Source organism: Erythrolamprus reginae, unplaced genomic scaffold (genome assembly GCF_031021105.1).
Source record: "Erythrolamprus reginae isolate rEryReg1 unplaced genomic scaffold, rEryReg1.hap1 H_18, whole genome shotgun sequence".
NCBI lineage: Eukaryota > Metazoa > Chordata > Lepidosauria > Squamata > Dipsadidae > Erythrolamprus > Erythrolamprus reginae.
This window is the reverse complement of record NW_027248471.1, coordinates 584,794-656,219: the sequence shown is the minus strand read 5'-3', so window position 1 is coordinate 656,219 and position 71,426 is coordinate 584,794. Positions and strand designations below refer to the sequence as shown.

The window sequence follows — 71,426 nt, the reverse complement described above, 5'->3', positions numbered from 1 at the left end:
CAATGACCCAATGGCTATTCTCAACTTGGTTTGGCTAGCTGGTTGATCAAGCCAAGATGGGGCTTTAGACGGATGCTTAGTAAGAGAGTGGGAATCCTAGTTTGAAAAAAAAACAAAAAAAACCCCATTGGAATCCCGGCGTTAGAGCTACCAGCTCACCATTAAATTAGTTAGACAGATTTTCAGTACCATTTTAACTGATTCAACTATACAAACAACCTACAAACTGTTCTGGTTTCTGGTAGAAATTTAGTAATTACAAATAACTCTTATTAAATGCATCATTTCATGAATAAAGCAACTCCGTTTATTTCTTTGCTCTCCTGTACTTCAAATACATTCCATATAGCACTTGGTCCGTTATCTCTCTCTTAGCCGAATTTCTCACATTCCTCTCCCTGCTTCACTTAAACAAGATTTATTTTCCTAACCACATAACTTTGAAAAACAGCAGCACTGACTGAATACAATGCAAAATACTTTGGCTTACTTTAGCGTGGCAAAACCACATCCATTATTCTTTTTGGCAAGGTTGAAACTCCACTCTTCTTCTCCACTGACCCCCTGACATGCCAAATACCAATATAATTTGCTAAATTATAGAATAGAATAGTGCCAAATCTCAGTGTACATAAAAGAAAAGGATACATTTGTCAAGAATCATGTGGTACAACACTTAATGATTGTCAGAGGGGTCAAATAAGCAATGAAGAAACGATCAATATTAATAAAAATCTTAGGATACAAGCAACAAGTTACAGTCATAGAGTCCTAAGTGGGAAGAAAAAGATGATAGGAATGATGAGAAAAACTAGTAGAATAGAATTGCAGATTTAGTAAAAAGTCTGACAGGAATTATTTGTTTAGTAGAGTGATGGCATTCGGGGAAAAAAAATGTTTGTCTTGGTGTGCAGTTGTCTTGGTGTGCAGTGCTATGTAGTGACATTTTGATGGTAGGAGTTGAAACAGTTTATATCCGGGATGCGAGGGGTCAGTAAATATTTTCCCTGCCCTGTTATGGGCCCAGTTCCAACCTCTCTTTGTATGTCTCGGTTTCCAGGCCTTTATCATTTTAGTTCCTCTTTTCTGTATTTTCTCTAGAGTTTCAAGGTCCTTTTTGTAATGGGGTGAACAAAATTCAATGCAATACTCTAGGTGTGGTTGGACTAGGACATTATAGAGTGGTATTAATACCTTGCCCTAAATACCCTTAATTATTAATTAATAATTATTAATACCCATGTGCAAAGTTGTACAAAGACCCTTGAAAGACCAGTTGTGACCTTTCCTGGATTAGGACTCTCTGCACTAATCATTCAGTCCCTCATCTCACAATTGGATTACTGCTATGCTCTCTATATGGGATTACCCTTGAAAAGCATTTGAAAGCTACAGCTGGTGCACAGTGCAGCAAGACAGGCATTTTGGGGATTTCCAAAAGAATGATTCCATAACACACTGCTATTTGAGTTGCATTGTGTGCCAGTTTGCTTCCAGATGTAATGCAAGCTATTGGAGATCACATTTAAGGCCCTTAATGGCATTGATACAGGTTAATTAAAGGGCTCTCTCAGCTCACCATGATTGATGCACACCACCCATGCAGAGGAGCTGTATTTCAAGACCTGTTATTCTGATTATTCCAGCTGGTGGGCTCGAAGGGGAGCACTTTCTCTGCTATTGTTCCTGTTCTCTGAAAAATCCCATGATGTGAGGTTAGCCCCAATCTTCTGACCATTTTGTATGTGCCTAAAGACATTGACTCTATAAATTGGTTTGAGGGAACAGCACAGTAGAGGCTGTTAAACAGGTAATGACAGGTCCCATCTCACCCTATTCCCACCTTGCCCTTCCCACATGTCCTTGATTTTAATCTTTCTTTTAATTTACTCTTGCGTTAATACCCAAGGTTACCTTATGGTAAGAATGACAGTCATTGTACATTATAAATTATTAAACAAACAAACAAATAAATAAATAAATAAACAAACACCAAGTCAAACAAATGTACAATACACTTAATTTAGATTTAGCAAAGGCAGGAATCTCCTCTAGCACATAAAAAACCTAGAATATATGCTCCACCCACTATTTTATTGCATCTCTCTTTTGTCAAGTATCTACTTTAATGAAGTGGATCACATATGGCCACATAAGAATCATATCTCATTCCTGAGAGAATAAATACTTTGTGTGAAACAGGTTTTTAGAAAAAAAATAAGATTTGCACAATGCATTCTTCCCAGGAAATGGTTCTTTGCTTTTCTATGAAGTTTGCCAGCATTTTTATAGTTTTACAAAATATATCCCCCATATTTAATTTCTTACATAGTTTATATAAATAGCTATGGTTAACTTTATCAAAAGCTTTATGAATATCTAATTTCAAAATTCCTAATTTCCTTCCTGGTGCATCACATTTATTAGATTTCTAATTGATTCACTTATTTTCCTTCCCTTCACAAATCCGTATTGATCCTCTTCAATTATTTTCGGTAAAATATTTTCAAATCTATTTGCCAATATCTTCATAAATATTTTATAATCTTGATTTGCCAAATTGGTAGGACGGTAGGACCCAGGCTCTCTTAGATCTCGATCCATCTTCATAATAGTAACAATCTCTGAAAGCTTCCATGTCTGCGGGATATCATGTTGTTAGTGGGGGGTCAGAGGGGTCAGAGGTCGACTGCAAGGTTACTCCTGGTGGGGTGCCTCAGGGATCGGTCCTCTCTCCCCTGCTATTCAATATCTACATGAAACCGGTGGGTGAGATCATCCAGAGGCATGGGGTGAGGTATCATCAGTACGCAGATGATACCCAGTTGTACATCTCATACTCCATGTCCAGTCAACAAAGCAGTGGAAGTGATGTGCTGGTGTCTGGAGGCTCTTGGGGTCTGGATGGGTGTCAACAGACTCAAACTCAACCCAGATAAGACGGAGTGGCTGTGGGTTCTGCCTCCCAAGGACAATTCCATCTGTCCGTCCATTATCCTGGGGGGAAATTATTGACCCCCTCAGAGAGGGTGTGCAACTTGGGCGTCCTTCTCGATCCACAGCTCACATTAGAGAACCATATTTCAGCTGTGGCGAGGGGGACGTTTGCCCAGGTTCACCTGGTGTACCAGTTGTGGCCCTACCTGGATCGGGACTCACTATTCACAGTCACTCATACCCTCATCACCTTGAGATTCGACTACTGTAATGCTCTCTACATGGGGCTACCTTTTAAAAGTGTTCGGAAACTTCAGGTCATGCAGAATGCAGCTGTGAGAGCAATCATGGGCTTTTCCAAATATGCCCATGTTACACCAACACTCCGCAGTCTGCATTGGCTGCCAATCAATTTCCAGTCACAATTAAAAGTGTTGGTTTTGACCTAAAAAGCCCTTCATGGCATCGGACCAGAATATTGCTGGGACCGACTTCTACCGCACGAATCCCAGCGACTGCTTAGGTCCCACAGAGTTGGCCTTCTCCGGGTTCCATCGACTAAACAATGTTGTTTGGCGGGTCCTAAGGGAAGAGCCTTCTCTGTGGTGGCCCTGACCCTCTGGAACCAGCCCCCACCCTCCTTGTCTTTCATAAACTCTTTAAAAACCCCTCTGCCATCAGGCATGGGGGAACTGAGATAACTTCCCCAGGCCTATACTGTTTATGTATGGTATGTTGTGTGCATGTTTTTTAAATTATGGGTTTTTAGTTTTAATTATTAGATTTGTATTATATATTGTTTCTATTACTGCTGTCTACTACTTAGTCTATGGACAGGGGTGGCATACAAATTTAAATAATAATGATAATGATAATGATAATGATAATGATAATGATAATGATAATGATAATGATAATAATGAGTTAACAATATATTATTAAATAGATTCCCCAAGTGCAGCAACAGTACATTCATATAGGTTTTATAAAATTCCTCTGTAAACCCATCCGGGCCCGGTGCTTTGGCTTGTTTTAACCCTTTAATTACTCTAGCAATTTCTTCTTGTGTGATTTCTGCATTCAATATTTGTTTGTCTTATTTGCTTACTATTTTCCCAACATTGAGGACTCCTATATTAACCTGCTCCTCTTTATACAAATCCTCATAATATTTTCTCATTATCTTCTCTAGCTGTTCTTTACCATATCTAACCTCTCCACTAGGGTCTCTCAGTGCTAATATACATGATTTTTCTTTCCTCTTCTTCAAATATCTTGCCATTTGTTGCATTGGTTTTGTCTCTAAACTCAATGTTTTTTTGTCTCATCATCATTCTCATCTTATTCCATTGGATCTAATCATATACAATCAATTAACTCTTAGTTAATCATAGCTGCTCTTGTATCAAGTCTATTTCCCTTATCTTCATTTCCCTTTTTCTACCCCACCTCTTTCTAATATCTGCTTCCATACATATACATTGTCCCCTCATAAAAGCCTTACAGGCATCCCACACAATCGATTGTTTAATATCACCTTTACCGTTAATTCTAAAATATTCACATAACTCTGTCTGCAATTTATCTTCATCTTGTTCACTAGCAGTTACAACTGCATTATATCTCCAAATTCTTTGATTGCATTCCTGACCTATTTCCAATTTTGCCAATAGTGGGGCATGATCTGACAACCAAATACTTTTGGTATCTACTTTTTAAACTTGTATATTGCCCATCCTATTCATTAATATATAGTCAATGCAACTAAATATATGATATCTTGCTGAATAATAAGTACCTCTATTTGGGATATCTGCATGGAGATCTACCCTATTAAGCCTATTTAAATGTAACATCCTACTATTTCCAATCCCATTTGTTAATTGCATATTATAATCTCCTGCCAAAAATGTTGTGCCCCCCATAAAGTTATCTAGCTTCCTTTTTGTATTTATTATAAATACAAATTTATTATATTTTTGCATTGGGGCATAAATTGCTGCCAATGTCAACTTCTTATGATTAATTTTCCCTTTAACAAACAACCACCTCCCTTCTCTATCTTTCTGAACTCCAACCTCTTCAAATAAAACCCTCTGATGAATAAGAATTTCTGTACCTCTACTATTTTGCGTTCCTCGAGATTCATATACCCTTTTCCAATTTCTATCATTAATCAATTTATCCCTTCCTCCCCGTCTTTTATGTGTTTCTGTAAAAATCATAATATCCACCTCATTTTGCTTAGCCATTCTCAATATCCTATAACATTTTAAATCAGATCCCAAACCATTTACATTTAAAACCATTATATTACACTCATTCATAATATACAATAATATCCCTTTCCCCCTCTTGTTTCACTTTTGGATTGCTTGTTTTCTCCTTCCTTACCCCAATTACCCCCCAAAAGTGCCTCCCCCCATGCTCCCCCCACCAAAAGGGGAGAGGACAAGAAAAAACCTTGTTGAATCATGAGGCACTACTCCGGATTGCGTTCCCACCCTACTGAGCTCCACTTTCCACTGCTTTAAAATATAATTAAAGAGAAAAATTCCTCTCCCACTGTCTCTTATCCATTTAAATGATTCCTTCTTTTACTTTTTTTAAAACTCCCTTTAACTCCCTTTACCTTTTTCCCTTCTCCCCCCAACAAAAATAAGAGTTAACACTGCATTCCAGAAATGAGATTGTGGATAAATGGATGAATTTGATGAATGAAACTTATTTGCAACAGCTGATGGGGCGATGAGATCAGGTAAGACGATATATGGCGAGTAGGATCAGAGACCAAGCTATAAGAAACAAGTTGGAATCACTCTATAATATGTAAAGAAATATTTCACTCTTGGGTTTAAATGATTTATACAAGAAATACCCCCAACTGGTGGTGGGGTATGAATGATTGTCTGGTGATGGGATCACTGAGCACATGTTATATGTTATATGTTGTGTGTGTGTTTTATATTATAAAAATCAATAAAAATATTAATTAAAAAATTTGCAAGCATTTTGGGTGATGAAGAATAATCAACAAATGCTAATTGGGTGAAAAAGAAGAACATGAGGGTTTGAAGGGGAAGCTCAGACTTGACCACTAATATAACAGTTGTATTTCCCAGGATGGTGACTAAAAAATATCAAAGAGAAGAAGAGAGAAAAAAATCTCGGTGTGTTGATCATTGCTCTCCAAGACTCCTAACAGGATAAACCAAACTGTTATTCCAGTTTGATTTTTCATCCTAGAGGATTCAGAAAAAAATGAATATATTAAAAATATTTTTTTATTACTGCAGTTAATTATTCAGTAAGTACTAATGCATGCAGATTTCAATTAAACATACATATTAGTTTAAGCATCATATTTTGCTTGAGATCCATTCTGAAAATTATAATATATGTTACTGAGTATTCTTTTTTTAATATCTGTCAACAAATTGAAAATTAAGTGTTGCCTTTCTCACTTTAAAATCATGTTTTGTTGATTGTTATGATGTTTTAATGGATTAATTCTTTACTTTACCATGCCACAAGAACCCTAAAGAAAATGTTAGTAGATATTATCTGAGTGTTCTGTCTCCACTTATGGAGCATAGATAACACTCCAGGATGCATGCCAGCTAGAGGCATAAATCTTCCTTAATGAGGTGTCTCTGGTATTTATCATTTCACTCACTGTTCAGGGCTTTACCAGCTTCTGTATAACTATGAATCAAAATCCATGGAATCAGAAGCAGTCTCTCGAAGCTCCATTTTCATGATGAACGCTGCTCGCCATACCTATTCTTCCTTTATATATTGTCCTATATACATTGACAAAGTGTCCCATAGATCTAATCAATGTCCCCTTTTAGAGAGGTATTTCTACCTGGTTCTTATTCTTCTGACCGCACATCTAAGAGAGGGTCCTCAAAGTCCCCATCATCCACTTACTCAGACAATACCCTAATTGGAGATTCTACAGTCTATGGTGATTCCTCAGTCTTCAATTCCCCTTCACTCTCACTCTCAGACTCAGATGGCAAGAACACTGCCCTGCGATGCTAGTATTCCTCCGTCTTCTGGTCCTCAAAATCTGTGACCAGCTGAGCCGGACATGGACCACTTATAACACTGAGACTTTGGTTTCTTCATAAACTCAGAATGGAGAAATTTCAGGAAGTTAAAGTGGGAGGAATTAAACAGTAAGACAATCCACAGCATTTAATTTGGCCATATTTGTCATTTTCTTTACAGGTGTTCACTGATTTGCTTGCAAAGCTTCTTAAAAATAGCCAAGTAAGGTTAATGGTCAGTTTACAACAGCCACAATAACCCAGCCAAATTATTATTTTAAGAAAGCCTTTAATTCAGTTTCTCAATCATTTTGTCATTAATTCTGTACAAAGGTTGTAGGGCTAATTGTGAAAAGTAAAATAAAAAGACATACAAAATTACAAATACAGTGAAATTTTAAATGAACGGTTACCTTTAATGACAAGAGGCCTAGACCCTGGAAGGCTAAAACCCAAAGCTATTTTGATTTGCCAGGAATGATGCAAATAAGATTTTTCCCATCCAGATCAATACATGTTGTAGGCACTTGGAAAGTATGGCAAAAGCAACATTTTTCTGACTAGGGATAGACATGTACAGTTGAGTATCATCAGTATGGTGAGGATGCTGTACCCCAAGCAATCAGATAACTGCAACATGCAGTATCATGTATATATGAAAAAAGAGAGGCAAGAGCCTTGAGGGACTTATCCTGCAAGGGCCTAAGCTTGACCTCTTCTCATCCTTGAACACCAATTGCAAATGGTCATAGGAAAGTAACAGCTTGCTACAAAATCCTGAGGAAGTTACTGAGAAGGATACTATGGTTGATGGTACTGAAAGCTGCCAAGAGATTTGAAAGACTCGGGATGGTTGTACAAATCCATCTCGAGCTCTCAAGCTCACCAACAAGCACAATTGATGCCCTTTGATGTTATACCTACAATTGGGCCGAATCCAAATAGTAAACATTCAAGAGAATTCATTTCATCCAGGGAATGAGGACACTGTCAGGGTTCATTTCACATTTAAATGATTAAACCATTATGTATACAAAATATATTATGTTAAGCAATTGTATTTTACTTTTATTAGTGTATCACTTCACAGTATTGCAATTTTTTTAAGCAGATTATAGCTGAAGTGTCTGTATAGAAACTGAAGTGTCTGCATAGAAACAGCCGGCCGCTAGAGCTCTGTAGCCGAGACCTATCCAGGGTGCTGATTGGTGGCTCTGGCCCCGGATACAATGTAAGCGGGAAGTTTCCCTTTTGCGTATTGGTTGCTGCCTCAGGCAGCTAGGAATATAAAAGCCTGTGTATTGTTTTTCTGTCTAAGCCTGTACCTGCCTCTGCTGGCATGTGTTGTTAATAAACCAGTTCCTAACTAAGGCCTTGTCTATTTCAATAGCGCCACTTAGTTCAGCTAAGCTATAGACTGTTCAAGCATCTCATTGGATGGTTCAGTCTTGAAATGTCCTTCATTTTGAAAAGATTTGCAAATCTATTCACTTGAGATAGAGAACAGATTTCACACATCTGTGTTATGCTTGCACATCTTTTGACAGACAAAAAATAAATCAAAATGGTGGCATAGATTTTGGGCTATATTGAATTTGTTTATTATGAAGATATTTTACTGTTTCAGAAAAAAATCTGTTTAATTGAATTTCTATTAAGAAGTCAAATATAAATAATTATTTTAATGGGATGGCTAAAAAGCATTAATTTCTAATCTACCAGTCTACTACATAGCTGCTGCTTTAAAAGGAAATGGATACTTTCCCCTTTCTCTCCACAAGTCTCTTTTGTACTTTCTTGCAATAATACAATGAACAAGAAGAAAATTACTACTTTTGAGTAGTTTGAAAGCTAATTTTGCATACCTTGAGTATGAATAAAAAGAATCTTGCAACTGATTTTAATAGAAGAGGAGTTGGCCAAAATACTTATTGTTTATTTCTTTTCCCTAATTTTGTGAGTAAAGAAAACAGATGTTATTGCTGATAGGCTTGACTAAACTAAAAGAAATTAGTCTTTTTTATCATTACTCAAGCACCATCAAGAGTGGAGAGTCATTCATGCAAGAATTTTTATTTTTATTGTATTGATTTGTTTTTGTCATGCATACATAAGATTACAGTAAAAGTATAAATATATATACATGAGATGGTTATGAGTACATTAGGACAGAGATGGTAGGCACGTTGCTGTACTTATGCGCACTCTTACAAATTTGGTTGTTATCCATCCTATATATCTACAAAAGAGAAATTAAGGGAGACTAGGATAGATCTATTTCGGCCTTGCTGTGGCCTCATTAGCTAGCCATACCCTTAATGGGATTTGATCCTGCAGCTTTTGCCTTGAAAGGCAGAGAATTAACCTCTAGGTCACAGGATCTGATCCCTTCAGCTTTGTACCAGGGAAGGGCTATATGTTTTTTTCTATCGGATCACTCTGGTATTTTGAAGGAGCGTCACGGTTCCTTTTTGCCTCTAGGCCCAACCCAGGGCTATTTCAAGGTAGTTAATTTATTCATAGCTGACAAACTATATTCTGTACATGTGTGTGTGTGTGTGTGTGTAACATATTTTTGCTGATAAGAGAAAAGAAGAGAGACTAGTATAGATTATTTCTACCTCTTTTGTTCTCTTCAGATATAGATAGATTGATAGCCATAGAGATGGAATAGAGTTAGAGACCATATATATGGTTACATATTTTTGCTGATAAGTAAGAGGGAAGGGATATATATATACACCTCCCTTAATTTTAAAAATTCAGCAAAAACATGTGATACATATATATATATCAAGTATCTATGAAAACATATTTATTTTTATTTATTTATTTATTTATTTATTTGTTTGTTTGTTTATTTATTCTTTGTCCAATATACAATACATATGGAAGAGAATAGACAATAAGTAATATATATAAAGATTGAAAGTAAAAAAGAAGAGAAGTAGATGGGAGGGAGAGAGTATATATGATATAAGAGATAAGGAGAGAATATATATGATATATATATATTTGTTTGGGTTTTTTTATGTTGGATCACCCTGGTATATAGAAGGAATGTCACAGCTCCTTTTTGCCTCTAGGCCCAACCCAGGGCCATTTCAAGGCAGTTAATTAATTTATTTATAGCCGACAACTATATTCTGTATGTGTCAAATGTTTTTTTAGCTGGAATTTTTTAAAATTAAGGGAGACTAGGATGGTCCCATTTCGGCCTTGTTCTGGCCTCATCATCTAGCCACACCCTTCCTTACTGGGATTTGATCTGGTGCTGCCGGGATTGCAGCCGCCCCCCGTGGTAACATTTATCCCATAGGAAATAAAGAAAATAGATTTAATTGGTTCCCAGCGAATCAACAGGGGCTGGGAACCAATTAAATCCATTTCCATTATTTCCTATGGGATAAATAAATTCGGTACTCGACCAAATCGGTTCTCGACCACACTTCTGGAACGAATTGTGGTCGAGTACCGAGGTGCCACTGTATATATATACTGTATATATATATATATATATATATATATATATATATATATATATATATATATATATATATTTTTTTTCTTATGTCGGATCACCCTGGTATATTTTTAAGGAACGTCACAGCTCCTTTTTTTTTTTTTTTGCCTATAGGCCCAACCTAGGGCCACTGCAAGGCAGTAATATATTTATAGCCGACAAACTATATTTTGTATGTGTTAAATGTTTATAGCTGGAATTTTAAAATTAAGGGAGACCAGGATAGACCAGGATAGTCTCCCTTAATTTTAAAATTCCAGCTATAAACATTTAACACACATATATATATATATATATATATATATATATATATATATATATATATATATTTGTTTTCGTAAATTTTCACGGGTATATGTATGTAGATTGTTCTGAGTTCGGGTTTTGCCCTGTGTAATTACACAGGACAAAACCCGAACTCAGAACAATCTACATATATATATATATATATATATATTTGTTTTCGTAAATTTTCACGGGTATATGTATGTAGATTGTTCTGAGTTCGGGTTTTGCCCTGTGTAATGTTTTGCATGTCTATGCGACGTTTCGGTAAAATCACATTTACCATCATCAGGCTGGAGTTCCAATCTCTGTGTTTTTGCAAATGAATATTAGCAACTGACATTCCTTCTTAGCATGTAGTGTGGGGGTGGAGATTTGCTTTGAATGTAGCAAATAGATTGGGTGACTATGCTTCCGTGATCTGATTGGTTGGTGTAATCATGGTTATAGAAGGAATGGTATGAAGATTATGAAGTGTTTTGTTTAAGTCTGATTTCCAAATATAAAATTCTAAAATCATAATAATTAAAGGATTGACATATTGATTATAATGAAGTTTTTATTTTGTTTAAGGCTGGTTTCCAAATCTCTGGCAGACGTGAGGTATCATCCCGTTTATTTAAACAAAAATATCTTTTTTCAATTTCAATAGCTTCTAGAGAGATTCTTTTATATAAATTCTCTGTTTTGTGGAGTAATTTAGTTTTTTCAAAGTCAATTTCGTGCCCTGTTCTTTTAATGTGCTGGACAAGGGAGGAGGTCTTCTCCTGTTTCTTGACTGCATTCATATGTTCTGCCATGCGCTGGCTCACTCTTCGGTTAGTTTGTCCAATGTATGTGGCTGCACATGTTTTGCAAGGGATTTCATAGATACCTTGGTATTCTAATTGGATTTTATCTTTGGGGCTCCTTAGGATATTAGATATTTTTTGGTTAGTGCAAAATGAGGTTTTGATGTTATGTTTTTGTAGAATTTTACTAATTTTATCCGTGGTGCCTTTGATGTAAGGAAGGATGGTGGTGCCATTGTCCTGTTCTTGATCTTGTTTTTTGGGGGGTGTCTCTTTATTGATTAGGTTTGTTATTGTTTTCTCTTTGAATCCATTAGAAATTAGTACATCTTTGAGTTTGTTCAATTCAGTTTTTAAGTGCTCATGGTCAGCTAAGCGTTTGGTTCTGGTGATGAGAATTTTGGCCACTGAGGTGATTTGTGCGGGGTGGTGGTGTGAGTGTGCATTTAGATAACGGTTGGTATGGGTTTTCTTTTGGTAGATAGTATGTCCTAGGCTGCCATTGGGTTTTTTATAGACCAGTACATCTAGAAAGGGAAGTTGATCATTGATTTCTGTTTCCATAGTAAACTGTATTTTGGGGTGTAGGCTGTTGAGATGAGTGAGGAAATTGTCTAGTTTTTCTTTACCATGTGGCCAAATTACAAAGGTATCATCAACATATCTCAGCCAAAGTTTGGGTTTGTATTTGGCTTGCTCTAAAGCATTATTTTCGAAATATTCCATATAGAGGTTGGCTATGACAGGTGATAGAGGTGATCCCATGGGGGCTCCCTCTATTTGTTTATATCTTTGTTCATTATAGATGAAGTATGTATTGGTCAGGCAGTGGTTGGTAAGGTCTAGGATATATTTGGGGGGTTTGTGTTTGTCTTGGATAGCTGTCAAGGCTTCTGTAATAGGTATTTGTGTGAACAGGGACACGACATCGAAACTTACAAGTAGGTCATCGGGTTGTAGGTTTTGTTTTTTAATTATTTGTATAAAGTGGGATGAATTTTGAACATATGAGGTAATAGTTTCTGTATATGGTTGAAGGTATTTGGCTAAAAATTTGGCAAGGTTTTGTAGAGGGGAGCCTATAGAACTGACTATTGGCCTGAGAGGTATTCCTTCTTTGTGTATTTTTGGAAGGCCATAGAGTTTTGGACATATGGAAGATTTTTCTCTGGGGATGATTTTTTGCTGGATTTCTTCGCTGATGGGAGAGGCCTTGATTTTAGATTTGGTGGTTTTTTCTAGGTAGGTGGTAGGATCTGTGCTTAGGAGTTTGTAGGCCGGATTTTTTAGAAGATTTGTCATTTTTTCTTTGTATTCTGCTGTGTTCATTACTATAGTGGAGTTTCCTTTATCAGCTGGAAGGATTATTATATCCTGGTTTTTCTTTAGATTGATAAGTGCCTCTCTTTCTTCCTGCTGTATGTTACTTTTTGGAGGTTTACTAGAGCACAGAATATTAGTGACTTGGAGTCTAATTTTGTTAGCAGTATCTGGGTTGATTTTATGTAAAGTTGTTTCAATTCCACATATGATATTTTCAGTTGGTATTCGTCTTGGAGTTATTGCAAAATTAAATCCTTTTGAAAGAATATTGGTTTCTGTAGTGGTGAGTATCTTGTCTGATATGTTATGTACTGTTTTGGTCATAAGTTGTTGTGGAGGGCTGGGTTTTTGTTGTACCTCTAGTATTTGGAGTTTCTTATTATGTGTGTCTGTTTTGTATTGGGTTTCTGTTTCTGCCCTCCAGATTGATATTTGTTTGAATTTATCCCAGAGTAAAGGATGTATTTGGTTACTGATTTTAAGGTGAAGAGAGAGTAGACTTTTGTTGATTTCATCAAGTATGAATCTTTTTTTGTGGAGTTCATTTCTGATTAGGGCTAATTCAGTTCTTTTTAGGATCCTCTCTATGGTTGGGGTTTTTGGGTGGAATTTTAGTTGGAAGTATTTGGGAATTATTTTTTTGTCCCTGCAGTTGCGTAGGAATGTGAGATCAGACTTAAACAAAACACTTCATAATCTTCATACCATTCCTTCTATAACCATGATTACACCAACCAATCAGATCACGGAAGCATAGTCACCCAATCTATTTGCTACATTCAAAGCAAATCTCCACCCCCACACTACATGCTAAGAAGGAATGTCAGTTGCTAATATTCATTTGCAAAAACACAGAGATTGGAACTCCAGCCTGATGATGGTAAATGTGATTTTACCGAAACGTCGCATAGACATGCAAAACATTACACAGGGCAAAACCCGAACTCAGAACAATCTACATATATATATATATATATATATATATATATATATATATATATATATATATATATACTGTATATATACTGTATATATATATATATATATATATATATATATATATATATATATATATGTCACATGTTTAAGCTGAATTTGAAAATTAAGGGAGACTAGGATAGATCTATTTCGGCCTTATTTTGGCCTCATCAGCTAGCCATACCCACTGGGACTTGAACCTGCAACCTTTGCCTTGTAAGGCAGAGAATTATCCTCTAGGCTATATATATATATATATATATATATATATATATATATATATATATATATATATATATACTGTATATATATATATATATATATATATAGATAGATAGATAGATAGATAGATAGATAGATAGATAGATATAGGTATAGGTATAGGTATAGGTATAGGTATATATATAGATATAGATATAGATATAGATATAGATATATATGTTAAATGATTTAGCTGGAATTTTAAAATTAAGGGAGACTAGGATGGTACCATTTTGGCCTTGTTCTGGCCTCATCAGCTAGCCACACCCTCTCCTTTACTGGCTAGCTGATGAGGCCAGAACAAGGCCGAAATGGTACCATCCTAGTCTCCCTTAATTTTAAAATTCCAGCTAAAAACATTTAACACATACAGAATGTAGTTGTCGGCTATAAAATATATTAACTGCCTTGCATATGTTTTCGTAAATTTTCACGGGTATATGTATGTAGATTGTTCTGAGTTCGGGTTTTGCCCTGTGTAATGTTTTGCATGTCTATGCGACGTTTCGGTGAAATCACATTCACCATCTTCAGGCTGGAGTTCCAATCTTTGTGTTGTTGTAAATGGAATATTAGCAAACTGACATTTCTTTCTAGTATGTAGTGTGGGGGTGGAGATTTGCTTTGAATGTAGCAAATACTATTTGCTACATTCAAAGCAAATCTCCACCCCCACACTACATACTAGAAAGAAATGTCAGTTTGCTAATATTCCATTTACAACAACACAAAGATTGGAACTCCAGCCTGAAGATGGTGAATCACACAACAACTCCAAAATATTTAAGATTTTGAACAATACTCATCCTTGCTATGTTATTATCAGTAATTATTTTCTCTCTCTCGCTGTTGAAGTTGTAGGGATATTAAATCAAGATTTCTAAGTATTGTTTCAGAACTAAAGAATGGATCTACACTTTCTAAATAATTTTTCTGCACCCGATCTGATCTCTTTGTTTTTCATGCTGTATATCATTGGGTTTAACATTGGAGTTAAAATTCTATACTGAATAGAGATCACTTTGTCCAGTTCTATAAGTGATTCTGAATTTGGCTTCATATAGCGAACAAAACCTGTAATGTAAAATAAGCCCACAACAGTGAGATGGGAGCTGCAAGTAGAAAAAGCTTTCCTCCTGCCTTCTGCTGATTTAATTTTTAGAATAGTTAAAATAATATAAATATAAGAGATAAGGGTTATAAGAAATGAACTAACACCAAAAACCAATACAGATAATAGAAGAACAATGTAATTCATGAAAGTGTTTGCACAAGATAAAGCCAAGAGAGAAGGAAGTTCACAAGTATAATGTCTGATTATATTGTTGCCACAAAAATGAAGGTTTTGCAAAGGTACTACATTCACCAGAGAATAAAAGAAACCCATAAGCCAAGCACCACTCACCATTTTATTGCATATCTCTTTTCTCAAGCATGTGCTATAATGCAAGGGGTCACATATAGCCACATATCGGTCATAACCCATTGCTGAAAGAATGAAGACTTCTGTGCAAGCAATTTGGAAAAAAAAGGCAATCTGTGCAGTACATCCTTCCCAGGAAATGGTTTTCTGCTTTGTAATAAAATTTGCTAGCATCTTGGGAACAGTGACTGAAGAATACCATATGTCAACAAAAGCTAAATGCCTAAGAAAGAAGAACATGGGGGTCTGTATACAAAGTTGAGACTTGATCACCACTATAATTATAATATTTCCCAAGATAGTGAGTAAAAAAATGAGGAAGAACAAGAAAAGAAAAGAAATTTCTATGTGTGGTTCATTAGAGAGCCCCAGCAAGATAAACTCTGTCATTATAGTGTGATTTTCCAGTTCAGAGGATTCAGGAAACATAGGATCTGAGAAAAGAAAAACAACAACAAAAAAAGAATATTGAATCTCTGAGCCATGTTGATTTCCATTCAATAATATGTATATATTTAAGTTTAGCATCTTCAAATTATTCTTTAAAATTGTTTCGGAATTAATGGTGATCTGTTTCTTTTTATTTGTTTCATTAATGGATAAATATAATTTCTGCCTTTTTTAATGATGTGTTTAGTTTTTCTGTATGGTTTTACATTCATACATTTTGATAATATAATAATAATAATAATAATAATAATAATAATAATAATAATAATAATAATTTATTAGATTTGTATGCTGCCCCTCTCCGAAGACTCGGGGCGGCTCACAACAAGCGATAAAACAATATTGTACAGGCACAAATCTAATATTAAGAAAAAAACTAAAAACCCTATCAATTTAAAAAACCAAACAGCACATACATACCAAACATAAATTATAATAAGCCTATGTATCTTTTCTGCATCCATTTTGGCTAGCATCTCTATGCATAATGAAGTGACAGTTTCTGAGTTTACTATATGTAAATAAAAGGGTACTGTTCATGAAGTTACATACATATCAATTATATTTTTATATTTTCTAATTTATCCATATGAAGTGGAGTTACACAATCTGCAAGAGAAGCTGTTTCTAAGGACAATGTTAAGCCATGATATTACAAAAGTCTGCTGTATATGCCATATTAAAAGTTGTTGCATGTTAGGAAGTTGAAGCATGTAGTGTGAAAACGCTAGACCATCCATTCTTTCCACCATGGCAGTAATTCTCTCCTTCTAATAACCTACTAATTTGCTGTTCATGTATAAGATATGTATCCTGCTCTACCTTTACTGACAGGGAAAACATATTCTCTTGTGGGCCTGATCCCCATTTTTATACTCAACTTTGATTATATATAGTGTCCTGCCTCGCCTCAAGCCATCAAGGAGCGAAATAATTAATCAAACACACACATGCATACTTGGGAAAAATCAAACCAGGGTTCTTTATATTCAGAAAACTGCAAACCACAGAGTTTCAGAGCAAGGTTAGTTTAAATAGTCAGTAGGTCAGAGTTAATTACTCCAGTCAGTGCAGGAGCCTTTCAGGGTTACATCAGCCAGAAATAACTCACAATTTGAATGTCATAATGTCCAGAAATCCACAGCAAACACCAAACCACAATTCATCAAACTTTCTTCAACGATGAACAATAGACTCCCTCACCAATCTCTCCAACCCTCCCCTTTTTCAAGGTTGCAGCAGCGTCATTAATTCTTATTACCTGTAACTTATAATTTGTTTCTGCGTTTGTACAGCTGCTCTTCTCTTCCCAGCATTCCCTGGACCTGAGCATTCAGAATAGGGTTGTTCTTTAACTCTTCCTCTTCTGATTCAGATGAACCTCTGGCTGGAGATCTGACTGACTCCATTCCCCTCTCTGTCTCTTCAGTCCCTTCCTGCTCCATTTCTCTCCCTGTCTCTGCTTCTGGTTCACTGTCTGATTCATCCTCCAGCCAGACTGGTCTTCTGTAAACAGATGGCTCCCATTCCTCTGCATCAAAACCAACAGCCACAGGAGCTGGCCTGAAGCCAACCACAACACATAGTTGACTATACACACATATTCACATATATATCAATTAATCATGCTCAGCTAATTATGCAAAGCAGAAAAATATATCATCTATATCTATGAGTATATTTCTGTCTATAAAATCTATATAAAGCTATTGCTTTATCTTTCTTTCTCTTTAATAATAACCATAATTGTTACAAAATTGTTTCCTTTCCTTTAATCACAAAAATAAAAGACAAGAAATAGTAGGTTACTTTGTAGGAAGAACTTCTGTTGCAGCTTAGCCATATTCTGCATCTTCTCAAATTTCCTCTCTACGTGTGAACATTCTCTTTGAAGCAAGACATTAAAGAAGGAGTTAGTTGATGTTATCCTTCCTCTATGGTTTCAGAGCAGTGGAAACTCATTGAGTCAAGATGCTCCAATTTGAGATAAAATCAAGTTTAATATGCCACAAAGTTTTTATTTATCTTTCTTTAGTTGTCTTTCCTTTCCTTATTTAAAATATTGAAGTTAAAATATGAACTCCTCTTCAAAGAAATACATAGGCAGAAGCATTAGATAAATATGGACGAACATGATTTCATCTTGTTAGCTGAGCTATCATGAACTGCAGTGATGCAGTAGTTAGAATGCAGTACTGCAGGCTACTTCTTCTGATTGCTGGATGTATTTAAGGAAGGTTGTATTAACCTTCCTTAAATCCTATTTGTAATATATATTTTTTCTATATGTGTCGCACACTTATGCATGTATATCATTTAATCTTTTAGAAAGGAAAATAAAATCTAATATAAACTAATATGAAGAAAAAAAGAAAGAAACCAAAGTTAAAACTAAAAGTGCTAGAAAGGGAAAAAATGCAAGAAAGAAAAGAAAAACAAAGTTATAAATTCAGTTATAAGTTTATCACTTACCGTGAACAAACATAGCTGTTATATTCTTTCTATCTTCTATAAAATCATCAAAACCATAAGTTAATTATTTTCTGTTTTGTGCAAAAAGAAATCCATAAAGGCTTCTAGTCACAAATATAAAGATTGTCTTTTCTCTGATCAAAGGCATCAATTTAGCCATCTTATAAATGATACATACTTGCTGATGAAAGTATTCAGCCCTGTGATTTGAGTATTAAGGTTTGTACAAAATGAGAATTGTGCCAATTGGGAATGCATGTAAAAGGAGGAACAAATCATGCTACAAAATCCAGAATTATTATGGATTAACATGAGTGATAGCACTCGTCTCAAAGTTACTTTGTTCCCAACTAAATAGTAAATAACTACAGGGGAGGTCTCTGAAAACCAAGTGTTATTCTTTTATTTATTTATTTTGTCCAATACACAATGAGGGTTTTAGTGGGTACACACACACACAGTAAAATACATGTTGAAGGTTATAGAGGAGATACTCAGTAAAATATATCTAAGAAAGAATAGAAAAAAGATATAGGAATAGAACATATCAATGAAAGAATATAAAAAGAGATATAGGAATAGAAGAAATGTATAGGAGATATAGGAGAGCAATAGGACAGGGGATGGAAGGCATTCTAGTGCACTTGTACTCGCCCCTTATTGACCTCTTAGGATTTTTCAGAGGTCAACCATGGATAGTCTAAGAGTAAAATGTTGGGGATTAGGGGATGAAACTACAGAGTCCAGTAGTGAATTCTATGCTTCGACAACTCGATTACTAAAGTCATATTTTTTACAGTCAAGTTTGGAGTGGTTAATATTAAGCTTGTATCTGTTGTGGGCTCTTGTGTTGTGGTTGAAGCTGAAGTAGTCTTTGACAGGCAGGACATCGCAGCATGTGATCTTGTGGGCAATATTTAGATCATGTTTAAGGTGTCGTCGTTCTAAGCTTTCAAGACCCAGGATTGTAAATCTGTTTCATAGGTTATTCTTTTAAGGGTAGAGGAGTGAAGGGCTCTTCTGGTGAAGTATCTTTGGACATTTTCGAGGGTGTTAATGTCAGAAATGAGGTATGGGTTCCAAACAGATGAGCTTTTATTCTATGATGGGTCTGGTAAAAGTTTTGTAAGCTCTGGTAAGTAGTGTGAGATTGCCAGAGCAGAAGCTATGTAGGATTAGATTAACAACTCTTTAGGCCTTCTTAGTGATATTGTTGCAGTGGGCTTTGGTACTTAGATCTTTAGTTATTAGTATTCTGAGGTCCTTGACCGAATGGGGATTATCTGTGATAATTTGTTTATTAAGTTTGTATTTGAAGTTCTGATTCTTTTTGCCGATGTGTAGGACAGAGCATTTGCTGGTTGAGATTTGGAGTTGCCATGTGTTGGACAAGTCAGAAACCGAGTGTAGGTCTTTTTGTAGAGTAATTGTGTTATCAGTGGTGTTGAAGAGTTTTACATTATCTGCAAAAAGAACACAGTTGCTTGTGATGAGATCGCAAAGGTTGTTGATGCTATCTTGGGGGACACCGTTTTTAACAGGGACGAGTGAGATTAGATTAGATTAGATTTATTGGATTTATATGCCGCCCCTCTCCGCAAACTTGGGGCGGCTCACAACAATAATAAAAAACAGTACATGATAACAAATCCAATGCCCACCAATCTAATTACAATTTAAAATTAATAAATTCATAAAACAGTCCCAATATATATAAAAAACAGGCACAGTCAATCAATAAAATGGCAAAACAATATGGGCAAGGGGGAGATGTTTTAGTTCCCCCATGCCTGATGGCAGAGGTGGGTCTTAAGGAGTTTACGAAAGGCAGGGAGGGTGGGGGAAATCCTAATCTCAGAGGGTAGCTGGTTACAGAGGGTTGGGGCCCCCACAGAGAAGGCTCTTCCCCTGGGTCCTGCCAGACGGCATTTTTTAGTCGACGGGACCCAAAGAAGGCCGACTTTGTGGGACCTAACCGGTCACTGGGATTCGTGCGGCAGGAGGCGGTCCCAAAGATATTCTGGTCCGGTGCCATGAAGGGCTTTATAGGTCATAACCAACACTTTGAATTGTGACCGGAAACTGATCGGCAACCAATGCAGACTGCAGAGTGTTGGAGTAATATGGGCATACTTAGAGAAGCCCATAATTGCTCTTGCAGCTGCATTCTGCACGATCTGAAGTTTCCGAACACTTTTCAAAGGTAGCCCCATGTAGAGAGCGTTACAGTAGTCGAGTCTCGAGGTGATGAGGGCATGAGTGACTGTGAGCAATGACTCCCTGTCCAAATAGGGCCGTAACTGGTGCACCAGGCGAACCTGGGCAAACGCCCCCCTTGCCACAGCTGAAAGGTGTTTCTCTCATGTGAACTGTGGATCTAAGAGGACACCCAAGTTGCAGACCCTCTCTGAGGGGGTCAATAGTTCCCCCCCCAGGGTAATGGACAGACAGATAGAATTGTCCTTGGGAGGCAAAACCCACAGCCACTCCGTCTTGTCTGGGTTGAGTTTGAGTTTGTTGACACCCATCCAGGCCCCAACAGCCTCCAGGCACTGGCACATCACTTCCACTGCTTCGTTGACTGGACATGGTGAGTGAGGATATGGAGCTTCCTATTTTGACCACTTGTTGCCTATTACACAGGAATGCAGTAACCCATCTATGGAGGGATCCTGAGATGCCATAGGATTTAAGCTTTTGAAGTAGTTTGTCATGGACCACTGAATCCAAGGCTTTGGAAAAGTCAATATAAATTGCATCTATAGATTTTCCTTGATCAAGATGAGTTATCCATATGTTTTTGCAGTGACGGAGCTGTAGATTGCATGGTAGTTTTTTTCTGAATCCGAATTGTTTGTTAGAGAGCAGATTATTAGTTTCTAGGTGGAGAATAATTGATTGGTTTATAATTGATTCCATAACTTTACATGGGATGCAGCATAGTAATATTGGTCTGTAGTTATCGACAAGAGAGGGGTCTCCTTTTTTGAAGATGGGGATGACCATTGTTTTCAACCACAGCTTAGGAAGTGTGCTGGTACCGAAGGGCTTTTTTTTTTTAAATTATGCTTAATGGTCCAGCTATAGCAGAAGAGAGCTTTTTTAGGAAGTATGCACATAGACCATCTGGTCTGACTGATAGGGAAGGTTTCAGGTCACATAAGGCTTTTTCAGCTTGGTCTTCAGTGAAGTTTATTTGGGTTAGTTCATTGAGAGAGTTTGAGGTGCAAGTGATGAATTTGGGGGATGAGCTGTTGCTGTTGACCAAGACAGAGCCAAAGAATGAATTGAGAAGGTTAGCTTTGGATGAATCATCATGGTATTCTTTGTTGTTGAGTCCTTTGAGAGGTGGCATAGGCCCTTGAGTTTGTTGTTGACAAAGTAGTAGAAGGCACGATTGGATTTGGTGCACAGCATGTATGCTGTGGTAGTTGAGACATTCTGCTTTTATTTGTTTGCATATGCTTTTATAACGGTTTTTGAAGTTTACTACTTGTCCTTTTTTTGTTTTTACGCCAGAGAGATTTTTTTAAAAATTAATTTTCTTATTGAGATGGGGAGGTTTTTTTTCTTGGTTGAGGCAGATGCAAATAGTACGTAAAGTCTGATGATTATTTTCATTTCAAGCAAATATGTGTTGTAGAGGTCATCCATAGAGTTGCAGTTAGATAATAAAGTTTGCCAGTTTAATGTTGAAAGATGAATTTGTAGTTTGCTTTTTTGAATTTGAATTTCAGAGTCGTATTATTTGGGTAGATCTTAGTGTGGCTTAGATTGAGACTGAAGTTTATCATGCTGTGGTCACGGTTGGAAAAAGGTTCTTTAATTTGTAAGCCATATATTGTACTTTTGCTGCTGCAGAAGATGAGATCCAGACAGTTATCTAATCTAGTATTGTCACTTACTAGTTGGTCAAGTCCAGGACTGGTGACTGTGTTATATATAGTAGAGTGGATAGATTCCATGCTACATTCGTTTAATGTCCAGTTAATGTGTGGTAGGTTGAGGTCACCAAGGAAGATGATGGGGTGTGAGCAGTGGGTAGCCCACGTTAGTAGTGCTGATAATTTGTTTTCACGTGTGATGCCATAGTCAGGAGCTCTGTAGCAGAGTAAGAAGCGAATTGTGGTATTTAGGGATAGATCACAGACATTAGTTTCAGGGAGTAATAGATCCTGCCCAACTTTGATGTTTTTTATGTTTAGAGGTTTTTTATAAAATATAGCTACCCCGCCTCCTCTGAGGGATTCACGATCATAACGAGAGACAAATAGTTCCTTGTTGTAATAATGGAGTCTGGGTAGGATGCATTAAGCCATGTTTTAAGATTAGCAAACCGGTTTTCTCTCTTATCTCCCTCGTATTTTGCATACTCCTCAGCATGTCTAGTTGTGTAATGATGTTTCAAATTGTATTCTTTGGGCACCGCAACTTTGCACTTCCCACTTTCCTGAAATTGTCTGTGCTCATCACCAATCTTTCTTTTCATTGCAGGCTTTGAAAAAGACATGTTTGGGGCTGTGTAATATATAATTCCACTTGGTATCAATGTTGTGATGTGTCTGTTTCACTTGTTTTCTGTCCTGCTGTGCAGCAATTTCCACCTCCGCTTTTGAGCCTGGGGTAATGATGTAAGTTCACAATATGCCCGGCTGATGTCCCGCCTCCAAAAGCAATATACCCCACCGTGATTGATAGGTTCATTCAGCTCTGCACACAACACTGAAAAGTGCCATTCGTATCAATCTCAGGACGCACTAACATTAAATTTTGATATTGAGGTGGGGGCCACAAACTATTGTCCCGAGGGCTGCAGTTGGTCCGTGGGCTGCGAGTTTGAGACCCCTGGGCCAGAAGGAATTAGGGTGGATTTTACATGTAGTCAAACACATTCAGGTTTTTAAAGAAATTCACATAATAACCAATTTTGTGCATAAAAGTGTTTGGGCAGTTTAGCATTTATATTGCAAATGCTATAGCAAGGAAAGGAGATATGCTATAGCAAGGAAAGGAGATATGTTACATTTATTTCAAGTTTTAATCAATTTATTTATTTACAAGACTCATATCTCATTTTCTAGTTAGCTCAGAACAATCCATAAAACATGGATAGAACATGTCCCTTTTTTGGGGATCCAGACCAAACATCCTTACATTGCAACCTATCAGTCCCTGTGTTGCAGCCCACTACCAGGCCTTTGGTGGGCAAAGGTCAGAATGTGCATCTCCACTTGTGTAAGTAGCATGCTCCATTTGTGTGAGTGTACCAAGAGAGAGTATGTCTTCCCTGCACTAATGCACAAAACCGGAAAGGTTGGGGAACACTGCTCTATAAAGTTAAAAAGGTTAAAATTTGAATAGTATGGATTAAATCATTTCCATGTAGATATCTGTATTGTCCACTTCCATCAATCTTTATGACTTAGACAATTAAAAAAATCATATAGAACATTTTTTTAAAAAAATTCTAAAGCTGAAATGAATCAACCTAAATTAACAGACTCTGTTGATTAAAAATCAATGAACAGTTTCAACAGTATAGGAATTGAATTCTTCTTATTTTTGTATCTTTTATGCCTTTTCCAATCCTTCATATGTGTTGCTGTCATAATTTGGTGCAATCAAGGGCATAATGAGGATTCTATGAATTCCAGTTTCAAAGCAAAATTGAACTTCTGAGAAAGATTATTTCATGATATGGTTTCAGGAACAAAACAGTGTTCATTAAATAATTAAAGGGGAGCGGGGTTTTTTTATCATTAGAACAAACAATATATATTTAGAACATTTGTAATTTATGCTTTAAATTTATTCATAGAATATACATAAAATGGTCAGTTAATCTGTGTGCAGATCTATCAGTGCAAATCAAATTATGTATATTTGGATTTTAAAAATGATATCAAGACAGCAAAAGCAGCAGCAACTGAAAAATAATTATATGAGGAAAATATGCAATATATGCTCAGATTAATGTTGATGTCAGCTTTGTGGATATGTAAAGTTAATTGAGTTTCTAAATAAAACCTGTATTAAATGAGAGACTACAACTTCCCACATGTCACATTATAGTATAAAATATATTAGAAATTGTATTTATTTGATATTGCAAATAATCTGTGTCTGTCTGTCTGTCTGACTGACTATCTATCTATCTATCTATCTATCTATCTATCTATCATCTACTGCATATTTGTATGTATGTGTGGATGTATTTAAAAATAGATTTGGGGAAAATAAAGGTTTTTATACTAATATAAATTTAGAAATTGCACGTATGGAATATGGTGGAGCTACTTTTGTTTAAAAAAACATTTTAAATGGCAGTGCATGCTTTTATATAATTGGAAAACATGCTGACTAAATAGCAGATATCTATATCTATATTTATATCCATATAAATTATATTTCTTTTTCAATAGTTTTTGAATATACATTTATCCGATTGTATCTTTGTCTCTTGTTCAATATTATATAATATTATGCTACCTTCCAAATAAGAAGTTATCACAGGGAGAAGGGGGGCCACCACCACCCCTTAAAACATGTTATATCATTAAGCCTTTTATTTTGTGTGTACTCGGATTGTAGCTGTGTATTTGTAAGGAACCCCAAGTATTATTTCAGGGGTAATGAATGGCCCTCCGTTTTCCAAACATTTTCAATAAAACTGATTTGATCTCCTTGTTTTTCAGACTGTAAATGATAGGGTTTAACATTGGGGTTAAAATGCTATATTGAATAGAGATTACTTTGTCCAGATCTATGAGTGAATCTGAATTTGGCTTCATATAGTGAACAAAAGATGTAAGGTAAAATAAACCCACAACAATAAGATGGGAGCTACATGTGGAGAAAGCTTTTTGCCGGCCTTTTGCTGATTTAATTTTTAGGATGGTTGAAATGATGCGAATGTAAGAGAGCAAGCCGAAAAGAAATGAGCTAAAACCTAATACAAATGCAAATATTAGAAGAATAATGTAATTAGTGAGAGTCTCTGTACAAGACAAAGCCAAGAGTGGAGGAAGATCACAAGTATAGTGTTTAATGACATTGTTGCTGCAAAAATTGAGATTTAGCAAAGGAAGGGCATTGCCTATAGAATGAAAGAAACCCAGGAGCCAAGCACCACCTACCATTTTATTACATACCTCTTTTGTCAAGTATCTGCTGTAGTGTAGTGGGTGACATATAGCCACATATCGGTCATAACCCATTGCTGAAAGGATGAACACTTCTGCTCCAGCAATTTGGAAAAGGAAGGCAATCTGTGCAATGCAACCTTCCCAAGAAATATTTTTTTGCTTTTGGATAAAGTTTGCCAGCATTTTGGGAACAGTGACTGATGAATAGCAAATGTCAACAAAAGCTAAATGTCCGAGAAAGAAGAACATGGGGGTGTGAAGGTGAAGCTCAGACTTGATCACCAATATAATTACCATATTAGCCAGGATGGTGATTAAAAATATGATCATGAAGAAGAAAAGAAGAAAATCCTGTATGTTTGGATCATTGGAGAGTCCCAACAGAATAAACTCGGTTATTACAGTTTGATTTTCCAGTTCAGATGATTCAAGAATCATTAGGCATAAAATTGAACAGAGATACTTTATGCCAGTCACCTTCTTTCAGCCCACAATGTCAGGTTTGCTGAATCAATTTCTGACAACTAAATGGATTAACACTGTGATGATCCAAAAATTGAACTCTGAACTTGCAGGAAAGTACTAGGGAGAAGAAAAATAAGATAAAAGCTATCTTTGCAGCATATTGCACTATATTTATGAGATATATTACCTATTCATTGCATATGAATTAAAGTTAGGTATTATGTTAGGAATAACTATTTCTAAGGACAGCCATGCTAAATATACAGATACATTTGGAAGATGGAAGGTCATTTTATCAGCTATTGTGCTTTCCATTATTTTTAGTATAATTGCTTTTGCTTCCTCATTTCTAAGATTTCCTAAATTTCCTATCCATGTAGTCAATGTGAACCCTTTCCTACCTTTTACTGTTAAACACATCATTGTATTTTTCTGTTTTTCTGGTTACTAGAAAAATATACATAGATTTAGCAACAGTATAGAATTGATTTGCTACTATCTTCTTTCTGAATTTCTCTTACTCTTCATCCCATCTTTGTAGCCATGCACATTTTTGGGCATCCTGTCCAACTAGTAAGTACATCATGCTATTGTTGTTTTTTAAGTGTAATCAGGACTTGGAGAAAGAAAGATTCAGGTATTTGAAAGTTTTCAGAAAAATATCTAAATGGAAAAGATATACCCAATATTTCCACTTTTTCAAATGAATGGTTGCTGGGAATTTTGATAAGATTAACACTTCTTTCAGTGAGAACTCACATCTAGTCATATAATTTTATACTGAGTTGTTGCTACTACTGAAGCACTTGACACTGAAATGAAGGATGAATGTTTCTATTGAGAAGCTGGAGTCGATAGTCTTTGCCCATAATGATCTTTTTGTATGGTAGTAGCCAAAATAAACCAACCCAAGTACTGCTAATGCATCTCATTGAAAGCCCCTCTTCCCATCACATTTGCAATCATTGTGGTAATTCTGTAGAGATTTTAAGATTAAAATGTGGAAAAAGAACACAAATACTTTTTCACATAATAAACACAATTATTTCCTCTTGTAACAAAAGGAATTACCTTCTAAGATGTAGTTGTATCTTAGTAAAGAAGTGCCCAGGATCTTTATAACTGACATTTAAATCTGAGGAAATCTTAATGGGAGGAAGATAATAAGAAAAGGTGGAAGCTGATGCCCCAATACCTCCTGGAATTAAAATCAATAGGGAATATAACTTATACAACTGATACAAAGTTGATTTGATATGCCTTGATCTCATCTTCTCCAACAGTTTAAACTCAATTTATGATCTATAAATAAAAGAACCCTTTTCCAATATTGACCACAGCATGATTGACTTTTGTCTCAATTTATGTGCTTACAAAGAGAATCATAATGATGAGTCCCCAAATTATAACTTTAAAAAAGCCAACTATGATCACATATCTGCTGACCTCTCAATTCTTGATTAGTCATTCTGTAATGGCTGTAATACTATTGAAGACCATTATAACACTTTTTTTTTTCAAAGTCAAAAGAATCATTAAACTATATGTAATAATAGCAATCTCCAAAATCAGAAAAAACAAATTACCCATAACAACAAGGAAGCTTCAATTTAAAAAATGTCTCTTTGGAGAAAAACAAAAACCGGCTATATAGCTAATTTTAAAAGCCTCTGCAAAACATTATGCTGCCAGATAAAGGTGACTGAAACCTGGCTGGGCCCAGAGAGAGGAGCTCCTCTCTCTGAAATTTGCCCAGCCAGGTTCCAAGTATTGCATCAACCTCGACCCAAGGGAAGGGGAAGGGGAGGAGTGGCTATTACAGCCAGGGAGAGCCTTTGCTTGTGTAGACTCACTGCTCCAAGGATTGTGGGTTGTGAGTCCCTCCTGGTGAAGTTGGACTCAGAGGTTCAGGTGGGCCTGTGCTCATGTACCTGCCTCCCAGCTGCGAGTCAACAGCCCTGCCTGTGCTGCTCGAGGAGGTAGTCAGGTAGGCGGTAGGATTCCCCAGACTCATTGTCTTGGGGGACTTTAACCTCCTGTGCTCGGCAAAACCTCTGGGTGAGCGCAGGAGTTCATGGGCACCATGAAAGCCATGGACCTGACTAAAGTAATACAGGGTCTGACTCATGAGGGGGGGGCATGCACCTGACATGGTATTCCTCTCTGAGCAATTGAGTAATGGTCTGAGACTAAGGGGCTTAGAAGTGTTGCCTTTGTCATGGTCAAACCATTTTCTATTGCGGCTTGACTTCCTGGCTCCAATCCTTCAGTGCTGGGAAGTGGAACTGACTAAGTGGTTCCGCCCCAGATGCCTGATGGATCCAGAGGGTTTTCAGAGGGCGCTTGGGGTTATTCCAGATTCACTCGTCCACAGTTCAGCAGAGTCTCTTGCTGAGGCCTGGGACAAGGCTAAAGCAGAGGCTCTTGACTGGATTGCGCCATCACGACCTCTCTGTGGCACTAGACCCTGTAGAGCTCCATGGTTCAACGAGGAGCTCTGGGAGTTGCAACGCCAGAAGAGATGTCTGGAGAAGCAATGGAGGAAGAGTAATTCCAAATCCAATTGAACACTTGAAAGAGCTTTTATTAAGACTTACAAAGTGGCGCTCAAGGCGGCAAGATGCGCGTATCATGCCGCCTTGATTGCATCAGTGGAATCTCGCCCGGCTGCTCTGTTTAAGGTGACCCGCTCCCTTCTTAATCAGGGGGGAGTTGGGGAGCCCTTGCAGAGTAGTACCAATGACTTTTCACTGATAAAGTCATTCAGATCTGGGCGGACCTCAACTCCAATTGGATAACAGAGTCGACTGATAATGAGTCAGTTGAAGTGACTGGGGCCCATACTGTTCCATCTGTCTGGGAAGAGTTTGATCTGGTGACACCTGATGAAGTGGACAAGGCCATTAGAGCCTTGGTGAACGGGGAAAAAGGTGGCTGGCGGCAGCATGGCCAAGTGGGCAGTGGGGGGAGCCAGCGAGAGAGGCATGACGGGCAAACATTTGCGAGCAGGGTAAATGGCGGCGGGCAGGGTAAGTGACGGCGGACAGCAGCAAGCAGCCATTTACCTTTTTTTGCCTATTTCCATTTTTTTTTCAGTTCTGCATTTTAACCATTACACCAAGGCAAGGAGGGATTCATAGGAGAAATGAGTATAATTATAAATCTATAATAATAGTTGGCAAGGAGTTTTCATGTGGGAATATTGTCCCTTCTGAGATAACACCTTTTTAGATTGTGGATGCCTTTGTATAGAATAGATAATAATATGTGAAGGATAAATGCAGTTAACGTATTGTTTAGAAAAGAACTCTGAAGCTGATTTCATTTAACAGAAATATAAATAAATGGATTTGGAATTGGGAGTATTGCTCAATCCCTACCTTCCTGTTTATTTTGAAAGTAAGGTAAGTGCAATAATTTTTGTCACTTCCTGCAAGAACATGCAAGCAATTATTCTATCTTTAAAAATATTCCAGATTGTATGTACAGTATATTGCTTAAACAGTGAGCAATTCTAAACCTAAATATATTTCCCCCCTTATAATTGACTAAAAGGAAAATGCTAATGATTTAAAAAATTGTAGATTGCCAATATATGTCACTTTTAAAAAATGCTCTGTATTTATATACCAACTTTTATATGGACTCTTTACAGAACTTTCTAAGGCATGGTCCAATTCATCTGACCAATTGTACATTGGACATTTGGAAATAACTCTAAACAACAATAGCTAAAATAATTCCCATGGTATTTATTCCTTTTATAATTTTAAGAATTATAATCAACTTTAAGAAAATTCCAGGTTTTCCAAGAATACAGCTTGATAAACGCCTCAGGAATAGACTACACTGGGTAGATTCTTCATTTTCCTGTTTGACTTAAAGCTTAATACTGTATTAATATGTTCCCCAATTTTAATAAATTTAACTTTGCATCTTTTTGTATTATAGATAAGTAAACAAAAATGGAGAACCAAACTGATTCATTGGTCTTCCTTTTTCTTGGACTTTCCAATGATCCTCAACTAAAGATTCTTCTTTTCTTGATCTTTTCAATCATCTTTCTAATAACACTGTCAGGAAACATCACAATAATTTTGATCATAAGAATGGATCCTTCTCTCTCTGCACCGATGTATTATTTCCTCTCTCATCTGTCCTTTGTTGATATCTGTTATTCTGCAGATATTGTCCCTAAGATGTTAAAGGACTTTCTTATGAAACATAAGAAAATTTGCTTCACCAACTGTGTTACACAAATCTTTTTCAGTCTTCTATTAAGCGTTACAGAAGTTTTTATACTTTCAGCAATGGCATATGATAGATACAGTGCTGTTTGTCACCCGCTTCATTACGTAATGATCATGAATAAAGCACTGTGTACTTACCTGCTTATAGGAGCATGGCTAATGGGTTTATTGGCTGCAATCATAAACACTGTTCCTATATTTGGCTTACAGTTTTGTGGCCTTCGAGAAATTAATAACTTCAGATGTGAACTTCTATTGCTATTGAAAGCATCTTGTTCTGACACTTTTTTAAATGATTGGATTCTTTTATTTTCTGTGTTGATTTTTGGACTTGGTTCCTTCTTACCAATTTTGGTCTCCTACATCCACATCATCTCCAGTATCATGAAGATGCATTCCACAGAGGGCAGAAGAAAAACTTTCTCCACCTGCAGCTCTCATCTAACTGTGTTGGGTTTGCTATACATGACAGGAATTTCTCAATACATGAAACCTAGAAGAGTTTCTTCAACTACACTAGACAAGCTTTTCTCTATTCAGTATAGCATTTTGACCCCCATGCTGAACCCAATTATTTATAGTCTGAAAAACCAAGAAGTGAAGAGAGCACTTAGAAGAATAATTACAAAAAAGTAAACATAGATGAGTACGAGGCTACAGAAATGAATTTCCCTTTATTCAGAAACTATCTGGTTCTTTCTCTGCTCTATTCTGGATGGAAAAGACCTTCTCCTATACAAGCCACTCTGTGATCTGAAATTTCTTCTTTTTCATGGGAACTCTATCATATTGAAAAATGTTGTCCTTTCCTAAATTTTCCTTGTTGGTCTATTGTGCTTTATTTAATTTGTATATTTTATACAGTACAAGTTAATAAATAAAAACAATATTAATAATTCAAAATCAGTAGGCTATAACAACTTGGATTGAAACAGATACTTTGATGATAGTTTCAAAGTCTACTTACTCATTTACTATAGAAAGATTGACTAGACAATCTGTCTATTGAAAATATAGATCTTGAATGACTAAATTAAGAAGATATTGATAAGATATGTTCCCCACTTGTGACTGTGAATTGACAAACTTCAATGTAGTATGAGAACTGTAGAAGTATTCAGAAATGTATCTGCTGTATTTATTGCTGTGAAAATATTCCATTGCTTGAACAGAATTTATGCCAGCTTTAAAAGAAACAAGTTAAAGCTTAGAATTTTTCATGCATATTGTGTATCATCAACATCACATTCTTTATTAAGTTTTCATCAATTTCAATTGTAAAAGTTTACATTGTTGCAGTAATTCACATTCATTTTGATGCTTCATGTTCCATGGGATCTGGGATAGTAAAAAGGCTATACTTTCAATATAACATCATAAATCTTTATATAAAGGATAGTGCTGGTGTATCTATGTCCCTTCCTGCTTCAAACGCTCGACTATCATCCCAGTGCCGAAGAAGCCCTCCATCAAGGAACTGAATGACTACAGACCAATTTCTCTAACATCTGTAGTTATGAAAACCTTTGAAAGGCTAGTGATGTTCCACTTGAAAACCATCACGGATCCACTGTTAGAACCCCTGCAATTTGCATACTGAGCAAATAGATCAACAGATGATGCTGTTAATATGACTCTACACTACATCCTTCAACATCTTGAATCTCCAATGACCTACGCTAGGGTCCTCTTTGTGGACTTCAATTCAGCATTCAATACCATCATACCGGACATTCTCTTAACCAAACTAAATCAGCTAGCGGTATCTGAACACACTTGTAAGTGGATCACAAGCTTCCTAACAGACAGGAAGCAGCAGGTGAAGCTAGGAAAAATCACATCAGATACATGTACAATTAGCACAGGTGCCCCCCAAGGCTGTGTACTCTCACCACGTATCTCTATACACTAATGACTGCATCTCAAACGATCCATCTGTTAAACTACTGAAGTTTGCAGATGATACAACAGTGATTGGACTCATTCGAGACAATGATGAATCTGCATAGAGACGGGAAGTTGAACAACTATCCTTGTGGTGTGACCAGAACAATCTAGAACTGAACACACTCAAAACCATAGAAATGGTGGTAGATTTTAGGAGAAACGCTTCCACCCTTCCACCTCTCACAATACTAGACAACACAGTATCAACAGTAGAGACCTTCAAATTTCTAGGTTCTATCATATTTCAAGACCTAAAATGGTCACCTAACATCAAAAACATCATCAAAAAAGCACAACAAAGAATGTCCGTTCTGCGCCAGCTCAGGAAGCTCAAACTGCTCAAGAAACTGCTGATACAGTTCTACAGAGGAATCATTGAGTCTGTCATCTGCACTTCTATAACTGTCTGGTTTGGTGCTGCAACCCAACATGACCGACACAGACTTCAGAGGGCAATCAGAACTGCAGAAAAAGCAATTGCTGCCAACCTGCCTTCCATTGAAGACCTGTATACTGCACGAGTCAAAAAGAGGGCAGGGAAAATATTTACTGACCCCTCACATCCTGGACACAAACTGTTTCAACTCCTACCCTCAAAACATTGCTACAGAGCACTGCACACCAAGACAACTAGACACAAGAACAGTTTTTCCCCCGAACGTCATCACTCTACTAAACAAATAATTCCCTCAACACTGTCAGACTTTCTACTAAATCTGCACTTCTATTCTACTAGTTTTTCTCATCATTCCTATCACCCATTTCCTCCCATGTTGACTGTATGACTGTAACTTGTTGCTTATATCCTAAGATTTTTATTAATATTGCTTCTTTGTTGCTTATTTGACCCCTATGACAATCATTAAGTGTCGTACCACATGATTCTTGACAAATGTATATTTTATTTTATGTACGCTGAGAGCATATGCACCAAGACAAATTCCTTGTGTGTCCAATCACACTTGGCCAATAAAATTCTATTCTATTCTATTCTATCTAATATAGACAAAGTAAGTTTGAAATTTATTTTTAGATCATTGGTGAGATTCGTAGTCAAAATAACAACTGCTGCTCTTCTTGCTGTTTCTGCTGCTTTCTATTAAAAGGATTTAGTATCAATAAGAAGAAAATTCTGTAATTTCTTTAGTAATAAGATCTTTTAAAACTTATTTTGTTTTTCTTCAATGAAAAATGTTGCCAGCCAGTAAGCCACATTCATCAAGGGCATCTGACATTTTATCCTTAGATAATGTTGATCTAAGATTAGCAGAGGTGTCATACACCCCTCACTATTCCACCCACCAACCTGGAACACAGACCTGCATCAAATAGAGACAGTGTCATTAATACTCCTGATGTTTAAGAGTGCATTAATGCTGCAATAAGAAAGGGCATTGAGACTGGCATCAGGGCTATGGCTGGGGATTCCACCGCTCCTCAAATTTGCCCTGGCCCTTCTAATGTATATTATTATCCCACCAATTCCACCTATAATCATAGCCTCAATGGCCCCCCTCTTTCCACAGAGACTCCCTTGCTGACCCCTCTGACAAAGAGGAAGATGCATCCCAAGATAGGGAGGTTGGGGGCATGGAATTGTCAGAAGATGAAGATACTGAGTCAGAGTCTCCCATTAAATCAGGACTCTTTCAGCCAAGCCTTTTAAAATCTTTATTGTGCAAAGCAACAGTAACTGCCAACTTGGCTTCTACATCTACTGAACCATCCACGGGTACACCACAGATAGACCCTCTGTTTGAGGCTGCTGCTTCCCAGACAGAGATAGTTCCAGCCCCAACTCTCTTTGTGGACTCTATCTTGAAACAATGGGAGGTTCCAGCTGCGGGTTCTCTCCCAAATGCTTTAAATAAAAAAATATTTAACATAGCATTGTGCCTGATGCAACACTTATCAGTTCCAGCAACTGATGCTCTTGTGCTGGCTCTCTTCTCTAATGCTCCTGTGCCGGGAAATTCTGAGGAACTGCTTAAGCCAGAGGACCACAAAACTGTGGTACAAAGTTCACATCAGGCCTTGGCTTGGATTGTTAAAGTGTCAACAATAGCCTCTTTTTTCTGTAGAATGTCCATCAAGTGGCTGCATACATTGCAACAGAATATTCTTGCCGCTGACCCCAAAGTGTAACAAGATATAAATAAATTGATAGCAGCAGCACAACTTACATCCGATGTGACTCTGCAGGCCACAGATCCCCTGCCAGAGCTATGGGCTCCACTATTGCAGCCTGGAGGATGCATTGGCTGCACTTCTGGCAAGCTGATATCTGCTACAAATGGCATTTGGCTGCAGCACCCATCAACGGTCACTTGTTATTTGGGCCATCACTTGATCCTATTGTCATCAAAACCAAGGACAAATAGAAGGTCCTCCCAACCGCTAGCCGCAAAGCAGTCAATAGGGCATCTTCTTTCCCCAAATGTGGTTTAGTGTTTCCCCCAAACAGCAAACTGACCCAGACCCAGTTCCAATGGCCCATTCAAGGAGCCGGCAGATGCCCTTTCCACTGGAACCACTAGGCCCTCTGGGGAGCCGCCCACTGGGAGTCACTTGGTGAGGATATAACATCTGACAATTGGGTGTGCAACACATTGTCAGCTGGTCTCTCCCTTCAGTTCCTCTCCCACCCCCACCCCTCGGATTTCTTTGGACAGTTCCTCTCCCACCCCCACCCCCCGGATTTCTTTGGACAGTGCCCTCACTCCTTGAATTCCTCATGGCAGATGCCATTTCACACCTGTTAGACATCTGTATCATCCAAAAATGCCTGGGGACCAGCAGGGGCAGGGCGTTTACTCTATATTATTTGTTGTACCAAAGTCATTGGGGATGGAGAGCAATCCTCGATCTCAAGTGGCTAAATAAATTCATTGTATGCCGCAAGTTCAAAATGCATACTTTGCAGTCAATATTGGTAAGTATAAGAAAGGGTTACTTCCTTTCCTCTATTGAATGTCGGAGGCCTACCTCCATGTCCCCATTCAGTCAAAACCTTGCGGATACAATGATACCTCGACATAAGAGTTTAATTCGTTCCAGACCCGAGCTCGTAAGTCGATCAACTCGCATCTCAAACGAATGCCTTTAGACTTTGTTTTTCATGCCGAGATAACTGGAAGCAAGGAGATTCTTGTGCCACCTAGCGGAAGCTCGGCTCGTATCCCAAATTTGAGCTCGGGTGTCAAACAGAAATTTCGCTCATGTCGTGGCTCGCAACTTGGAATACTCGCATGTGGAGCAGCTCGTATCTAGAGGTTCTACTGTATCTCTGATTCTCATATGCAGGGGAACATTATGAATGGACTATCATCGGCCCCAAGAGTGTTCATGAAGATCCTAGATGCCCTAGCGGCCCATCACAGGGCAATACTTGTGTGTGTCCAATGCTATCTGGACAATATATCATCCAGTCTTCCTCCTAATATCAAGTGGAGGAGGATGTCCAGGTAGTACTCAACACCCTCGGACATCATGGGTTCTTTGTAAATGTGGGCAAGAGTCAGCTCTCTCCAGCTACTAGACTGACTCACCTAGGTGCCATCATTGACTTTCTGGAGAACAAGGTGTACCTGTCCCAGGAGAGGAGGGATATACACCATATTGGACTCTGTTCAGTGCATTCTGGACCAAGGACTGATTCCTCTGGATCAGTTGTCATTTCTCCTTGACAAGATGATATTGGCATTCACATCGTTCCTTGGGCTCACTTGTACTCTAGATATCTTCAATGGTTTATTCTCCCATTCCAATGAGAGGGCAGGACACCTCAAAGACCAAAGTGCAGATTCCTGCATCTGCCCACAGGTCTTTAGAGTGGGGGAGATCCCATGCCCTTAACAAGGGAATGGGTATTCTGAAGCTATCCAGGGTTGCAGTCACCATTGACACCAGCACCAGGGGTCGGGGTGTTCATGTCAGGGCTGAGGTTACCCAAGGCGGTCTTTCTGGCTCTTCAACAATTTCAATCCTTACAGTTTGGTCAATGTGTATTAATTTTGACGGACAATATGATGGCTAAAGCCCATATTAATAGGCAGGGTATTAAACAATTGGTGGTAGAAGCCAAGGCATTAGGGCTATAGGCAGAAAAAAACTTGCAAATTATCCTCCTAAGGGACAAGGGCTTTGGTAAGTCCCATCCTTGGAAACTAGCTCCACCCACTATGAAGAAGCAGTGTTGGTTAATGTGATACACCCTTTTTCATAGGGTGGAGCTAATCTCCAAGACCCTCCCTTTTGTGAACATTCCTGGCTGGCTGTCCTCACATTGGTCTTCTTAATTGTATGTTACATGGAGCAGCATGCTGAGCCTGTCTTAGTTCTTCACACAAAAGAGGAGGTGTGACACATGGGGACCCCTATTTATATGTTTTCAGGCTCAGTCCTTATTGACTATGGTCAGTGTCATTCCCATCCACGGAGACTAGTTCCATCCTACGAGAAAGGGTGCATCACATTAACTGTACTGTACTGTTTTATTGAGATTAAAATTAGTTTTATGACTTCTGTATAACAAAAGAATTTTGTGGTGCCAAAAGTTATTTTTCTGCATTATTCACTACCAAATTTAAATAGTACACAAATGAGGAAATTGTTCTGCTTTAGAATTTTCTAAGCTTTCTATATTTATTTATTTATTTGATTTATTTTTAATTTTTATCAATTCAAGAGATCAAACATGTGTAATGTCTTTGCTTCCAATTTTGCACTCAAAACAAACACACCAACAACAGCCTTCCTGATTCTCCACCCAACAGATTTTGTTACAGCTTCAATATTCCAACTTTATTTTTTTCCATTTTTTGAATCAAATTCTACTTTCCAAAATATTCTCCTCAACTTATTATATTTTCTATTTCTTGCATCTCCACCATGTCTTTTAAAGTAAAACTCCTCAGTGCTTAGGCATTGTTTATTTGTTTATTTGATTATTTTTTTATTTGTTTATTTGTTTATTGGTCTATTGGTCTATTGGTCTATTGGTCTGTTGGTCTATTGGTCTATTGGTTTATTTGTTTGATTTACATGCGACAGGAGGTGGTTCCATAAGTAATCTGGTCCCATGCCATGTACGACATTATAGGTCATAACCAACACTTTGAATCAACTCTGGAAACCAATTGGCAGCTAATGCAGTCTGCGGAGTGCTGGAAAAACATGGGCCTACCTTGGTAGGCCCATGACTGCTCATGCGGCTGCATTCTGCGCAATTTGTAGTTTCTGAACACTTTTCAGAGATAGCCCCATGTAGAGAGCATTGCAGTAGTCGAATCTTGAGGTGATAAGGACATGAACAACTCTGAGTAGGGACTCCATGTCCAAATAGGGCCACAACGGGTGTACCAGGCAAACCTGGACAAATGCTCCCCATATCGCAGCTGAAAGGTGATGGTCTAAAGTCAGCTGTGGATCAAGGAGGAAGCCCAAGTTATGAACCCTCTCTGAGGGGGTCAGAAGTTCCCACCCAGGGTAATGGACAAACAGATGGGGATGTCCTTGGGAGGCAGAACCCACAGCAACTCCATCTTTTCGGGATTGAGTTTGTGCCTGTTAGCACCCATCCAGACCCTAACAGCCTCCACATCACTTACACTGCTTCACTGATTAGTTACAGTTACAGTTCTTTTTAAGGTTTTTTATTCCATGATCTCCATTTGCTATGTAGCCGCTCCTTAATTTCTGGTCTCTTTCTTTTTCCTCTTTTAACTGTTAAAATACTTTTCTAATGTTTTCTCTGGCAAAATCACTCATAAGCTTCATTAGTACTATGTATATAACTGGTTGGGTTTGACAATATATAAAACAAACCAACGACATATGCTTATAATTACTGAAACACTATTGCCTTAAGATGCTATTTCTCTTATGTTCTCAGTGACTGCTGTAGTAGTAACTATGTGTTAAATACTGGTTCCCCCCAATTGCTCAGGTCGTCAAAACCACAAGCTTTGGAGAGAACCTGTCAATCATCCCCAAAGATGCCCAACGGAGAACACGCAGTTGCTAAACCACCACCCAGTTTTCCGCCCCTAACCTGCCTACCCAAATGACCAAAGGTAAGCCAATTAACCTAATTGGGGCAAAGCACCCCCTAACCGCTTATCCGTCACTCCAGTGTGGAATAGGCGAAAAAACAATCGTGGCAAATGCCAAGACTGCCAAAAATTCCTATTCGGCCCCCTAGGGTGACCCACAGTGGCACACTGCAAGATAGGGAGGGTGGGTGGGTGTTTGCTCAGACAGAGTCCTGGGCGAAAAGGAGGATTTCGAGCCAGCCAGCCCCTTTTATAGGGCTGGCTGGCTCCACCCAGGACTCTGTCCTGGCTCCACCCAGGACTCTGTCATCGGGTGGCCGAGATTTTCAGCCGAGATCTCGCGAAGCCTCGTGAGATCTCGGCATTCCAACATGGCAGCTACGCCAGTAGCCGTGTCCACCGAGCCTCCAGCAAAAGCGCCGGGGGATGAAGACCACCGGCAGAATTCTTCACAGTCTCCAACATTTCACTTTAAGATCCTCCTTCCACTTGACTCGGGTTGATGTTTCTATTCTATTCCATGTGATCAAATCTTGCTATATTTCTGCCAAAAGATGGAAATTTTCATTACGCTTACAACATTTCTTAAATAATGAGTCCCCTATTGTTTATAGGCATATTTACTATTGTTCTCCTATTGTTCTATCGTAGAGAAAGCATTAGGTCTCTATCTTTCAAAGTATCTGGAGGAAGGAGATGATTAATATCAACTGCAGTCAGTTTTCAGGTCAGAATATAGTACTGAGACATATGAATGATTTTGATTGGAATAGTATACCCATCCTAATCTTCCTTGACATCTCAGTGAGTTGCAGTATCATCTATCGTGGTGTATTTCTCAACAAACCCAGTGAGGGGTAATAGTTCTTCACCAATTTCTTCCTTCTTCTGAAATCAGTTCCAGATAATGTTGTGGGGTATATACCTGTATATGGTGAAGTGTACTTTCTATGCTATATCACTTGTCCTGAGGGGGACTTATTTACTTTTGGTTTCTTTTCTTTTTTGGTTTTTAATCAAGTTTTTTATTTCTTTTTCATTTTTTCTTTTAAATATTATTATTATTATTATTATTATTATTATTATTATTATTATTATTATTATTATTAACAACAACAACAACAACAACAACAACAGAGTTGGAAGGAACCTTGGAGGTCTTCTAGTCCAACCCCCTGCTTAGGAAGGAAACCTTATACTACTTCAGACAGAATTAATGAGCTCATCCTCATACAAACAACTATTTGAGAAATAATTATAAGCCATTGATCATTAGAAATGAGTTTTCATGTGGGGATATTTTCCCTTATGGGATAATTATTATTATTTGATTACAAAATTTATGCTGCATATAGAATGGATAATAATACTTCAAGTATAAATTCTGCCACCATATAATTTTGAAAAAACCACTACAACAATTGATAGGTGCGGATAAGTAGGGTTAGGATTTGGGTCATTGTTCAGTCCATACTTTCATGTTTGTTTTGAAAGGTAAAATATAGTAAGTATAACCTTCTGTTCATTTCTTGCAAATATATTCACGAAAATTCTTTCATCTTCAAAAATATTAATGATGATGTATATATTACTTGAATAGTCAGAATTGTAAATCTAACTACATTTTCACTTTGTTTTTGATAATAACTAACTAACATGAAAATGCTAATACTTCAGAAAATCTCTGCCTTTTAAATAGATTTAATGTATGCAATTTTTAAAATGTTCTGTTTTCATATAACTTTTTGATATTGACTCATTAGATTTCTTTTTTTGTAGATTTTTTTTGCAAAATATGTAGAAATTTGTAGGATGTATATATCTCTAACCATAAACTTAAGATAATGTGTGAAAGAGTTGAAAGAAAAATAATTTAATGTAATCTAAACTGAGTTATATTTCACCTGATATATTTATTTACATATTTATTTTTGTATTATAGAAGAGTAAACAAAAATGGAAAACCAAACTGATTCATTGGACTTCCTTTTTCTTGGACTTTCCAGTGATCCTCAACTCCAGATTTTTCTTTTCTTGATCTTTTCAATCATTTTTCTACTAACACTCTCAGGAAACATCACAATGATTTTGATTGTAAGAATGGATCCTACTCTCTCTGCACCCATGTATTATTTCCTTTCTCATTTGTCTTTTGTTGATATCTGTTACTCAGCAGATATTGTCCCTAAGATGTTAAAGGACTTTCTTATGAAACATAAGAAAATTTGCTTCACCAACTGTGTTACACAAATGTTTTTCAGTCTTCTATTAAGTGTTACAGAAGTTTTTATACTTTCAGCAATGGCATATGATAGATATAGTGCTGTTTGTCACCCGCTTCATTACATAATGGTCATGAATAAAGCACTATGTATTTACCTGGTTGTAGGAGCATGGCTAATGGGTTTATTGGCTGCAATCATAAACACAGTTCCCATATTTGTCTTACAGTTTTGTGGCCTTCGAGAAATTAATAACTTCAGATGTGAACTTCCATCGCTATTGAAAGCATCTTGTTCTAATACTTTTATTAATGATTGGATTCTTTTATTTACTGTGATGATTTTTGGACTTGGTTCCTTCTTACCAACTTTGGTCTCCTATATCCACATTATCACCAGTATCCTGAAGATACATTCCGCAGAGGGCAGAAGAAAAACTTTTTCCACCTGCAGCTCTCATTTAACTGTATTGGGTTTGCTATACATGACAGGAATGTCTCAGTTCATAAAACCTAGAAATGTTTCTTCAACTACACTAGATAAGCTTTTCTCTATCCAGTATAGCATTTTGACCCCCATGCTGAACCCAATTATTTATAGTCTGAAAAACGAAGAAGTGAAAAGGGCACTTAGAAGAATAATTACAAAAAGGTAAATATTAGATGAGTATGGGGCTACAAAAATGAATTTATCTTTGTTCAGAAACTATCTGGCACTTTCTCTGCTCTATTCTGGATGGAAAAGACCTTATTCTTTTCAAGCAACTCTGTGATTTGAAGTTACTTCTCTTTCATGGGGACTATATCACACTTTGTCCTTTCCTAAATTCTGCTTGTTGATATATTGTACTTTATTGTATATTTTATATAATAGAAATTGCTAAATAATAACAAATTTGAATTTATAATCATAATATTAATAAGTCAGTAAACTATAATGACTTCATTCCTTTTAAAAATATCTTTTAAAAATATTTACATATAAAAAGAAGGCACATGTACAAAGAATATACAAAAACATACAGATATTGTGTGTGTGTGTGTGTGTGTGTGTGTGTGTATATGTGTGTGTGTGTGTGTGTATATATATCAGAACTTAAACATTTAACGATTGACATATATGCCAGCTATCCTGCTGGTCCTTATTCTTTACAGCCTGTTTATATTGTTCTATTTCATTTTCAAACATACATTTCAAACATACATTTCATAATTTACAAACTTTACATTTCATTGTGTTACTCTTTCTGGGTTGTATTGTTTCTAATAACTGTGAATCGCTATTTCACTAAGTCATTAAATTGATAAGTGGTTTTAGCAACAGTTTGTCTACATTTTTTAATAATCATGGTTAAAGGATTTATAAGATTATTGTTTGTTTTCCTTTTTTATTATTTATTATTTATTTTATTACTTAGATTTGTATGCCGCCCCTCTCCGAAGACTCGGGGCGGCTCACAACATGTAGAAACAAATCATAAGCAATCAGACAAATTTAAAATATTTAAATATTTAAAAAACCCCATATGCTAACAGACACACACACAGACATACCATGCATAAATTAAACGTGCCCAGGGGGAGATGTTTCAGTTCCCCCATGCCTGACGGCAAAGGTGGGTTTTAAGGAGTTTACGGAAGGCAGGAAGAGTAGGGGCAGTTCTAATCTCCGGGGGGAGTTGGTTCCAGAGGGCCGGTGCCACCACAGAGAAGGCTCTTCCCCTGGGGCCCGCCAACCGACATTGTTTAGTTGACGGTACCCGGAGAAGGCCAACTCTGTGGGACCTAATCGGTCGCTGGGATTCGTGCGGCAGGAGGCGGTCTCGGAGATATTCTGGTCCGATGCCATGAAGGGCTTTAAAGGTCATAACCAACACTTTGAATTGTGACCGGAAATTGATCGGCAGCCAATGCAGACTGCGGAGTGATGGTGAAACATGGGCATACCTAGGTAGGCCCATGACTGCTCTCGCAGCTGCATTTTGCACGATCTGAAGTTTCCGAACACTTTTCAAAGGTAGCCCCATGTAGAGAGCATTACAGTAGTCGAACCTCGAGGTGATGAGGGCATGAGTGACTGTGAGCAATGAGTCCCGGTCCAGATAGGGCCGCAACTGGTGCACCAGGCGAACCTGGGCAAACGCCCCCCTCGCCACAGCTGAAAGATGTTGTTCTAATGTGAGCTGTGGATCGAGGAGGACGCCCAAGTTGCGGACCCTCTCTGAGGGGGTCAATGATTCCCCCCCCAGGGTAATGGACGGACAGATGGAGTTGTCCTTGGGAGGCAAAACCCACAGCCACTCCGTCTTATCCGGGTTGAGCTTGAGTCTGTTGACACCCATCCAGGCCCCAACAGCCTCCAGGCACCGGCACATCACTTCCACCGCTTCGTTGACTGGGCATGGGGTGGAGATGTAAAGCTGGGTATCATCCGCATATTGATGATACCTCACCCCATGTCCTTGGATGATCTCGCCCAGCGGTTTCATGTAGATGTTAAATAGCAGGGCGGAGAGGACCAACCCCTGAGGCACCCCACAAGGGAGAGACCTAGGAGTCGACCTCTGACCCCCCACTAACACCGACTGCGACCGGCCAGAGAGGTAGGAGGAGAACCACTGCAGAACAGTGCCTCCCACCCCCAGCCCCTCCAGCCGGTGCAGAAGGATACCATGGTCGATGGTATCGAAAGCCTCTGAGAGGTCAAGGAGCACCAGGACAGAGGATAAACCCCTGTCCCGGGCCCGCCAGAGATCATCCATCAACGCGACCAAAGCGGTTTCCGTGCTGTAACCGGGCCTGAAACCCGACTGCCGGGGACCTAGATAATCGGCTTCTTCCAAGGACCGCTGGAGCTGGAGTGCCACCACCTTCTCAACAACCTTCCCCATAAAGGGAAGGTTGGAGACTGGACGATAGTTATTAAGGACAGCTGGGTCCAGGGAGGGCTTCTTGAGGAGGGGGCGCACAAGCGCTTCTTTATAGAGTGATGGAAAAACTCCCCTCCCCAAGGAAGCGTTGGTAATCTCCTGGGCCCAGCTCCGTGTCACCTCCCTGCTGGCCGAAACCAACCAGGAGGGACACGGATCCAGTAAACAGGTGGCGGAACTCACAGCTCCAATGGCCTTGTCCACTTCATCAGGTGTCACCAGATCAAACTCTTCCCAGACAGGTGGACAAGTACGTGCCCCAGTCACCTCGACTGACTCGTTGTCAGTCGACTCTGTTGTACAATTGGAGTCGAGGTCGGACCGAATCCGAGCGACTTTATCAGCGAAAAACGTGTTAAAATCCTCGGCACTACTCTGCAAGGGCTCCCCAACTCCCCCCTGATTAAGAAGGGAGCGGGTCACCCTAAACAGAGCGGCCGGGCGGGATTCCGCTGATGCAATCAAGGCGGCATGGTACGCGCATCTTGCCGCCTTGAGCGCCACTTTGTAAGTCTTAATAAAAGCTCTTACAAGTGTTCGATCGGATTCAGACCTACTCTTCCTCCATCGCTTCTCTAGACGTCTCTTTTGGCGCTTCAACTCCCGGAGCTCCTCGTTGAACCATGGGGCTCTACGGGGTCTAACGCCTCGGAGAGGTCGCAAAGGCGCAATCCGGTCAAGAGCCCCCGCTGCAGCCGTGTTCCAGGCCTCCGCGAGAGACTCCGCCGAACTGTGGACGAGTGCCTCTGGAATAACCCCAAGCGCCGTCTGAAAGCCCTCTGGGTCCATCAGGCGTCTGGGGCGGAACATCTTCATTGGTTCCGCCTCCCTGCGGGGAAGGATTGGAGCCAGGAAGTCAAGCCATAGTAGAAAATGGTCTGACCATGACAAAGGCAATACTTCTAAGCCCCTTAGTCTCCGACCATTACTCAATTGCTCGGAAAGGAATACCATGTCAGGTGCGTGCCCTCCCTCGTGAGTCGGACCCTGTACTACTTGAGTCAGGTCCACGGCTGTCATGGTGGCCATGAACTCCTGTGCCAACCCAGAGGTTTCGCCGAGTGACGGCAGGTTGAAGTCCCCCAGGACGATGAGTCCGGGGAACTCCACCGCCAACCCGGCTACCTCCTCGAGTAGCACAGGCAGGGCTTTTGACACGCAGCTGGGAGGCAGGTACGTGAGAAATAAGCCCACCTGAACCCCTAAGTCCAACCTCATCAAGAGAGACTCGCAACCCGCAATTTCCAGAGCAATGAGTCTAGGCAGGCAAAGGCTCTCCCTGGCTACAATAGCCACTCCTCCCCCCTTCCCTGGGGTCGAGGTTGATGCCATATCTGAAACCCGGCTGGGCAAATTTCAGAGAGAGGAACACCTCCCTCCGGGCCCAGCCAGGTTTCAGTAATACATGCCAGGTCGGCCTCCTCATCCAGGATCAAATCCCGGATGAGGAGAGCTTTATTTACCACCGACCTGGCATTCAGCAGCAGCAACCTGAGCCCAGGGCCAGAGTTACACTCACCACCAGTACCCAAGATTGGGCTCACAGAGCCAGAACAAGGGACTGTTATTAGGCAACGATCCCTCGTTCCCCTGGAATGGCTAACTCTGTGGCCCCCGCCATATCTGCCTCTCCCCAGCAACACAGGGATATTCCGACCCTCTGGCCCCCCAGAGATCGGCGACCCCCCCTCCCCTGCCTCCCGAGCGTCAGGTGGGCCAGACCTATCATTCACACTACTATCAAAAAATTCATCCATACCGCACACACCCCCACCCCCACCCACCCAATCGTACCAGTCATTCGATTCATAACCACAAGCAAATTTATCCCAATCATCCATTACTTAGAACCCTAATAACGTTAAAAATCAATTAAATTAATAATAGTATAAAATGGCAGTTAATAACAATTTAAAAACACTAAAAACTGTTAAAAATATAACTATATTTGAAGTATGTATGATCTTAACATTTCATATATATATATATATATATATATGTATATATATATATATATATATATGTTTGCATGTATGTATGTATGTATGTGTGTGTGTATATATATATATATATATATATGTTTGCATGTATGTGTGTGTGTGTGTGTGTGTGTGTGTATATATATATATATATATATATATATATATATATATATATATATATACATACACAGTGGAACCTCAAGATATGAACCTAATTGGTTACAGGCGGAGGTTCGTAACACGAAAGGTTCGTAAGACGAAACATTGTTTCCCATAGGAAACAATGTAAAGTCAATTAATCCGTGCAACCAAAAAAAACCCCGCAAAAAAACCGCTGCCGCCCGGCTGTGACCTTTTAAAACAGCCGCGCTGCTTCCCAGCCGGGCTGGGGGGCTTCCCAGCAACCCCCCCAGCCCGGCTGTGACCTTTTAAAACAGCCGTGCGGCTTTCCAGCAGCCTCTGAATGCCAAACGCGGAAGTTTGGGTTTGGCGTTCGGCTTCGGGAGACGGCTGGGAAGCCACACGACTGTTTTAAAATGTCACAGCCAGGTTGGGGGGCTTCCCAGCAACCCCCCCCCCAGCCTGACTGTGACCGTTTAAAACGGCCGCGCGGCTTCCCAGCCGTCTCCTGAAGACAAATGCCAAACCCAAACTTCCGCGTTTGGCGTTTGGAGGCTGCTGGAAAGCCCCACAGCCCGGCTGTCACCTTTTAAAACAGCCGTGCGGCTTTCCAGCAGCCTCCAAATGCCAAATGCGGAAGTTTGGGTTTGGCGTTTGGCTTCGGGAGATGGCTGGGAAGCCGCGCGGCTGTTTTAAAATGTCACAGCCGCGCTGGGAGGCTTCCCAGCACCCCCCCGAACCCCAAACTTTTGCCGAACTTCTGGGTTCGGGGTTGGGGGGGTGCTGGGAAGCCCCCCAGCGTGGCTGTGACCTTTTAAAACAGCCGCGCGGCTTCCCAGCTGTCTCCCGAAGCCGAACGCCAAAGCCGAACTTCCGCGTTCGGCGTTCGGAGAGAGCTGGGAAGCCGCGCGGCTGTTTTAAAAGGTCACAGCCGGGCTGTGGGGCTTCCCAGCAACCTCCCGAACCGAACCCGGGGTTCAGAAAAAATTTGTCTCTTCTTACGAACTTTTTTCGAGTTACGAACCGGCATTCGGGAGGCTGCTGGGAAGCCCCGCCGCCTGGCTGTCACCTTTTAAAACAGCTGCACGGCTTCCCAGCTGTCTCCGAATGCCGGTTCGTAACTCGAAAAAAGTTCATAAGAAGAGGCAAAATTTTTCTGAACCCCGGGATCGTATCACGAGTTGTTCGTAAGACGAGGGGTTCGTATCTTGAGGTACCACTGTATGTATGTATATATATATATATATATATACACACATGTCACATGTTTGTTTGTTTTTTGCTGAATGACTAGGATAGATCTATTTCGGCCTTATTTTGACCTCATCAGCTAGCCATACCCATATGTGTGTGTGTGTGTGTGTGTGTGTCCCAAGTGTTGTAGAATCTGTGTTATCTTTTTCTTGGAGTTTGAATGTTAACTTACTGATCTCTGCTACTTCATGTATTTTAATTATTAAGTTTTATATGAAATGAAGAGTTTCTAGCTTCCAGCTTTGAGCATTTATCAAATATAGTGTCAAATATCTGACTTCTTTAGTAAATTTATGTCTAATTATCCATAATAAAAAAAGTTCAGATCTTAATGGAATTTTATTGGTCATAATTTGTTCTAATATGTTCCTAATTTTTTCCCAAAATTTCTTTGCCACTGAGCTAGGTTGTTATTTTATTTGTGTTCATTGTATTTGGATATACAGTATTATAGCTTCAGTAGATGACATTCATCTGGGGATTCTATTGGATTTCTCCTTATGTAGTATTATTTAAAGTGGGTGTATGATCTGTTTTTTGTTCCAAAAAGAAAGGAGTGCCGTCCAAATTCTAAGTTGAAACCTTCCAAAACTAACATTCTTTTTTTCTCTAAGAGTTATCCAGTCTTTTACCCATCTTAATGAAATGGCCAGATGATATAGTTTTTAAACTAGAAGTTCCATTCCCCCTCTATTCCTATGGTCTTGCATAGTTTTAAACTTAATTCTCGCTTGTTGTGGTTCAGCCTGGGACCCCTCCGGGAATGGCTGATTTGCTGTCGGCTTCCAGCTCAGAGGGAGAGGCTGAGGACCAGGAGGTGCAGACTGACGAGGAAGCGGAATCCCAGGCTGAAGAAGAAGGACAGCCAGAGTTCCACCAGGGGGAGCTCTCCCCAGCAAGCAGCCTGGATTCCCTGGGGGAAGATGCTCATGACATCATAGATATGCGACACAGGAGAGCTAATCAGAGACGAACTCAATTGGCTAGGTATTTCCAGCATTAGAGGTCACAGCTGGGTTTGGGTGTGGTGCTTGGGAAAGGATAAAAGGCGGCCCCACCCTTCCTGGCTTGTGGAGTTTTATCTTGGAGATTCGTGAGACCTGTCTGTGAACTTTGGTGGCTACAATCCTGGTTTGTGCCTTGGACTATTGAAACCTTGGGGGGGGGGGGGTGTCAGCAAGAAGCTTGTGAAATTGACTGGACATCAGGACCCTGTTGTAACGTATTGTAACCTGTCTGCTGTGAAGACAGGTTTTCCTTTGTGCTTATTTTTTCCTGCTATAAAATACTTTTGGATTTTACCAGAGTGTCTGGCTGTTTTTTCAGTGGGTGTGGAGGTCTGGGAAAACCCAGACAGAACACTCGCTATTTTCTTATTCCATATAAATTTATGAGTTATTTTGTTTAGTTTGTCAAAAAAACACCTTTATTTAGCTTGATAGGAATTGTTTGGAATAAGAATAACATCTTTGGAAGCACATTCGTTTTAATTAAGGTGATTTTAATTAAGGAGACATAATTGGAGCTTAGACCATTTATCTAGATCAGTACTTATTTTCGGTATTATATTATCATACCTATCTTTTTACTTATCTAATTGAACTACATTTTGCAGAGAGGATTATTACCAAATATTTAACCTTTTTTGTAATACTGATACCTAAGGTGTTTTCTAATTCCAAATCCTGGTTAATAGTCATATTTTTAGTTATTATCTTGTTTTTATTTTTGTTTATTTTCAGACTACTAACTATTCCAAATTTCTCAATCTCATCTAGTAGGGGTTTACTTGTCTCTAGTGGGTCCTCAAGAATGAAGGCCATAACATCCGCATATGCTTAAATTCCTCTTTTTTCACCTTAAGTCCTATTACCTCCTTTTTATTTCTTATGTTAATTAATAATGTTTCCAATGCCAGAATGAAAATTAAAGGCACTAGTAGGCAACCTTGCCAGACCCTTTTCTTTATTTGTATTTCATCGGTCAGATCTGCATTGATTGTTATTCTAGCTTTTTGTTGGTTATATATTGCACTAATTAGACCTGTGAATTTTTCACTGAATTTCATTATTTTCAGTTGTGTAATGAAGTACTGCCAGACTTTAGGCAAACTCTGGATATTTACGTCCATCTTCCTTTTGCAAGATCGAGGTATTGTTCATTTCATTTCAGCTCGCCTCCATGGGTCGTAAGGCCTCTTCGTTCATGGTGGGCTGTTGGATTCATACTGTCATCACACTGGCCTACCAACAATTGCCCTTGCCTCGATCCTTGGGAGTAACGGTGCACTCAACCCGCAGCATGGCCTACCAACTGCATAGTCCACCAAAGCAACCATTAATGAGATCTGTAAGGCAGCCACTTGAGCCTCACCGACTACTTTTGTCATTACAGAATGGATACCTTCACCTCATAGGAGGAAGCCTTTGGGAAGAACGTTCTGTAACTGGTGGTGAGAGACAGCAAAGATACTATCTAAACTTAAGTGGCCTCCTGTTTTTGGATGACTACTTTGGTATGTCCCATCTTTGGAGGTTAGCTCCACACCAATACACTCTTTTTCGGGGGGTGGAGCTAACCTCCAAGTCCTTCCCATTATATACAGTCTGGCTGGAATAAGTTGATTCAAGAATTTAGGTATGCATTATGTCTGTATGGGAGCTGCATGCAGAATCCAACTTTGTCTTTCACCTAAAGAGTGGGAAGGTAGGCAAAGGGGCAAAATTTTAAATACAGATTCAGTCCCGATTGACCAAAAGGTGGTCCCTTCTCATCCTTGGAGGCTAGCTGCACCCCATAAGAAGGGGCATATAAGGTAGGCCCAATGCCCATTCTGAAACAACTTGCAATGGATACAAACCCCAGATTTCTTTGATCTTGAATAAAGAAACCAAATAGTTGTTATCATTTGGATGAATATAATAAGTTTAAAACATATTTTATATGCACTATCTCTTAGGAAGTTAAATTTCTTATTTCAAGTGTATATATTTCAATAAGATTGCCCTATTGTTTATAGGCACCTTTACCAATGTTCTCCTATTGTTCTGTTGTAGAGAAAGCATTAGGTCTACAGCTTTCAAGGTCTCCAGAGGAAGGAGATACCAATACCAACTGCAGTCAGTTTTCAGGTCAGGATATAGCACAGGATATGGATAGGAGATACCAATACCAACTGCAGTCAGTTTTCAGGTCAGGATATAGCACAGGATATGGATAACTGTTAGCCGCTCCGAATCTTCGGAGAGGGGAGGCATACAAATATATTATTATTATTATTATTATTATTATTATTATTATTATTATTATTATTATTACTACTACTACTACTACTACTACTACTACTACTACTACTACTACTACTTTGACTGGAATTGTATACTCATCCTAATCTTCCTTGACATCTCAGTGAGTTGCAATATCATCTATCATGATGTATTTCTGAATAAACCCTCTAAATTTCCTCTGAAATTAGTTTTAGATAATATTGTGGGGTATGAATATGGTGAGCTATACTTTCTATGCTATATCACCTGCCCTGAGGGAGTCAGGGATTGGGGGGACTTCTATAATTTCTTTTCTCTTAAATAAAAAAATACCTTTTAATCAGGTTTTTCTTTTTCATATCTTCTTTTAAATATGAAGAATTAATGATCTCCTCCTCATACAAACAACCATTTGAGAAATAACTATAAGCCACTGATAATCATTAGAAAGGAGTTTTCATGTGGGGATATTTTTCCTTATGGGATAACTTTTTTTATTACAGAATTTATACTGCCTATAAGATGGCTAACAATACCTCAAGAGTAAATTCTACCAACATATTGTTTTGAAAAAAACCCACAACAATTGATGGGTGTGGATAAATGGATACAAAGTGGGGTTAGGATTTGGGTCATTGTTCATATTTATTTTGAAAGGTAAACTAAAGGAAGTATAAACCTTCTGTTCATTTCTTGCAAATATGTTCAAGTAAATTCTTTCATCTTGAAATATTCATGATAATGTGTATATTAGTTGAATAGTCAGAACTGTAAATCTAACTACATTTTCACTTTGTTTTTGGTAATAACTAACTAACATGAAAATGCTAATACTTCAGAAAATCTCTGCTTTTTTAATAGATTTAATGTGTGCAATTTTAAAAATGTTCTATTTTCATATAACTTTTTCATATTGACTCATTAGATTTCCTTTTTTGTGGATTATTTTTTTCTGAAATAAGTAGGAATTCCTAGAATATACCATATTTTTTGGAGTATAAGATCCATCTTTATCTCCCCTAAAAGAGGATGGAAATGTTGGTGTGTCTTATACACCAAATGCAGCCATCTTTTGCTATCCTGCACCAACTTCACATCCCATTTTTGGACAGAGGGTCTGAGAAGCCTGCAGAGAGCTCCTTGGTACTGGAAGGTGGCAAAAATGCTTCCATTTTTATGAAGAAACAGACAAAAAATGGCCCATTTTTCACAACAATTGGGGTATTTTTGCCATCCCCCAGTACCCAGGAGTTCTCTGCAGCCTTTCCAGATCCTTTGCCCACACCATATTTGGTAAAAAGAAGGGCAGAAATTGTCCATATTTTGCAAAAACAGAGCTGTTTTTTTCCTTCTAACTACCCCATCTAGCATCACTGGAGGAGAAATTCTGGCAGTTGAAATCCACTAGACCTAAAGCTGTCAAGTTTGAAGACCCCTGGGTTAGGAATTAGGGTTGCAAGAGTATTCAAACTTGGCAAGTTTGAGACTTGTGGACTTCAATTCCCATTCCTGAGCTAACATGAGTGGAGGAGGAATTCTGGGAGTTGAAGTCCACAAGTCTTAAAACTGTGAAGTTTGTAAAAAGTGTTCATGGTTGTAAAAAGTATTCTGTTATTTTATTAAATAATATATTACTACACCATTTGGTTCAGAACACTTTCCCCTTGTTTTCCACCTCTAAAATCTAGGTGCATCTTATACTTTGGTGTGTCTTATATTCCAAAAAATACAGTATATATCACAATCCATAAACTTGAGAGAATGTGGGAAAGAACTGAAAGCAAAAAATTAAATATCATCTATATATATTTTACCTGATATCTTTATTTACATATTTATTTTTATATTATAGATGAGTAAACAAAAATGGAGAACCAAACTGATTCATTGGTCTTCCTTTTTCTTGGACTTTACAGTGATCCTCAACTCCAGATTTTCCTTTTCTTGATCTTTTCAATCATTTTTCTACTCACACTGTCAGGAAACATTACAATAATTTTGATAATAAGAATGGATCCTTCTCTCTCTGCACCCATGTATTATTTCCTCTCTCATTTGTCTTTTGTTGATATCTGTTACTCTGCCGATATTGTCCCTAAGATGTTAACCAACTTTCTTATGAAACATAAGAAAATATACTTCACCAGCTGTGTTACACAAATGTTTTTCAGTCTTCTATTAAGTGTTACAGAAGTTTTTATACTTTCAGCAATGGCATATGATAGATATAGTGCTGTTTGTCACCCGCTTCATTACATAATGGTCATGAATAAAGCACTATGTACTTACCTGGTTATAGGAGCATGGCTAATGGGTTTATTGTTTGCAACCATAAACACAGTTCCCATATTCGGCATACAGTTTTGTGGCCTTCCTGAAATTAAGCACTTCAGCTGTGAACTTCCACTGCTTTTGAAAGCATCTTGTTCTGACACTTTTCTTAATAATTGTATTCTTCTATTTTCTGTATTGATTTTTGGACTTGGTTCCTTCTTACCAACTTTGGTCTCCTATATCCACATCATCATCAGCATCATGAAGATCCATACTTCAGAAGGCAGAAGAAAAACTTTCTCCACCTGCAGCTCTCATCTCATTGTGGTGGGTTTGCTATATATGACAGGAATGTCTCAGTACATGAAACCTAGAAATGTTTCTTCAGTTATAGTAGATGAGCTTTTCTCTATTCAGTACAGTATTTTGACTCCCATGTTGAACCCAATTATCTATAGTCTGAAAAATGAAGAAGTGAAGAGAGCACTTAGAAGAATATTTACAAAAAAGTAAAATGCTATAATTATTTTTGTCAGTGTTGCTTTATTTTGTAGAAATTTTTATTGAGTTTATGTTCGAATTGCTGTAAATAATATGTATTGGGTCATTATATAAAAAATGACCTGAGTTACTCATGAGAAATCTAAGAATTGTTATTCTACTTTAGTGAGTTTGGTGCTATTATTGCATTTGGAAGCTTTCATGATGACTGTCCACTCTATGTGTCTGTATAAGTTTAAGTGCCCATTGGGCCATTGTGGTTTTATAGCCATCTATGATTTGAAGGATGTTGTGCTACCATTCCATCATGCTTTTATCTCGATTAAAATTTGAAAAGGCTCAATTTATATCACAAATATATAAAGTGAATGGGGAAATTGATCAATCTTTAATTTATGACCATTTTTTTTTTTGAAAATTCCTATACTTTATGAACTTGCCTTGGTATTTTAATCAATTCTACCACTCCCCCACTATGTACTGTATCTCGAGTCACCACATTTGATATTTATTACCTGTTTCTCCCCTTCCCCTGTTTTGCATAAAATAGGAGTTGCTGGAAATTAAATTCATGAATCAACTACACTTCCCTATCAGCTATATTTGCCAGGAAGTTAATTTGCAGACATAAGCTTGTTTGGTTTTTTTATGACATATAAAACTATAATACTAATTTCAAAATATTTAGGAGTATTAGATGTCCCTTTGTGTCATATATGAAGCAACTGTCATGGATTAAGCTAATCATCTATAATGGTATGTGAAAAGACTTTCGGAGACAAGGCCAAGAAATGCTGCTGCAGAACAGTTATTGTACATAAGAAACTGTCCATAACTTCATAGTTGGTAAGATAGGAGGCTCATAAGAAACCTTCCCTAGTTTTTTGAGATGTAAAGGAGGTGGAGGAGAATTGTATTTTCAGACTTTCAAAATTCTGTTAATGCAGCTTTAAAAGAAAGCAGAATTTCTTATCTGATCCTGTTTCCTATTTGGTCTACCTAGTGTGGCTTTTACAAACAATATATTGTGTGCAGCAACTACTGAATTGGAGAAAAATGAAACTAACATTTTCAATAAATATAGTATCTAAATAATATTCTTTGGATAGGAGATTCCTATATAACTCTCATGAGTTAATACTTCATCTATGTGGAACACCAAGCATTCTGAACTGGGTGAACTACGCATGAAAAGTCAGTTCTACTAATGATCAACTTTCAATGTAAACAATTTGCTTATGAAAAGCTTATATTAGAGATGAGTTATTTCCAATTTAAAAGATGTGATGAAATATGGATCTCTTTAAGTTGTTTAGCTCTAAAGTTTGCCTTGAAAACATTTTACAGAATTTAAACTTTTTTTTATTTACCTTTGATTGTATCTTGGAATTTTAGTCAACTCAACCATTCACTATTTGGCCTATTTGGTATATATATTAAAATTATCACTTTTGAAATTTCATAATGTGGAATAAATAGATTTTGGTGGAATAAAGACTGATTTCTAAGTCAATGATTTATATCTTTTTGAAAGTGAAGATCAGGATACAATACAACATCAAAAACATTTGTTCTCTGCAAAAGATTGACTATTGACCTAATGATAAAATATAAATTCATTAAAAATTAATCAGATAATTAAAAAATCTTGTAATATTTTATTTTAGGATTTAGAAGAATTATGCTTAGTCTTAAATATGTAAAAAAAAACTACACTGCAACAAGAATATGGAAAAAGAAAGATACCATTCAAATCTCATCTATCTGTAATCAATAAAATGTTGAATTTTAATTTCAAATAATTACAATCAATCAATCAATCAATCTACACTCCAGGGAACAAATTAATTTCATCTTTATCTATTCTTATGGTTTTTGATAAAAAATGAGGGAACATTTTCATCAATACTTTGCCTTGAACTTCCAAGGAAATCAACATAGAAAATATTATGAATAAATAGTAAAAAAAAAAAAAGATTTAACAAGGCAAGGCCTATTGCTGGTGCTTGACTAGATCATCCCCAAAACAGTATAAATATAGTATTTTGACTTCTGTTGGGAAGTGAAAAATCTCAGAACTGTTAGCAAATTCTCAACTTTTATTCTCCACATTTTACATATTTGGAAGCATGAGAATTAAAGGGAATAAATTCAGATATGATTCTTAATGTACTTTGTATCTCTTCAACAGATTTGCATGATTGGGTTTGTCATCATTTGCCCCAAAGGAAACAATTAGATAGCATATATACCAAACATACAGTAAAGCAGTATATAAAATAGGTGTCTTCAAGTTTTTAGGAACTAAAATCTTAGGAATTAAAAGCAATTTACCAAGCAAGAATCTATACTATACAGCAGATAAATTTCAATCTAGACTCTTCTTATAAATTAAATGGTAAGTTCATGGAGAAAATGAAATTATTCATTACCCCCTCTTCTCTCCCCATACTCCCATATACGGACATGCAAAATTAGAAATGTAAGTATTATTCTTAGTGAATATAGGAGTGAAGTATTCCAAACAAATTTATTAGGGTCTCAAAACATATTTTGATTTTGAATTGATTTTTCAACTTTGATGTTTGGTGATTTAAAAAAAAAATCCAATTAAAAGTCATGTGTTTTTTAAAGTAGGGCAAAGGATTGATTCACTTTTCAAGCAGGAATTTTACGCTGATAAATTCATTTCTGTTCCTGGAACAGAAGAACATTATTCCCAGCATTACCCTATTTCTAGCAATTTTATGATCTCCTAATATAAAACCTACTTCGATTTCAAAATGCATTATATTTTTCCATTGGGGTGTGAAACTACTGAAATTGAAAGCAAGAGTAAAAGAAATCTCTCAACAAATCTTTCACTCAGGTAAGTGCATGTTCAACTGATTGAAGGTTGTGATTGAAGGTCCTATGCAACTTTCTTGAAAGTTAAATATTCCTGCATCATTGGGGGGAGGGAGTTTACTTTATATATATGGATATCAAAAGCTTTCTGTTCAATCTCTTCTGTCTTTAATTAAACTTTCAAATATTCGAGCTATCAGGATGGAGTATGTAAATTCTACACAGATGTTATCAATAATTCAATCCTATTTTCCTCAATTCACTAGAAAAGTTGCATTTTAACATCTCAGGCATCTTATTAGTTGGAATTGATGGGAGTTGTGTCTGGAGAATACTGATGGGGGAAATGTTACAGAAAATGCAGAGACAGACATACACGCTTTCCCACTCAATCTATATTTTCTTGTTAAAACTACCATTTCTTCCACTACCCAAATTTATATTTTACCTATATGAAATCCTAGGGAGATGTATCTTGAGAATGAAGAAAGAATGGAGGGAGGTTTTAATTGCTATGTTTCTTACAATTCATGAACAAAAAGCCCTCTGACCAAATCACCTAGTTTGCAGTCTTCAGAGTTTTCCCAGAAAATTATAAATTATTGAATTATACAGTGGAATTTTCACAGATTCACAGTAGAGAATGAAAAGAAAATTCATTTAACTGCATTCGTTTGACTTAAGGTACACAGTGCCACTGCACAATGATTCAAAATTCATTTTTATATCAACTCTAAAATCCTGAGAATATTTATCTGCACATTTTAAAGGTGCTAGAAATTCAACAAAATTGCACATTTCAAAAGATGACAAATCGTTTGTATGTTGGGTTACATGTTGGAAAATGAATATATTTGTTTTAATATAAATCAAATTATAATTTTGCCACTTCATTCATACATATAACTGTACAAGGCATTCTATCCTAAATGTCTATGTTCTCTTCTTTATTTGAAGTGTTTTCATCATCTGAAAATAAAAATGGAAAATCAGAATGCCACCATGACATCTTTTGCCCTTCTGGGATTTTCCTACAGCATTACAATTAACTGCTGTTCTGTTCGGGTCGTATGTGACCCGAAGCCAAGTTTGAGTCCCTGTAAAAAAATTTCCCTGCATATCTGAAACTTGAAATTTCATGCTGGTTCATCATTTCAGGGGTTCTCTCTATGAGAATTTTTTTTGGGGGGGTGGGGGGCTTAGTTTTTGCTGGGCAAAAAAAGTTACAAATCTTATGTTCCCGGGTCACCCTGACCCGGACCGAAAACTCTTCATTTGCAGTGCTTATGTTTGGTCTTTTTGAAAGCTTTTTTCACTTGGAAAGTAGTCTGAACATTTCTGCACACAATGATATGAAAATTGAAATGAAAAAAGTAAATCTTATTGGTTTATTTTGCGGATATAATGCACGCCCCCCCCGTTTTTGTGAAATTTCTTTCAATTTATGGATAGTTTTGCTTGCAAAATGCATTCTATTTTACTAAAGTTGGTGTGGGATTGGTAGCTTGAACATTTCTGAATATAAGAAAAATATAAAGGAACTGAAAAAAATGATTCTTATTGGTTTTTTAACATCAGAAATAAGGCCTCCCCCCCCCCCTTGGCTGCTTGCAACCATTTTCACTTTTTATTTTTTTATGCTCCAAATCCGAAATATTCTTTAAAATCTTAGGCATTCATTTACTCAATTTAACAATGCTGATCATCAAAAAATATTTTTGGGGTGGTGGCTAATTGTTTTCTGGGCAAAAAAAAATCATAACTTTGAATCTGTTTCTGTTCGTATGTGACCGGACCAAAAATAATTTTTTTAGGTACTTGAATTTGATCTTTTTGAAAACTTTTTCAACTGGAAAACTAGTTTGAACATTTATGAACATAATGATATGAAAATTGAACTGGAAAAATTGAGACTTATATTTTTATTTTGATCAAAAAGCCCCTCCCCCCATCCTTTTTAAATTTCGTGTCAATTTCTATTTTTTAAGGCTACAAATCCCTAAGGAATTTTCCCCCAAAAGGTTTGATATACTAAATTGAACATTTCTGAATATAAGAAAAATATAAATGAACTGAAAAAAATGGTTCTTATTGGTTTATTTTTGCCACAAAAGGGCCACCCCCCCTCGGCCTTGCTGTGTGCCATTATTGTCACTGTTTATACATATTTGTCTAGAAATATTTGGAATATCCTTTTGAAAATCAACCACATTGTAGCCAGAGAACTAATTTTATGAAACAAATCCATTTTACTAAAAAAAAGTATGTAAGTTTGAAATTAACAGCATAATTTTTATATAAATTGAAATAATTGAGGCATACTTTATGTGCAAAATAAACCAATATGCATCAATTTTTCCAGTTCAATTTTCATATCATTATGTTCAGAAATGTTCAAGCTACCAATCCCACACCAACTTTAGTAAAATAGAATGTATTTTGCTAGCAAAACTATCCATAAAGTGAAGACTATTTAAAAAAAACGGGGGGGCGTGCATTTCATCAACAAAATAAACCAATATGCATCAATTTTTCCAGTTCAATTTTCATATCATTATGTTCAGAAATGTTCAAGCTACCAATCCCATACCAACTTTAGTAAAATAGAATGCATTTTGCAAGCAAAACTATCCATAAATTGAAAAAAATTTCACAAAAACAGGGGGGGCGTGCATTATATCCGCAAAATAAACCAATAAGATTTACTTTTTTCATTTCAATTTTCATATCATTGTGTGCAGAAATGTTCAGACTACTTTCCAAGTGAAAAAAGCTTTCAAAAAGACCAAACATAAGCACTGCAAATGAAGAGTTTTCGGTCCGGGTCAGGGTGACCCGGGAACATAAGATTTGTTACTTTTCTTAAACAGAACAGGAGGGTTAATACTTTCCTCTTCTTGGTATTTTTGCTTATGTATACCTTAACTTTATTGGGAAATATCATAATTTTGGAAGTCACCAATCATCTCCAAAGCCCCATGTACTTTTTTATAATGCATCTTGCTTTCATTGATATATGTTTTTCTTCCATCACTGTGCCAAAGCTGCTGGTGATTTTCTGGACAAGACAGACTATTTCTTATTATGGATGCTTTATTCAGATGTTTTTTGTTTTTGTCACAGGAAGCACTGAAGATTACGTCCTTGCTGCAATGGCCTATGACCGATATGCTGCCATTTGCAAGCCGCTCCATTATGTTCAAATTGTGAGCAAAGCATGTTGTAGGTGGCTGGTGGGTGGAGCATGGGCAATTGGTTTCTTATGTGCCATGATAAATATATTACCTGCTTTGAAACTAGACTTCTGTGAGTCAAATTTTATTAGGGATTTCAGCTGTGAATTTCCATCTGTGCTTGCCTTATCCTGCACAGAAACATCCTCCAATTGGATGGCATTTCTGATATCTGGTGGTGCTGTTTCTGGTTGTTCATTGATCATCATTCTTCTCTCCTACATCCATATCATTTCAACCATCCTGAAGTTGAACTCAGTGGAAGCAAAACAGAAAACATTCTCTACCTGTAGTTCTCACATTATTGTTGTGGTTTTGTATTATGGCACTGCCTGTTTCAGGAATATGAGGCCGAGCTCAGCTTCCTCAGTTATTGTCGATGAACTTTTCTCTATTCAGTATAAGATTTCAACACCCATGCTGAACCCCCTAATCTACAGCCTGAAAAACAGGGAAGTGAAGGAAGCCATCAAAAAATTAATGGGCTACAAACCCTTGTAATTCACACCCATGCACGTAGGTATATAGATGTGTGCACATGCATGTGTTTATCTCCATCTGTCTCTATACAGATATGTACACATTCTCTTTCTATCTCTCTGTGTTTGTATAGCTGTATAATCTTAAACTAATCAATTTTCAATGTTTTGTAAATATATTTGAATGCAAACTTGTGTGACTCTTCCCATATCACAGCATCATAGTATTGATGGTGGTGATGCTGTTCAATATAATAACAGCTAGTATAATTAAATTAAGCCTTCTCTCTCCCCTTGGGCTCTTTTGCATTGAGCAATGTTGGAATTGAAGATGTTTCTTGGATAAATAAAAAACCCCAAGAAAGTTCAATTGCATTCTGGGGGGAAAATCTATCTTTGGGACAACATGACTTGGATGGTTGAAAAATCCTTTAATTGGCATTTGTAAAACCATTTTCATATTTTAGAATTTGTGTGATTTGTTTTATTTTGATTTTATCATCATATCAAATTTATTACCTCATTAATGTGACACTAATTATTTTTTGGTTTATGATGCTTTCTTATATCTGACATTCATTCATTAATCTGATGAATTTATATAGACTTCTATAGTGATATTTTTATTTTCCATATATTGTCTTAAATCTTTTGTTTATATTTCTTTATACTGCCTTCCATATCTGTCTGTCAGTCAGTCTGTCTGTCTAAATCCTTGTATTTAATAGTGCAAAGACACCATAAGTCAGTAAGTTAATCAATTAATCAACCAATCACTCTTTTAACAACTAATGAGCCAATTAAGGTGTTCTGATAGGTTAGTTAATGGATGATATCTGGCTTCAACACTGCATTAAGAGAATATGTAATTGACTATGTTTGTATTATGTACATTACTGGTTGGGTTTGGCAATATATAAAATAAGTCAACAATGTATGCTTAAATGTATTGAAACACCATTGCTTTAACAGTTAGTGTTACGGATTGCCATAAGAGGGAGCCAGAAGCATGGTTCTCTCTCTGCTATTTCTATCATGTTCTCTGTGACTTCTATAGTAGAAACTGTGTGTTAAATATTGATTTATGTATTTGTAAGCTGAACAAGTAAGATCTATTGCGTTATATATGCATTGACTGATTTAACTATGTATGACTAGGACTGTTCTTGACTAAGATTTGCCAAAGTAAATATTTTATACACTTAATGAATTTGGCTTATATTACTGAACCATTACTTGTATCACTGGGCTATCAGCTGGATGTCTGCTAAAACTCCACATTTTCTCTGTGTATGTGTATCTTTGAAAACTCAAAAATCACTGTGCACACTCCCTAACACTGGCTATGGGCCCAGTGTGAGGTTCCCAGTGTGATATTTTTAGTGTGGTATTTCTAGTGTGGATATTGTCAGTGTGGTATTGCCAGTGAGAAATTGCTAGGGAGTAGTGTGAATATTCAGTTTGTTCAATCAGACAGTTGAAGTGGTATTATTGTATAAATAATGGGTCATATACAGTCAAGTAAATTATCCTGGATAACCCAGTTGGATGGAATGAACCATGCTTTCTACAAAATGTAGCATGCTGTTGCGCTCTGAAGGAATGTGGTAATTAACCAGATATAACTGCCTTGAATCCTGACAATGATGAAGGTACAAAGAAAATAGCTGACTTTAAACAAGACAATGAAAAAGCTTTTAGCATAATTGGACTGACATTGAATGACCAACAGCTGGGTCATATCCATGGTGGGGAATCTGCTGAAAGGTGTTGGGACACTTTGAAAAATGATTTATATTTGTGATAGTGTGGGAGCATACATTCATCTTACATGAAAACTGTTTAGAGCCATTTGCTGAAAGGTGGTGATATGTTAGCTTATTTAGCATTGATGAAGAAGATTTTGCAAGAACTACATGAAAAGGAATTGACATTTTCCAAATTGTATCAAGTTTACACAATTCTTTCTTCGTTGGATGATAGTTTTTGGATGATAGAATTTTGGCTGGATGATAGAATCATGATTATGGGTCCTTGCTGAAAGTTTTGCTCTGAGATGAACTGACACTGATTGGCATAACTGGAAGACTGTTGGAGGAATCAAGAAGAAGGCAGGAGAGACAACAGATGAGAGAGAAGCCACAAGAAAAAAGAAATAAAACATCTTCAAATGTTTATTTTACAAGAAAATGTTATTTTTGTGGGGCTAAGGGTCATATAGCAAAATTATGTAGAAAGATTAGAAAACAGAATGTGGGTAATATACAGATAGTATGTAATGACATTGGTTTAGCTATGAAAAACAGTTAAAATTGTAAACTATGATATACAGATAGTATGTAATGACATTGGTTTAGCTCTAAAAAAGCAGTTAAAATTATAAATTTTGATTTCTGGGTTATTGATATTGGAGCAACACAATGTATATCTAATAATAGACATGACTAATAGTAACCAACATGTAGCACTTACTAATGGTTAAAAAATGAAAGCATCTGTAGAGGGTAAAAAAATATACATTTATGTTTAAATGAGAGTTTGCTACTGCTACATATACCTAAACTAGAATATAACCTGCTATCTGTTAGGGATCTAGTAAATGTAGGATTTATGATAACATTTAAGAAAGATAAATATAAAATAGAAAAACCAAATAAAATGTTAGTGCAAGGTTAGAAAATGGTTTGTTTGTGCTAAGGGACAATCCATTAAGTAAGGCTAACAAGGTTTTTGGCAACCAAAAGCCACATGATAACCATATACATCTTCTCCATGGGAGAATGGGTCATGTGAATTGTAAAGTTTTGCAAAAAAACCCTGTGGATTTGGCTGGTGGTATCAAATTAAAGCCTTATTCAAAATGTATAAATTGTAATGTATGTGATGAAGAAAAGATCAAGGTAATTCCTGCTTACAGGTTAAATGAATTTAAGACAAAAGGGCCTTTACAAATAGTATTTGCAGATATTATTGGACATGGAATGGGGCTGGGAGCACGTGCATGCACGCACAGCATGGGATTCAGCTTCTGTGCATGCAAAGAAGCCAAATCTCACATGAGGACATGCAATTTCTGCTTTTTTTGTTTCTGCGAATGCACAGAAGGAAAAAGGCCAGAAAGCAAAAAGATAAGTTATCCCCCCCACGTGTCCTTCCAGTTTGCCTGTCCCCTTGCCCTGATATGAGCAACGGCTCTGCCGCAAGCAGCCTGAGTGCTCTGCTCCCCGCTGTCCATCTTACCTTGCACGGCAGCTTCTCTCTCACCGAGAAGATGGTATGTGGCATGGGGAGGAGGCCAGGCGGCCCCAAGCTCCAGCCATGTGGCCTGTTCTGGCAGGCATCTCTCGGCACGGTGATGGTGCCCAAAGCAAGTCATGGCCTTCGGCTGCACAGTGCTGCTACTCCTAAAGGCTACAACTCGCTAGGACCTCCATCACCACACTGAGAGATGCCTGCAGTGTGGCAGAGTAGAAAGGCCACATGGCCAGAGCTAGGGCAGGTCGCTTTTGTGACTGGACCCAGCTGCTGCTCTAGGCGCTGTAGCGAGATTCAGCTGCTGTGCATGTGCAATATCCAATTCTCTCAATCAGAGCTTGATTTATAAACAGAACCATGTTAGCTACACTATTGTCATTCCGATGCTGAGTCCTTCCCAGAATCCCACCTAGGTTAAGGTTTATCTTATATCCACCACACCCACAAGTTCATCACGAGAGCCAGTCTGTGTGCAGGGGCTTATCAACTTCCTCTTCTCTTCAGTTGAGGCAGAACAAACGATGGCCTTGGCTTGGAGAAAGGAATCTTTGGTTGTGTCTAGTAACTTTCCCCCCTGACTGTTCACTACCCCTCCCATCCCCCCCTTGTGTTGTGTCAGGCTGAACTCTCTAACTCCACATGAAGACTTTGGCCTGACAGCAATCCCATAAGCTAAATATTTTGGAAAGAACCAAAAATGTAAAAGAAAAAAAGTAATTGAATACTTTATGGCATAAGAGCATTTTTCTCTCCTACATTCAAATGTTTGAATATTCTTTGCTTTCCCATGAGAAAGAGCTTTGCAGATTCTAATTTTCTATCTGTTTACTTTCAATCTTTCAGGCCTCCAAGAAATGCACATGAGACCGAAAAGGTGCAGTTATTGTTTAACTATGATAAAGATTACATTTTGTCCATCAACCTATGTCTTCATGAATTCTGAGTTTCATGCAATATATACAGAACCTTTTAGTAGTGATTTTTATTTAGTAATCTGTATGATAGGGTCCTTGGTGCTCTCTGAGTTTGGTTGTTTTATTGCAAATGTTTCATTACCCAAACTAGATAACATTGTCAAAAAAAGTTTTTTGGTAATATATTTATTTTCTTTTGCTTTTTTTATCACTCACATAGTCTTTTTTGACATTTTCAATTTCATTGTAGTCTCCTACTATACATATATTCTTACAATCTATTTCAATAATTTTTTCATGGATTTTCTTATAGAACTCATTTTGTTTTTTATTTGTTCCCAAGGTCTATTTGACCTGGACCGCAAATTGTTCATTTTAGGTACTTATATTTGGTCTTTTTGAAAGCTTGTTTCACTTGGAAACAAGTTTGAACATTTCTGCACACAATGAAATAAAAATTGAAAGGAAAAAATTATTGGTTTATTTTGATCATAAAATTGTGCCCCCCTTTTTCGTGATTTTTTTTCAATTTATAGATAGTTTTGCCTCCAAAATGCATTCAATTTTACTAAAGTTGGTGTGGGATTGGTAGCTTGAAAATTTCTGAACATAATGATATGAAAATTGAACTGAAAAAATTATGCTTATTGGTTTATTTTGCTCATAAAAGGGCCCCCATGCTTATACTCAAATAGGCTTATACTCAAGCAGGCTTATACTCTAGTATAAGACCATATGATGTTATATGCGAAAATAAACCAATAAGCATCAATTTTTTCAGTTCATTTATATTTTTCTTATGATCAGGAATGTTCAATTTTGTATATCAAAACTTTTGGGGGGAAATCCCTTGGAGATTTGTAACCTAAAAAAATATAAACTGACACAAAATGCTCAAAAATGGGGGGGGTTGATCAAAATAAACCAATAAGCATCAATTTTTTTCAGTTCAATTTTCATATTGTTTTGTTCAGAAATGTTCAAACTAGTTTCCCAGTGAAAAAAGCTTTCAAAAAGACCAAATTTAAGTACCTAAAAGAATTTTTTGTTTCGGGTCAAATAGACCCGGGAACAGTACAAGTGTAGGTAAAATTTTGCCCAGAAAAAAGTTAGCCCCCACCCCAAAAAATATTTTTATGATGATCAGCAATGTTAAATTTAGTAAATCAATGCCTAAGATATTAAAAAATATTTCTGATTTGGAGCCTAAAAAAATTTAAAGTGAAATTGGTTGCAAGAATTTGTTTTGGGGGGTGAGGCCTTATTCTGTTAAAAAAAAACCCAATAAGCATCATTTTTTTCAGTTCATTTATATTTTTTTTATGTTAAGAAATGTTCAAACTACCAATCCCACACCAACTTTAGTAAAATTGAATGCATTTTGCAGGCTAAACTATCTATAAATTGAACAAAAATTCACAAAAAAGGGGGGCTGCCTTTTATGATCAAAATAAACCAATAAGCATTATTTTTCAGTTCAATTTTCATATCAGTGTGCAGAACGACCCAGGAACAGAAATTTAGGCCTATTTTTTTTCAGCAAGAAAGAAGCACCCCACCCCCCAAAAAATTCTCATATAGAGAACCCCTAAAATGATGCAAAGTCATGAAATTTCAAGTTTCAAATATGCAGGGAAAACTTTTTACAGGGTCTCAAACTTTGATTTCAGGTCTCACAGACCCAACAGAACACCAGGGTTAAGTTTAAAGTAATCACCACGGGGTGATTAAAGTAATCACCACCCCCAAGAGAGAGCAGATGGGCCCTCAGTAACAGCAATGATGAAGGAAAGGACACTGCCAGCTCTCCAAAAGGTACCCCTTGAATACAGAGACTTGGAAAGAGTTTTCAGTGAGGAAGATTGCAATGAATTGCCACCTCACAGACCCACAGACTGTGCAATATAACTTGAGCCAGGGGCAGCTCTCCCAAGACCTAGAATGTATGCAATGTCACCAAGGGAGATGGCAGATCTGAGAAGTACATAGACACCAACCTGAGAAGGGGAATCATTCAGTCTGCAAATTCCAAAATAGCAGCCCCAGTGCTCTTTAACTCCTTAAAGAGCACTGGGGCTGCATTCTTCTGATAGCAGATTTTCACAATCTAAATGCAGTGTGCGTACAGAACACTTATCCCTTCCCCCTTATGAAGGATTTACTCAATCATCTAGCAAAGGGGAAAATATTTACCAAGCTGGATTTAAGAGAGGCTTATTATTGCATCAGAATAAAGGAAGGGGATGAGTGGAAGGCAGCTTTTAACTGCCCATTGTCAGCCTGTGAATAGAAGTTCTCCAATGGAGTCATGACTCCAGACTTGGGGGTCACTTCAGGTTCCTGAAAACATTGCACCTGGTGCGGAGACAATTCTGGTGGCCTAGGATGAGAGCATGAGTCGAAGATTATGTGAAAGGTTGTGCCACCTGCGCCACCAAGAAACATAGGCCTGGTAAACCCTCAAGGTTGTTGCAACCCTGTCACCAACCCTAACAGGCCATGGGAAGAGATAGCAATGGATTTATTTTGGAGCTCCCTGAGAGCAAGGGAAACACCGTTATTTGGACTGTTATCGATTTGTTCTCCAAACAAGCTAATTTCATCGCTTGTTCAGGACTGCCCACAGCTAGACATCTGGCTAAGTTATTCTTAAAACACATTTACAGATTGCATGGAGTTCCCCATAGGATTATATCAGATTGAGGGGTCTAATTCACTGCCAAGCAATGGAGAGAATTCATTCGTACCATTGGTTCCACCCAAGGACTCAGTTCTGCATCCCACCCTTGCACAAATGAAGCAGCAGAAAGAGCTAACGTCCTAGTGGAACAGTACCTTAGATGTTATGTGAGTTACCAACAAACCAATTGGGCTGAACTACTGCCTTTTGAGGAAGTAGTGTACAACAACTCTGTACACAGCAGTACGGGACAAACTCCTTACCAAGTCACCAGTGGACAAGATTTCGTTCCCATGCCGGAACTACCTATTGAACCTCCTTCGTCCATCATGTTGGCAGAGTGGATGGAGAAACTGAAGAGAGGATGGGAGGACACCAAGAAGCTTACAAGAATCAAGCAGACAAACACCGATCTCCTCAACCCCCTTTTAAAGTGGGAGATAAAGTTTTTCTGTCAACAAAATACATCCGGCTAAAGCTGCCTAGCAAAAAACTAGGTCCAAAATTTTTAGGCCCTTTCCCAATTGTGAAAGTAATCAACCCGGTCATGATGCAGCTCTCATTTCCTAGAATCCTAGAGAGGATTCACCCCATATTTCACTGCAGCCTGCTAAAGCCTGTGATCGGGTCCAACATTAGGCCATGTGCACAGCCGCCTCCCCCCCCCCACCCCAGTGATTCAGGCGGAGACTCACTATGAGGTAAAAAAAAAATTAGATTCCCACATTTTTCGAGGCAAACTGCAGTACCTGATTCATTGGAAAGGGTACCCCCAGTCGGAAGCAACCTGGGTAACGAGCCGGGATGTCAAAGCTGATAGATTAATTAAGCGGTTTCATGAAACTTACCCAACTAAACCAAAATGTCTTAATTTATTTAACTGATATTAATCCCTATGTATTTATTCTAATTTTCCAGGAGATGGTTCTTTGTGAAGGGAGGCTGCCTGTCAGGCCGAAGTCTTCATGTGGAGTTAGAGAGTTCAGCCTGACACAAAGTTAGACACAACCAAAGATTCCTTTCTCCAAACTAAAGCCACTGTTTGTTCTGCCTCAACTGAAGAGAAGAGGAAGTTGATCAGCCCCTGCACACAGACTGGCTCTCGTGATGAACTTGTGGGTGTGGGGAATGTAAGATAAACCTTAACCTAGGTGGGATTCTGGGAAGTATTCAGAATCGGAATGACAATGGCGTAGCTAACATGGTTCTGTTAATAAATCAAGCTCTGATTGATTTATTGGTCCGAGACTTGGTTTATTTCTCACATGTTATTCGGAATGCTGACATTGATCTTCCAAAGAACAATCAAGTTCAATAACACAGAACAAAAAACAGAATAAAAATAATGTAAAATGTCAAGTATAATATTCTTGCAGGTATAATATTTCTAATTATTATCAAAGTCTGTAAGCTTGTCCCAAGAGAAACAATTTACTAAAGCAGCTCACGTGAATATATAGATGCAGCATTTTTTCACCCTAGGCAATCAATAAAGAGAATGAGGTAAACTTTACTCTACACTGTTTTTTTATCTGATTTCCTATAAGTAAGAAAGGAATTAATAAGTTTCTTAAAAACAAGTTTTAATTTAAAAAAAACCCCCAACTTTTCATTCTTCAATATTCTAATAAAATTTTGATTGATATTGAATAATTCAATAATAAAACATGTTTTAAATTAATTAAGGCAATACTAAACATATATTTCTGTATGCAAGATGGACTATAATGTTTGTGTATGTATGTATGTATGCATGTATGTATGTATGTATGTATGTATGTATGTATGTATGTTTTGCCATTATTCTGCATAATGTGGCCCTTTTGGATGCTGGGACTCTTATATTTTCCTTGGGATGGTGACACTGTTTCGTGGATGATGTTTTTTTCTTTTTCTTTTGAGAGTGGGCATAGAAATTTTACTTTCATGTGTGCCATTGTATACCCAGAAAATGATAATAAAGGTTATTTTATAATCTTATAACTGTATATTATCTCACCGTACCTACTCACCCACTTTTGGGGTTAGTAAAACTAAAAGCATCCTTTTAAAATGTATTTCCTTAAATTTTAAGCTAAGTAAAACAATTAATAATAATAATAATAATAATAATAATAATAATAATAATAATAATAATAATTTCTTATCCTTCCTTCCTTCCCTCCCTCCCTGCCTTCCCCCATTTCTTGATACAGAGAATTGCTCTTTTTAAAGAGTTGACCTGGGTGTAAATCACCCCTATAAATGCACCTAATCCATTGCAAATTGAAGATTTTCTGCCTTGTCTGAGGAAAATACAAATATGGAAAACATTTATCTTTTATAAATCCTTCAATACAATGTTTGCATATGTTTTATTTGCTACATCTTATGACATTTATCCCAAAACAGTTCAGTGATAAAATTTAGCTCTAGATAAAATTTATTTCCCATAAATTCTGCAGAATAAAAAACTGAATTAATCCCAAAACTATTCAATTGTAGAAGTAAGTGTCAAATTAATTGAAGCAGTTACGTGGAAGCCTTTGAATAGGATTCTGTGTAGGTATAATTTGTATTAGAGGCTGGGTGATGCTAGGGGTATTTTTACAGTACATTGACAAAGGAAAGATTATCTTTCTTTAACTTCAGTATTTCACTATTTTGCTATATGTGAATATTTTTGCAGAAGTCTGTAAATGAGAAGCAAAGCATTTTCAAAAGGGGAAAAAACCAAGAAAATCCAGTTGTCTCCTGAAAAAAGCATCTTTGCCATTTCATTCTGCAGACTTTTTTTTCTTCATATTTGACAATATGGTCTTCAGATTTTAGCCCTAAAATGACCTTCAGAGCATACTCATGTAGCCCATGTGTTTCCTGGAATAGCGCATTTTTAAATTTTATTCATTTGTTTTGAATGTTTATATCTCAAATCCAAAGCCTGGCAAAGTTAAAAGGCAGTCCTAAATTGAGAAACAGACAATTTTCAAAAAAGGCATAAGAAACTCCCCATCCCTTTTATAGAGTGGAAAGTATAGAATAGGTTGTTGCCACATAAATGGAAATCACAATTTTTTTCTACTCTAATTTTCCCTTTGTTATACCATCTCCATCCCTGGTTAGGCAATTCTTTATACCTAATTCATTGTATCCTAATTCACTTGTGTTGATTTTCTCTCCTTTTCCTAGAACTTTATTTATTGTCTGAAAATGGAAACAGAAAATCAAAGTACCACAATAACTTCCTTTGTCCTTTCTGGATTCTCAAATAATTTGCCAGTGAATCTTTTCCTCCTTTTTGTATTCTTTTTTATTTATGTGCTAACTTTACTAGCAAATATAATGATTATGGTTGTTACAAGTCATCTCTCAAGCCCCATGTACTTTTTCCTGACTCACCTGGCTTTTATTGATATCTGTTTGTCTTCTGTCATTGTGCCCAAGCTCTTGGAAATTTTTTAATGAGAGGCAGGCAATTTCATATTCTGCTTGCTTTTTCCAAATGTTCTTTATTCTTCTAACAGGGAGCAATGAACCTTGCATTCTTACAGCAATGGCCTATGACCGATTTGCTGCCATCTGCAAACCACTCCATTATGTACAAATTATGAACAAAGCATGTTGTAGATGGTTGGTGACTGGTGCCTTGGCAGTGGCTTTTTCATATGCTTCATTGAATACATTTCCTGCTTTGAAGTTGGATTTCTGTGGAAAACGTTTTATCAGGCATTTCAGTTGTGAATTGACATCTGTACTTGCCTTATCTTGTACAGACACATTCTCCAATTTGACACTATTACTTATAACTAGTGGTATCTTTGCTATATCTTCATTCACTGTGATTCTGTTTTCCTACATTCACATCATCTCTACTATCTTGAAGTTGAATTCCCCAGAAGCAAAAAGAAAAACGTTTTCTACCTGTAGTGCTCATCTTATTGTTGTGGCTTTGTACTATATTACTGGATGTTTTAGGTATATGAGACCCAACTCAGTCTCTTCAGTTATTGTGGATGGGCTTTTCTCAATTCAGTATAGTATTTTAACACCCATGATGAACCCCCTCATCTACAGCCTGAAAAACAGAGAAGTGAAAGAAGCCATTAAAAAGCTAATGGGCTAGACATATATAATTTTTGGTACTGTGTAAAGTAGTTTGATATAAGGTAAATTGAATATTGCGAAGACAATGACCTAAGAAATGAATATGTTGTATTGAAAAAATATTCCAACGGGATTTTTGTTTCTTTGTTTCATATAAATTAACACGATCTGGTGGTTCAAAATAACTGGATTTCACTTGGGAAGACAAATATATATCAATCATCAATCAGATAAAAGCTGATAACACTAGACAATTTAAGAACTATTGTTATATTTATGATTGACATCCTGGTGAGAACAGTTGGAAAATAGTGGGGCTCTGCCAGGCTCCATGAAATGTAGCCGGCAACTGCTTGCTAGGAGACCCTAATGTCATTAAGCTGTTCTGGTGCGAAGAAAGGAGAGACACTCTGTTGATTGCAAGGAAGCCACAATTTCTTCATTGATCTGAAGAAAACTCTCCTGAAAGGCAGTAAAGGTGATGTCCATTTTTGGTCAGTCACAAGCTAAGCAACTGGGATACTAAGACCTTGTGTTGGAGCACTGTATGGACAGAGCAGTGAAATTGGATGAAAAAAATTCCAACTGCTACCTTAGAGATTTAATCTAAGTTAAACATTAAAAAAGGATCTTGTTTGACAAATTTCCTGCCACATGCCACCCAGAAGCTAATTAGATCCCAAAGGTTGTCCTTCTCCAAGTCCCATCGACTAAGCAGTGCAGGTTGGCAGGCCCGTGGGGGTGGGCCTTCTCTTTGGCTGCCCCGGCCCTTTGGAACCAACTACCACCCCCCGTCCCAATGTCAATACTGCTCCCATCCTACTGGCCTTCTGAAAGGCCTTGAAGACCTGATTTTGCCAGCAGGCCTGGGGTTCATGTCAATTAACATGAAGTCATAGCCGAATTGTGATTGTTTAGTATGTATGTGTGTATGGTTTATTTGGGGCTTTTATGGATTAGTTTAATTTGGATTTTATTGTTTTTATTGCTTTATATTTAACTTATTGTATTATTTTACTATTGTAAAGT

The 71,426-nt window shown here is 37.6% G+C and overlaps 6 protein-coding genes across 6 annotated transcripts; 5 read left to right on the top strand and 1 right to left on the bottom strand.

Moving 5' to 3' along the window:
- Positions 1-25,121: 25,121 nt before the first annotated feature.
- Positions 25,122-25,715, bottom strand: LOC139155431 (olfactory receptor 1G1-like). Its single transcript, XM_070730562.1, has one exon. The coding sequence runs from the start codon at positions 25,713-25,715 to the stop codon at positions 25,122-25,124; it is 594 nt and encodes a 197-aa protein (XP_070586663.1).
- Positions 25,716-30,073: 4,358 nt separating this feature from the next.
- On the top strand, positions 30,074-30,994 carry LOC139155382 (olfactory receptor 5A2-like). Its single transcript, XM_070730514.1, has one exon. It carries the CDS (start codon positions 30,074-30,076, stop codon positions 30,992-30,994), a length of 921 nt encoding a protein of 306 aa, XP_070586615.1.
- A 9,320-nt stretch (positions 30,995-40,314) lies between these two features.
- On the top strand, positions 40,315-41,235 carry LOC139155384 (olfactory receptor 5A2-like). Its single transcript, XM_070730516.1, has one exon. It carries the CDS (start codon positions 40,315-40,317, stop codon positions 41,233-41,235), a length of 921 nt encoding a protein of 306 aa, XP_070586617.1.
- A 10,762-nt stretch (positions 41,236-51,997) lies between these two features.
- LOC139155374 (olfactory receptor 5B12-like) lies at positions 51,998-52,918 on the top strand. Its single transcript, XM_070730505.1, has one exon. The coding sequence runs from the start codon at positions 51,998-52,000 to the stop codon at positions 52,916-52,918; it is 921 nt and encodes a 306-aa protein (XP_070586606.1).
- Positions 52,919-56,734: 3,816 nt separating this feature from the next.
- LOC139155383 (olfactory receptor 8H3-like) lies at positions 56,735-59,487 on the top strand. The gene is made up of 2 exons (XM_070730515.1): positions 56,735-56,812; positions 58,624-59,487. The coding sequence occupies exons 1-2, from the start codon at positions 56,735-56,737 to the stop codon at positions 59,485-59,487; spliced, it is 942 nt and encodes a 313-aa protein (XP_070586616.1).
- Positions 59,488-69,846: 10,359 nt separating this feature from the next.
- Positions 69,847-70,416, top strand: LOC139155430 (olfactory receptor 5B12-like). Its single transcript, XM_070730561.1, has one exon. It carries the CDS (start codon positions 69,847-69,849, stop codon positions 70,414-70,416), a length of 570 nt encoding a protein of 189 aa, XP_070586662.1.
- The last annotated feature ends 1,010 nt before the right edge of the window (positions 70,417-71,426 follow it).

What these genes read in the sequence shown, in the direction of transcription:
- LOC139155430 (XM_070730561.1), top strand. Translation starts at nt 69,847, where the DNA reads ATGGCCTATGACCGATTTGCTGCCATCTGCAAACCACTCCATTATGTA.
- LOC139155374 (XM_070730505.1), top strand. Translation starts at nt 51,998, where the DNA reads ATGGAGAACCAAACTGATTCATTGGTCTTCCTTTTTCTTGGACTTTAC.
- LOC139155382 (XM_070730514.1), top strand. Translation starts at nt 30,074, where the DNA reads ATGGAGAACCAAACTGATTCATTGGTCTTCCTTTTTCTTGGACTTTCC.
- LOC139155383 (XM_070730515.1), top strand. Translation starts at nt 56,735, where the DNA reads ATGGAAAATCAGAATGCCACCATGACATCTTTTGCCCTTCTGGGATTT. An exon ending in TTACAATTAACTGCTGTTCT is followed by an intron (nt 56,813 to 58,623) that starts GTTCGGGTCGTA and finishes TTTCTTAAACAG; the next exon opens with AACAGGAGGGTTAATACTTT.
- LOC139155431 (XM_070730562.1), bottom strand. Translation starts at nt 25,715, where the DNA reads ATGGGTTATGACCGATATGTGGCTATATGTCACCCACTACACTACAGC.
- LOC139155384 (XM_070730516.1), top strand. Translation starts at nt 40,315, where the DNA reads ATGGAAAACCAAACTGATTCATTGGACTTCCTTTTTCTTGGACTTTCC.